Raw genomic sequence first — 68,080 nt, forward strand, 5'->3', positions numbered from 1 at the left:
GCTCACTGATCTACAGATGATGCATTGATATTTTTGTGAGTTTAATGAACCCCTCTCTATTAACACATTTTTTGCTTAAGCCTATCTGAAGAAGGAGGCCTTAGGTTATTTCTCTAGGAAGAATGGCAACCATCAGTTTTCTAAACCTAGAACTTATTCCAATACATTTATTTTCTTCTGGTGTTTATTTATTTATTTTTTTTTCTATGAACAGGCAGGATCTGTTACCATCAATCTAATTCCTCAAGCTTAATACTTTTTATTCCTTCTGTTTTACTGCTAAGTTGCAAAGTTCTATATGTTCCATTATCTTCCAAGTTGTTTACATAAATGAGAGACTATTAAATTTGAAATTGATTACTTAAACATGTACTTTTGGTAGGCTGGAGTTTTCAGAAGAAAGCAAGTTTTCTGATTGGCAGCTGAAGGGCTGTCCACTTTCACCATATTACTGTTCTTTCTAACCCTTTGTTGCAGATTTTCGAGTCTTCAATGCCACATTCATTATTTTCAAAATTTTTAACACTCACTCACAGATTTTGCTGTGCTTTTGACTGTTAATGTCACCAAGCCACCTCACAAAAATTTCCTGAACTGATGCACTCTTCCACAGCAAACGGAATGATTGTGGCACTTTGATTTTATAAACAGCCACTTGAATTGTCTTAGTGTCTAAAAGAACTTTCTGTCCTGACTCTGAACTGCTTAAAAACCAGAAAAAATTACTTTTCTACAATATTTTTTCCAGGTTTGTTTGTTTTTCAGTTATTTTCTCTTCTTCCATGCTTCCCTGAAAAAAATAGACAATGCAGAATTATACCAAAAGAGAAAAGTCAGAGTTTGTCACCATTTTCCTTGACATAACCTTGAGCATTTGAAGAAGAGACTTGTTTTCCTTTGGGGTGTGGTTTTGGGATTTTATTTAACAAAGGATCATTGAAATTTCAGGGGAAAAATTACAAGCAGTAGCTATAATATTTCAGACGACTTAAAAAAAATCCACAACCTCCAAGGAACTCAGCTTTCCTTTCTCTGAAAGTATGTGGATGACACTATTTTGTTCTATTCATTGACATAATATCAAGTCTGAGAAATGCTGGACTGTGTGGTTTTTTAGGTATGATTTGAAATGAAACTAGGTTTCAAAGGGGTTTTAGATTCACTTGACAGTAGCCTGGAAATTGAAAGATAGGCTCTTGATTTTTTGGACACAAGCAAAGTTTCAAAGTAATTTTGACAAAGAGACAAAGAATAATGTAAATTTATGGCTAGTACGAGGTATACTTTGGAAGAGACAAAGTGCAACTTGACTTTGAGCCATTTCTGCAAAGCATTTGGGGAAAGAGAAAACTTATTAGTACTTCATGAAGTCATATATTTGCATGTGTATATGTTACTGTCCATAAAGTTAGCTCAGCCATGAATGTCCTTAATTCCATTGAAAAAAGTTTATATAATAATATATAAGATAGTCTTGGGTGATTTAAAAACAATACTTGCAAATTTCAATTTACTCAAATTCCTCTAATATATGACTTTATCTCCTTTTCTGAAAAGAGGTCTCACTGTCTTACCTCAAATGGTCTTTTAAACCTGAGTGTACATATAGAGCTTGAAGTCTATTTTGCACTTAAGTCACTAGACCAGTCAGGTTAACTACACAGTGTCTTACAACTCTATGTAGTAACCAGGATGTACAAATACATATAAAGGATCTCTGAAAAATTAAAGAGAAAGAGAAAATAAATCTTCCATAAATTTGAAAGGTGCTTGGAGAAACTTATTTCAAAGACTATAGAATAATACCTTTAAATTTCTTTCTTTCATTCACTATAATTGCTTAGTTAAACATAAAAGACAAAAGTAGAAAATATGCCATTTTGTTTACAAAAGAAAAAAGTGTTGATGCATCAATCCATTGTTTGTGACTTTGCAGTGATTAATAAGTTCTGACAACGTCTGATTGGGACTGACTGCTATCTGAAAATTTGTTAGAGAACAAGTTGTCTAAAAATAAGATAGATTTGTAAGTATTAAAAGAAGGTGATAACAGGAAATCTTCACAAAGTTGTGTGAATTAATTTAGATTAGACTGTGGAGAAATCCCTTTAGTTAATGAGAGAAAGATCATTCTTTTTAAGTTCATTTGAAAGAAATCAAAATGTGAAATCTGGAATCAACCCCATTTTTTATCTGGAGAGTATATGAAAAATTGTCAGAAATCTTTTTTTATAGTGGACTTTTAAAAGACACCACAGAGCTTCCCAAACCAGAAGACAAAATCTTTGTAAAGCCAGAAAGAAAATAAACAACTGAGGAAAATGTAACTCCTTAAATCAGTATTTTTCATCAGATTTTGGCAGAGCTGGGGGCAATAAATGACAGACAACAGAAATCGTGGTACTAGACCTACATTGGAGATGATAAATTTTTCCAGGCCCAGCAATGTTCTTTCCTCTTTTCTGTTGCATCCCCAGACTTTCCAGTTTATTCCTAATATCTACCCTGGGACAAAGCTGTTTCTGTAGATTTACATTGCCTCAGAGCACTCTGCTTGTCAGTACTGTTGGCTGATGCTGTCCACCATGAGCTGTAGTTGTAATGTGAGGAGAGTTGTAATGTGTTTCAAGGGACAGGAAAAGAAAATTGAGAAGTTGGACAAAGAAAGAGCAGATTGGTCAGAAATTTTGCCCTGAACTGTGTTTTTCTCCTCCAACACATACATAATTTGTATACAGAGAGATTCTCTTATGCGTAGCTTTCATGACAGCACAGAAGGAGATTTAGAAGCCTGCTTGGTATAATACACCACTTTTCTGAATATTTATCTTGAGGGTTTGGATCTGCAAGAGTGAGTGTGGATTGAAATTGCAGCCATCTCAGCTGGAGATTGGATTTGTTGTGTGAGAACATAAGACTCCCCTCTAGTCAAACACACAGACGCAATGGCATAGCCCCAAGTTGCATAATCTTCTCTGTGGTGCCTCTCATTTGGCCAACCACCACTGAGCTGGCTCAGCAGGAACACTTCGCCTCTGCAAATTCATCTCCAGTAGCCAGGGACAGGGGGAATGCAATGATCCTTTATTACGATTATTTTTGAGAGCCATCTGGTTTGGCCTGACAGAGGTCAAGGAGGTACCTGGTGTATCTAAGACGCCTGTTGTGGTGGCAGAGCAGGGATCCTGGGACTTCTGTCATAGGGATTATTCTCACAATTTCTCTACTGACACAGGAATGGGCTAAATTATCTGGAGATGAAGAGATCAGCTGACAGAGCAGAAAATAAAAAATGCATTTTGAATTTTTTGGCACCTAATGAGAGAGGAGATTGTCTCGCTCTACTTTGTGCTGATGTGGCCTCACCTTGAGTCTTGTGTGCAGTTTTGGGCACCACCATTTAATATATAAAGATATTAGAGACTGTCCAAAGGAGGGCCATGAGGATGGTGAAGGGTCTGAAGGGGAAGCTGTATGAGGAGCACTTGGTCTGTTCAGCCTGGAGAAGAGGAGACTGAGGGGAGACCTCACTGCAGTTACAACTTCCTCCTGAGGGGAAGAGGAGGGGCAGGTACTGATCTCTTTAATCCCTTGACCAGTGACAGGACCGAAGGAAATGGCCTGAAGTTGTGTCAGGGGATGTTTAGGTTGGATATCAGGAAACGGTTCTTCCCCCAGAGGAAGTCACAGCACCAAACATGACAGAGTTCAGGAAGTGTTTCGACAACACTCTCAGGCACATGGGGGGATTTCGTGCCTGTCCTGTGCAAATGAAGGAGTTGGACTTTGATGATCCTTGTGGTCCCTTCCAACTCAGGATATTTTAAGTTTTTATGATTCTAATAAGGTAGGAGCTGTAATTGTGCTTTTCCCACAGCTGCAGCAGGGTCTCTAATTCATAATAAGAGGAAAACCAATGTCATAGGGTTTCTTGCGCTAGAAATGAAGACAGACCCACTGCAGGGCGTGGTCAAGCCCCTCAGCTGACAGAAGCACCTCAGGAACAGTCTGTGTAAGGAAGGGCAAAACCTACCTGGCTGTGAAGGGTGAGGGGAACAGTGTGAGAGACAGGAGTCTGAGCAGGGATCCCCTGCAGCCCCTGGAAAGACCATGGTGGAGCAGAAGAAATGAGTGAGAAGGAGCAGGACTGGCCACGACTCCATTCCTGCCGTGAAGGGACTTGGTGTACCCCATGGTGATAACCAGGTCACAGGGAGAGACCTGCTTGGGGTGAGGCTCACCTGGGTGGTTTTCATCTTATTCCCTTCCCTGGCCTGTTGAGATGGAGGAGATAGTGGCTGGGTGGGCTTCTGGCCAGCAGCCAAGGTCAACCCATCACAAGATGAAACACCATTCTCATTTTATCTGGGATGAAACCAGTGTTTCACAGAGGTGAGTATAGCCTTTCCACCTGGGAACCATGTGCAGAGCCTGTAACTGTTGTTATTATTAATTTCTGTAACAGAAATCTGTATTATATTTTTTCATCTGAAAATTTGCATTGTTACCACAGGTCATATAGAAAATTGTGTATCTGGTTTTTGTTTTAAAATTTAAAAAGTAAACCAGAACAAATGTAATTTCTCCCCAAAACCAACCCAAAAAAAAAAAAAATGTATATATATATATAAACACATGAACACATAAGCTAAAATGAAAAGACCTTCAATCACACCAAAATATTGCAGAAATATAAACAAAAAAGTACAGATTGAATATGTCCTGTGTTTTTCTTCAAGGAACATCACATGTAAGTTCTTGGGACAATCTAGTGCCATCACAAAAGAAATTATTTGATTCTCTAATCATATTATTACATATTTATATTCAATTAAGGAATGTAATTCTGTGCACAGTATCTTTTGTTGTGATTGCACAGTAATTTACATCATGCTCAAAAACTTTCATACTGTACAAGAAAACCTTTGATAATCCATGTTGCAGGGCACTTGCTAGAAGTTTCTGTAAGATTCTGAATAATATGCTGAAAGATTTCAGTAATAATGCTCAAGCACATACAGTTTAATGAAATAGTAGCCATATCATTTTTTATTTTTTGTCTGGTGGTGGAGGCATTGCTGCAGGTTTAAAGGTGCAAAAAATTTTATATCCTAGAAACAGGACAACTGGGTTTTGGGAGGGATGTTTTTGGTCAGTTACTGCCATTTTTATATAAACAAAGTAATTAACAGCCTTAACTGTAATCACCCAGAAATACAATTAAATCACACTCATATCTATCAAAATGGTTCCCAGAGGTTTCTTTCTATTTCATTCCACTGACAAACCGTCTCTTCATTTATACAGCATCATAATTGGGGCCCAATATTTGAAGATAATGCTTTCATTACACACTCCTTTCAGCACATATGTATCTTCATATCTATACCCAAATGCCCAAAGGTTTTGCTTGGATTCAGTTTTCTCTGTCTTGACACAGCATTATCTGGTATTGCTTTTTGAAGTTGTTATGTAATAGGTTGTAGTATTTTGTAATCTTGAATAGTTATGTTCGAAGAATCATATTTTTATGATGAAAATGTAATCCCTTTATTTATGTTTTCCTTTTTACTTCTACTGCCTTCACAGGATGGCTAGGATTATGTATATTGGAAGAAGTTTTGACTTCTAAGAGTTTAATAAATTGAGATTTTAATGGGTTAAAGAATACAGATAAAAGCAGAACTAAGTAGTCTTAAGATTCTTCAAGTACGACTAAGGCTTTAAAGTCTCTTAAAGATTCAGATAAAAATATTGGTAAAAATAAAATAAATCTGCTTTTATAGTACAGCTGTACTGAGAGACTTAAGGTGACACATATATTTTTGGATGGATAACTGAAGGCTATGTTTCAGAATTAGTGATTGCTGGTTTGCTTTGAGGCTGTCACAGATGATCATAGCCTCAGTCACACCTTCCTTCTCTTCCTTCTGTAAGGAAGAGTGTAAAAGAGTGCAGATGGAACAGTTGCACTTGGTTTTCTTACAGAAACTTAAACTGTTTGCAGACCAGGATACCTCTTTGTGTGCAAAGAAGACTGTGTGACACACAATTTGAGCAATGTGATGATGGTTTGAACACATTATTTCCCCCATCTTCTTTTCTTTTTAAATATGTTACAGGAGAAAGTTTGCAGGGATGTGAAAAGGAGTGTCTGTAAGTGGAAAGACACTGTTGAAGGGAGGTAGAAAAAAACAATTAGAGGGAAGACACAAACAGCTCAGCTGCTTGTTTCCTTGTGTATTAACAGTGATATTGCAAACCCAGGTCTAAAAACCCTTCCCGAATGACAACACTTCCCACTTCCTACAAAGCTCCTACCTCTGCAGAGTTCCTGGAATATGCAGTGCATTTATTGTCCCAGGACTGCCTAACACATGTAAACTCCTTAGTCAAGGATGTAATCTACAGCTATACAAACCAAAGGAAAGCATCAGGAGAAGTCAAGAGCAGTATTCAATGTGCCATATGCCTGCTGAGTCAGGAAATCTGTTGGGTAGTGATAATAATCCCAGGAAGTAGGCCACCAACTATGCTATAAAGAAATGCACAGGGAGAGGGGGAACCATCAATAAATCCCAAAAGTCTTTTCCAAACTAACATGAAGACCTGTCCTATCCTGATCTTTAATGACCAGTTAAAATAGTAAAGAGGCAGGTTGAAAGAGCTCATATTTCCATGCTGTGTAATAATTGATGCTAGAGAGGGGAAAGCTCCCTCTTCCTAGGGCTTCTGTTGAGGAGAAAAGCTTCTACTGATATAGCTGATGGGACAGGGTTATGGTTTGAGTGTTTTTTATTTTTAAACACCAATTCTCAGCTGTAGTGGAATTAGCTTTTAGGTAGGGTCTCTGAAGCACAGAAATGAAGGGCACAAAACAGTCCTCCTCTCTATTGGTCTGCTTGCAGATATTTGCCATATTTCAGTGATGCTGGAGCCCAGTTCTGCACTGAGATTTAACTTCTCCCTCCATTCTTTTACCTGATGAACTTCCACAGCTGACAGTAAAGGCAGATGGGAAATCTTGTCTATCACTTCAATACTGTTTAAATTCCGAAATAGAGGCAAGCCATTCCCCCCACCTGAACTCTGCCCCAGGGGCTCTGCTGATTCTTCAGTGAGGGCATTACTAGTCTAAACAGGAGATTAATTAGCCTGGACTGTGTGTTCATTTGGAATATATGCTTTGGTATTGCAGACCCCAGCATAAGTATCATCAGTTAAGCATCTCAGTTCTCACCATCTGTGTGTCAGTGCTGTACTGGTTGACATTGTTCCAATTCAGGCACATACCTGAAGTTCACAGTCAGGTAAATATGTGTTTAATGTATGCTGGGGAAAGTCACTGTAATGAGGATTCTCAAAGGTACTGAAGTAGCACTGGGTACGGTAGGAACTTCTGGATGTACAGTCCCTTTGCAGTTTCATTAGCATAACTGGAACTGGAACTTACTTTAGTGCTACTCAAATTTGGATTGATTGTATAATTGGATGATAATAGTAATGCTTAGCACTTTAACAGTGCTTTACATGGTCAGAAAGCTGTGCAAACATTAACTAAATAATCTTCACAGTGCCCCTGTGAGGTAGTAATTAGAGATGGAAAAGGCCCATTACTAGATCATAAAATCCCATTCTCTTGCCAGGGCAGCATACAGTCACCCAGCAGAGGACATAGAAGATACTAAACTACTGCTATGTTCAATCTCTGCTCCCCTTGAGACATTATTTCAATCTGGGACTTCCCTGAGGCTGTAAAGGGACTTTACAAAGTTTTTAAATAATGTAGGAACTGCAGTGCTCCTTTTTGATGAAGGTAAAACAGGTTTTTACTGTCCTTCTCCTTGCTTACTTTTCAATGTCAGCAGAGACAAGTGTATTCAGTTCTCCTCAACAGGAATAGAGAGAAGGATGAAACTATTTAAAGATGGGTTCACAGTTTCTTGCTTAGAATAAAAAGAGACAGGAAAGACTCCTGCCTCTCCAAAATAAACATCCCTAATACTAGCTATCAGCCAACAGTTCAACACTGATGGTATAAAAGTGAGACATTTCATCAGTAACTATATAAAATCTCTTTCCATTACCAGTTGCCTTGATAGAAGCACCACTCAATGTTTATATCCTGCATTTCATCGGGTTTCCAAGGTTGCGAAGCTCTTTGAATGTAAAATATCTGCTCAAAATATAGAAATCAATGCAACAATAACCTTCACCACTATCAATCTTTGTCTTTTTAATGTTATTTTGACCAAATGTTTCCCTTGACTGTTCCTATAATCGTGACAAAACAAGTACATCCTCTGAATAAGCTCTAAAATTGTAGCCATTAAATAACTTTCAGAGTGTTCAAGGCCATTTTATTTCATTTGCTTGAATATCCATGCATGTACGCCCATGGAAAGTGAAAGTCTCAGGAACACACGTGCTCTAGTTCTGATGCTTGTGGCATTAGCAATCAGTCTGTTCAGGGAGGTGAGCCAGGGAAAATAGAAGCAGGGACTGTTGTTAGTCTGTGGCAGACCAGTTCCCTAACCAGAGTTTGTTTCCTTCACAGCTGAGCAGAAGATAGACTTATTACAAATTTTGGCAATTTTTCTTAAATGAATGCTAATTTCTTAATCATTTATTAATTTCTTTTTAACATGAGAGGTTTGGATGGTTTAAATTCATGTGTGTCCAACAGGGATTTCTTGATTTTTTTTTTTTTTTTGCTTTTTACTTCTATAGAAAAGGTGTTTTTAAGTCTAAATAGGATAGGTAGTACACAGTAGATAAATTTCTCCTTGAGTTTGCTACTTTAAGAGTATTAGTTTTTGACCAATATTAGCAACTCTGAAACTCCAGGCAGGTAGCTGTAGAACTTGGATAACTAAGGCTCTTGGTTAATAATTTTCCACAAAGACCAGACTGGAAGGTGAGACAAGTAGAAGCCAGAAAATTGCAGGCACTTACCTGAGACATTGTTGTGCTGGTAAACATAAAAGCCTTAAGTACTTCTTAGTTTCTTTGTCTTGTAATTTTCAAGTAGTATTCATTATAGAACCAACAGAAATCATTATCTGTGAGTGCAAGAGAGCTCTTGTAAACAAAAGGCTTGGGTTTTTTTCAATTATCAGAGTTTTGCTGTGGTTTTGTTATCAATCTGAAGTGTTACTTCCAATCTATTTTGCTGTAACAATGGAAACACCTGAACTATGAAGAATCACAGGGGAAAAGCCCTACTTGAGTCACACTTACTGTAGTATTAGCTTCTATGTTAGCATGAGGTTCCTTTTCCCAAACACATTTGAGACCAAGAGTTTATTTCCATCCATCAAATTTTATTTTACTAATAATAACTGCAACTATCCATTTTCAATGCTAACAGCTGTCTTGGTGCCCTAATTATTGCTAAGTAGCTTTGAATAGGATCCAGTCACATCCATGGCATAATGGTGGTTATTTTTCATTTTTAGTATTAATTGATGATTTTAGAGAGCATATATTATTTTAAAAAAAGGGAAATATAGATGACTTGACTGGTGAACTGAGTGCCTGCTTACGAACATTTCCATGTCTGTATAGACATTGTAAGGCTACTGAAAAAATATCTATTTACTTTAAAGTAGATCAATGGCAACAAAATATGTTTTTCATATCTTATAATACATCTATTTTTCATTCAGCTACAGATAAACCTAATTTGAGGTTGTGTTAGATTGAAAAGACCATTTATCTATTATTTTTTGTATTTTTGCCCTGATTTTAGGCAGCACATTTTTCAAGTACTAAGCAAAATGTCTCGAAGCCTTGACTAAAGTTAGAATGCCACTGTGAAAAGTGCTAGTCAAATAGAGCAAGATAAGTGGCAGGGCTTGAAGAGCTTAAAATTTCAGTATTTTTAAATTTGAATGCTTAAAATACACTAGCAAAATAAAAGGATCATGAAAAAATTATGAAAAATTTAAATTAATTTGAAGATCTTTTATTATCTGGTCTTGCTTATTTTAGAAAGCAGACTTTGGAACTCTTTTTACCCCCCAATAAGAATCTGTATAATAACAAAACTGGAATTTGAGTCATGAGAACTTTAGATCAGATCCATGGCAACAGTGTGTGAGAGCTGGCAACTAAGTGAAGTAGCAAAATGAGGTGATGTCTTAATTCCCCAAGTAATTCACTGATAAGCCCTTGAGTACATGTCAGGCCAGCAAGCTGTTGCTCTGGTGCCACATGCACCAGACCACCTTGGCTGAGGGTAAAATTTTAGGGTGGACCTTTGCCAATTTAGATGCCTCCTTTCTTCATGTATCAGAGGCACATGAGGATGGAAATCTCCTTCTTAAACTTTTCTAGTAGAGATTAAAAGTAGAGAGAAGATGGGAAGGGCCATGACAATATTTTTACTGGATAAGGAAATTGCATTTGTGTTGTTGTGAGTTTTGAGATAGCTGACTTGATAATAATAATTATATGTAGGACAAACTTGGCACTGCACTGTCAAGGGCAAAGTCTTCCTATAGGAATGAATTTAAACATCAGTGATGCAAGAAATTAAAAACTTGGATAATTTTTTTATAGACTAGAATAAAACATTGCTGGAATTGGACCTTGACACAGTAGCTGATAAGGGCTACTATGTTTTATAAAAGCACAAAATGGTGATGCGCTTCACCTATATTTGAGGACATATACTGGGAGGCAAAATTTCTGAATACCCAATGTCACAGTTGTAAAGTGTTGATCTCAGAGGGCTGTATAGTAACTGAATATCCTACGAAGGATAAAGCTACTTCTATGTGTAAACCTTGACTGGGAAATCATGATAGCTGTGCATGACACCAGAAATCTGACACTCAAAACTCTTTCCTTCTCCTCTGAACATGAGTCTTTGACCCAGGTCCATTGTCTTAAACTTTCCTCCTCTCTGTACCACACAGCCTTGTGTTGCAGTGCTGATGAAAATCAAACCAAGTTTGGGTCCATTAGTGAAAAGGGCTTCAGTTCTCTGAGAGCTGAAGCATCTTTAAAGAAAAACTGGTCTGGATAAGGCTTGAAAAAGTGCAGTTTATTGTTGAAAGATTCAATCCTCTCCTGTAGGTGTTAATTAATGAGGCTTCAGCTTCAGTCTTGTTAAAATTTCTCTTTGGATTGTGATTGGGACTTGAGAAGTAAATGAGGAAAATCAAGGAATGCTTGAAGACATAGTGACTTTCCAGCACCTTTATTGCAGCTAAGGAAAAGGTTTTATTGGTTCATCTGGACAACTGCCCTGTCTGCTGTTTGATCTTTTTTGAGTTATCCAAAAGATGTTTTTTCTTCCAAAGAACAATTCTGTAAATGATATCCTCTAATGAGGTTTCTCTGCTTGCAGAGAGTACAGGATTGAACCTGGTGTGATGTAGCCTGTGATGTGGTTTAACACATGAAAAAAATACTGAGTCCATAAAAAAAAAAAAGAAAAAGAAAAGAAAAAAAAATGCCTAATACCTTTAATCAGTTAAATTGGAATGACAAGGGCAATGTTTATTTCTTACTGTAACCTCTGGTTTCTAAATCTTTAATCCTTCTCAGCTGAGTTCACGCTAGAAAACGCTGGTTTTAATTGAAAGTTCCCATTGCCTCAGTCTCCTGGGTTATGCCAAAAGCATGAGAGCTGATAATGTTCCTGGATGGCAAATATACAGTAGCTGCATCTATGGTTCTGTCACGGAGTGTAGGATGTGGTGCTGCAGATAAAGTAGTTCAGTATAATGTTCTCTCCACTGTGTCTCAAAAGTTACACTTGAAATCACATCTGATAAATGATTATACTTTAGAAACGTAAACAGTAAAAAAGGCATGTAGAATAAGAAGTGACCTGAACTGAAATTGCATTGCAAAGATGTCAGAATGCTGTAGTAGCTTAGTGATAAGTTATTTCCTGACAGTATTTATGCATTAATCTTTTTTTACTTCTTAATAGAACTTCTAAAAGCTTTTTACTCTCTGACCTCCAGCTGTCAGTAGTCACCAGCAACAGTATTTCATTTTATCATTATGTTTTTTTATTAGAGCAATAATTGTGCAAACATATGTAGATTAAATGAGGGATTGGACATACTAAACAGCTTTTCTGAAATCCATTTTGGACAACGCTTAAGATAAATTCCCAAAAAGCTCCACAGGGATTTGAGTTTTTCCTGTGGCTTGCCAAATATATTTTCTGTTCACTCCTGAAAACTAAATGCTTCAGCAAAATTCACATGTCGTTGTGTGGGGGTGGAGAAAATATTTTACATGAGTTTATGCAAGGGTGATTGGAACTAGCAGCAAAGTCGCTGCTGATATCACACATGCACAGATGTTTTAAGAAAAAAAATACCTTGAAGCAAGCACATAATTTTAGCAATTGATGTGGTGGCAAACACTGAATGCAAGATAATATTTTAAAATGTGGTTTTATAAAACATTGCATTGACACATAATAAATCTGTGGTGGTGTGATTGTAAACAAGATTATTGCCCACACAATACACAAACATGCCTTTATGCACTTCCAAGCAGTCATCTGTTACTTGTTAGTTATTATCTTTTTTTTAACCCTAATGATCCCCCAACCATTATCCTCTCTGAGTATCCTAAATTATAGGCAACAAATGAGCTCTGTTCCCCATGCCCCTCTTGGTGCATTTGTGCAACTCTGACCCTAACCCATGGATTTGAAGGGCTGAGTCTTTGGCACAGAATCCTGACTTTTCCCTTTTCAAGCTAGAAAGCACTTGCAAAAAGTGGCCATCTGGCTTTGGCATAAGAGATTGAGACATTCCCTGCTCAACTAAAGGACGGTTGCCAGGTCTGACTCAGCTGTGCCACGTAATAAAAGGTCTCAGGAGTGAGCAAAAACTATATTAGAAAATTTCAAAGCAGAGATTTGGCTTCTGCTGACTTAAATCCCTACCACAGGATTGTTTGGTTATGCTCGTGCTGTAAGAGATGCAAAATAAGATCAAATAAAATAAAGACACCACCACTGACCAAACATCTAAGCCAAAAATAAAATTACCATCTAATGAATGTTTCTAAATCTTCTCTTGGGTCTTTGGGGCTTTGTCATATGCATACCATGGATTTAATGGGAAGGTCAATATGGGAAAATTGGTCCTTGACTCTTTTTTTGGACAGAAGATAATAATGATTTTGCTTTCCACCAATGCTGCAATCTGCTGGCACAACAAACTTTTGAATTCAACCTACTTTTAAGTCTTCAGTTTGAGGGATAGGATGAGGAAAATATTTCCAAGTATTAAGAAAAATGCACTTTTACTAACTTAATTCAGTATAAACGGAAGAAAGGTTGCAGATGGAACTTCCCCTGCCAATCTCTTCCTTATGTTCCCTATGAAAATACCCTGATAATATAGGCACCCATATAATGCTTCCTTTTGGCTCCTCTTTTTGCAAAAAGAAAAGGCATCCCATACTTTAAATATGTGATAGATGCCTGGACATACAAAACTGATTGAGACTCAAAAGCTTTCCTTATTTTTGTCCAGCTAAATTCCAACCTTTCAAGTCAACAAAGGGGATTAACCTAATACTGACTACTCTGTGTATTCTTACTGCAGTCTTGATAGACCCAATTTACCACTGACATCTCTAAAAGGATTCCCCATTTAGCTTGTTCTCCCATTCTCCTGATAACTCATTAGTGAGCCCTGGCTTTGCTTAATGCCTGCAATACAAAGAGTAAACTGATTTGCATAAATCGTTGCTACCTTCAAGAGACAAAATATTTTGGCGTGCTCTGGGTTTATATTTCCTTGATTTTCTGTTCAATGTATTTAGAGACCAATTTTACAGTTTCCCCACAGGCAGATCCTGTGTCTAGTTTGGTGTAGCAAACACTGAATTTATGTGAAAGGAAGACCATACCACTAAGCAAAAGTGTTTAAATATAGTCTGTCATGGAATAGAATTGCACCCATGGGATTCAACAGTGACTGGAGCAGCCTGCTCACTGATGAATGTAATAAACAGTAATGATGGTAACATCTCTAAATGGGATATCTTGCATTTCCTTCTGGCTATTATCAACTACTTAGAAAATGTCTACATTCCCTACTTCAATGTACAGCTCTTTCTAATTTATAAAGTTAAATAAATTTTGAATAGTAGAGGTTGATGCTATTACCCATTATGACAGAGGATGCATACAAAGCCCAATTAAAATGCTGGGGAATTCTTGAAAAGCATAATTAATCAAAAGAAAATGAAATTTCAAAATGTCTCACCATCCCTGAGCAGACAAGTTAGCTCAAGTTGAATCTGCAGACATATTTTGGTGCATCTTAAGTTCTTTACATTAAGTACTTTTTTTAATGAGATGAAATTTGGGGTTTTTTTTCATTAATTTGCTCTTTTTTTGAAATTTCATTAAGGGAAGATGAAAGAAGACTGAGTTTCTCTCCTTTTTTCTCTAATTTTCCTTACTCTGCCTCATGTATTTATTTTGCTATCCCCCTTCCAAAAAGGTGGTGTCTCCTTTCCTCCCTTTCCTGCTTATCTTTTTTTTTAATATTGCTAGTCATTCTTCTGGTGCATTTGGAGTAAGTTCTGCCTTTCAATAGTCCTTTATGTTTAACTTGTCTTCTTTCTGACAACATTTTTTTTTAATTTTTAGTTTAGATGTCTCTAACCTGTGACTATGCCTGTCTGTTGTGTGCCTTAAGTAGTTGCTCATGCACTTAGGTAAAATGTTTACACAAAATTTATACACTAATATCTCTTATGCTATTTTAGTATGCTTAGATTTTAATTCAGTGCAAGGCAATATAAATTGCAAACCTGTTTATAATTTATAGGTGTCACAGACTTCCAAGTTGTCTATATCACCCAAATTACTTTCTGACAGAAGAATGCACATGGAAGGACTTTGTGTGGTGATACAGGATTTCCAGCTTTATGATAGTTGCTGTGCAGTTCATTTTGACATCCCTCTGAGGTTTTTTGGTTGTGTCTGCAATGTGCAGGCACAGATACAGTCCTGAACGTGGGGAGCATGCCTGGAACCAATGAATTTATTATAAATGATCTCACAGAGTGTGCTTGCATTTTTCTGTTTGAAATTTAAGGAAAACATAACAGCATCTGTCAGCTGAATAGACTCTTTTCTGTCCTGTTGATGTAGGTTTTTTTCATTCTGAGTCCATGTGCCTCAACTCATCTCCAGTCTATGATTTTATTATATTCCTTGTGAGGATCATATAGTGTAGGGATGCTGTGAGATCATAGAACGGTTTGGGTTGGAAGGCATTTTAAGATCATCAAGTTCCAAGCCCCTACCATGAGCAGCAACACCTTCCACTAGACCAGTTTGTTGACAGCCTCATCCAACCCGGCCTTGAACACTTCCAGGGATGGGGCTTCCACAATTTCTCTGGGAAACCTGTTCCAGTACCTCACCACTCTCACAGGAAAAGCATTCCTTCCTGTCATCTGATCTAACCCTACCTTCTGTGAATTTGTACCCTTCTTCCTTGTTCTATCACTACAGTTTCTGATGAAAAGTCTCTTTCTGGCTTCCTTGTAGGCCTCCATGGGAGAAGATGTTGCCTAGCATAGTTTGGATCAGTGAAAAGTCTCATTCAGATATTTCCAATCATTTTACTTAAATGGTATCAGCACTTCATAAAACCTCAAGAACTGAGGAAACAATCTTGAAAGAGAAGAGCCTTGAGCAATGTGTTATAAAAGCTTGCGTATAAATCCCTCCTGTGATCAAATATACTGAGGTGCAGCACTACAATGACAGCACTACTGCTGTAAATGAAAGTAGTAAAGCAGTCATAAGATCTCGTGGGGAAAAGAAATGAAAATGGACTATGCTTTCAGCAGGAAAACCCTTAGTCAGGAACAGAGTCTAGAGAAATGCCACAGGCGAGTAAGTTATATGTCCTCCCAAGAAATATGACTGTTTGTCATCTAGGGCTGGTAAATTCCTCCACTTTCAGCTTCACAGTCTGAGTCAAATGCTGCAGATTTGAGGAGCTGTGCAGCCTTTGACTTGCTGCTATGAATGTTAGTTTTGTTCTCGGGTATTTTATCTCAAGGCTGAACGGGATGGAAGTACATCAGCAGCTAGTACTCTGAAAGGTGAGTGGAGTTATTTCTATGAAAATAAATAAAGGAAAAAAATCTAAGCAACTCCAAGGCCAATAAAAATAAAGAATGAGCTATGCTGCCCCATTAGATGCCTTTTTTTTCCTAGCTAAAGATCAAGATTATGCTTTTCTGTTTCAAGTTGGTTTTGCTTCCTCCCAGTCCATCAAGAAATCTGCTGACAAAAGGGAAGACATTTTTCTTTCTGCCCCACACACATAGCATAAGCCTTAAAGGGAGCATAAAGAAACTTCCAAATAATTTCTTAGCAATACCTTGTACAACACTAAAAAAAGTAACACCTTAATTTCCCTTATGACTAGTGGGAAACCTTTACCTGTCTCCTACCCCAAAAATTACCAGCTTGTTAGAGAACTTGAGATTTATGGCTCAAATACCTCTTATTTCATTCCCCTGGGCCTCAGCCTGCGCAAGGAAAGCAGTATTGATCACTACAGTGATTTACCCCTATTTTTGAATAGACAGCAACTTGAACATTAAGCAGACTAAGTCCTTTCAGCCATCAAAATAAAACTTTTTAAATTGAAATTCAGCTTTGTAAAAGACTGTAAGTATCTGAGATGTGGAATATGAAGGAAAGCCCCTGTTACAGCGAGGATACTGCAACATGTGTATCAGTCAACCAGGCCCATGGAAAAGAAACATATATGGACAGATTCTTGATAGATGTTTCAGAGATGGTTATTTCTCCAGCCGCATGGCCGGAGCTCTGCCGAGGAACTCTTACAGTCACGGGAGCCGAGGGTCCTTGCCCGTGCAGGGAAACACAAAACAAACCAATGGGGAACGAGGCTGACCAGGGGCTAGGAAAGCCCGTCCCTGTCCCCTCAGGGCCCCTCTCCCAGGGCTACATGGCGGGGGGAGGAGACCCCGACATTGCTCCTTCCTGGAATGAATGTTTTCATGGAGGAGACTAGCAGTAGCACCAGAACAGCTTCAGCTGCTGAGTTTCACAGGACAAAGAGATTCTAGAGAGACACTGTGACGTTTCCTTGTGCCTTTCTGTGTTTCTTGCACTCTGGAAAAAAAAGAATCGGCCCAGCCTCTGATAGTCTACGCTCCACTTGCTGCGTGTCTGGCTGCGGCAGCTCACGTCCAAACACAGCTGCGTCCTTGCTGAGCACGGCAATGGATGGCCACAAGCAGGGAGGTTCCCCAGGGAACGTCAAGGGAGACACCTGGGGAAGCGCAGAGGATAGGGATAGCTCGGGGAGAAGACGCTGTTGGGTGTCTCTGATGACGGTGCCAGCACCCTGAAGGAGCAGCCAAGACAGACGCTGGAAGAAGACATGTCCTGCCCTTTTCTGCTGTCACAGGGACACAGGACACACTTGTTGCCACAGGTCCAGCAGACTTGATCCAGGAACAATGGATCAAGTGGCCATGCATTGGTAGGGAATGGCCTCCAGCTCCAGCAAGAGCAAAGCAGGATCCTCTAGCAGCAAAGCCTGAGCTTGCGAACTGGGCCGTCTCCTCAGCAGACACCAAAGCGCTTCCCGCCACCCCTGGATGTCTGCCACCGCTCCCTGCTTTTCTTCAGTGCCGGCTGCTTCTTCCATTGCTCCAAGCAAGTCCAAGCTTACTTTGGAAGCTCATGCATGTGTCTTTAAGGGGCCTGCATGGAGGAGAAGGACAGCAGCTGCAGCGCAGGGCTTGTGTCCCATCAGAGCCTCTCCCTCACCATGGCACCAATGCGGCTGCCTTGGGACGCCTGTCTGTGGAAGGCGAGTCTGCCCTTGGAATAAATGAATCGGTTTTGGGGTGTTGATTGTTACTGTTTGGATGAGATATAAAAGAGGGGAGTTGATAGTTGAACAAACGGGCCTGTTAACTGAGGAGATTGCAAGACTGTCCAGGTGTGATATCAGAGTGTGAGCACAATAATATCAGGGGGAGACACAACTGGGGACGTGATGACGTGATGGACTAGAAAATGACCTCATGCAGGTGATGTCAGCATCTTGGACCGCTACTGGATAAAGGATTATGCAATCATTCAACGCCCTCGGGAAATGATTGGACAAAAATGCATCTTGATAAAGACCAATAGAAGCCCTGGAAGTGAGCCAATCAGAAGAAGGATCCCAAATCCACCAGTTGTGAAGGGACAGAGGGTAAAAGAACGGACCTGGGACTTTAACCGGGGTCCTCCTGCGGAACTTGGGGTCCAAGGGAGCACCCAGTGGGTCGCACTGTCCTTTTTTGTGTGTTGGTTTACTCTGGCTTGTCGCACGGAGCCTGGGCTTATCCTGGGTTCCCGCTCTCAGTTGTTAATAAAGAAAGGAGTTGGCTTTTCTTTTCAAAAAGTCTCAGCCTCGTTTACAACACCCTCAAGCACGGCCACTGAAGTCAGTCAAGGGCACGGGCTGCAGCCGAAGCTGCCGAGCGTCGCTGTGAGGCTGGCAAGGCAAGAGAAAGCCATTGTGGCCAATTCTGCTGGAGCCTTTTGCCAAGCCACGTGCAGTTGTGCCCACATTATGCCCCCGTTTGGCATCCCGGCTGGTGCGGATGCCTTGGTGAGCAGGCGTTCGGGCTGCTGCTGCTCCTGTGCACGCTCTGCTGCTGTTTCTGCGGCGTCCAGAGCCGCTTCGGCAGCAGCGACTCGGCAGCCCTGCTCGAGGAGACATCGCCGGCCTCCCCGTGGAGGCAGCAGCTGTGCGGGCCCAGAGCTCTGTGTCCGGGGGGCCTCGGTCACAGCACCGTGGCCTGGGCAGCCGCGGGGGCCCGGGCTGGCCGCCGGCCCTGCCTCCGCCCACTGCCCCTTATTGGCAGCGGCCAGTGGCCGTGCCCGGCATGGCCCCCCGCCCTCCTTGTCCCCAGCCGGCCCAGCCTGTGCACCTTGGGGTGTTCCCCACCTCCTGCTGGCCTCGAGGGCTTCTGCCGCAGGCCTGGGAGACAGACGCATCGGGGAAGTGCCGGAACAGCCGGGTGGCAGGAACGAGGCGGCTGCCCGGGGGCTGCTTATGGTCTTTGACACCCGGTTCCTCAGGCCTTCCCACCACCCCGGCCCCTCAGGCTCTCCCCCAGCCCGGCCAAGCAGCGCCGCAGCCCCGACGGAGCTGCAGAGGGGTCGGATCAAGAGGCACCTCGGAGCCCTCAGCAGTCCAGCCAGCAACGCACGGGCAGGAGGACACAGGCGGCGGTTCCTGCCTGGGACAGGAGTTGCGGCCATCTCCAGGCACCGGTCTCGCAGCCGTCCCCGCAGCTCCGGCCCCTGCCCAGCCGCTCTGTCGGCAGCATTAAGGCTTCAGCAGAACCACCAAAGGCCAGGGGGCTTCTGGCCATTTCCCCTTCCACACTGCACACCCGGGCAACTTGCTGAGCACAAGCATCCTTTTTCCCCTCTTCCCCTGTGCCCTGCGGACACTGGGCACCAGAAGAAAGCTCCTGGGAGTCTGTGTATTAGAACACTGTTACAATTCCTTTTGAAGGTTCTTAGAAATGCTTCTGCCCGAATTAAGGTGCAAATGAGACCATATGCCAGTGACAATACTATGGGTTTTATTTGATGGTAAATATTAGAGAGAGAAAGAAAGAAGTAGAAAATAGTTGGCAGGGGACAGAAAGAGTGACAGGGACAGGATAAGGAAAATATCACCACTCCGTGGATCCCCACCATGTTCCGCTGATCCAGCTGATCCAGCTGGTGTTCTTGGTGGTGAAAGTCCCCCCAGAAAGCACAGAATCGGATGGGTTTATATACCCTCGAGCCAGGTAGCAATGTCCAGGCATGTCCCCCTGGGGGAGGGGGGCAGTCTCTCACCACCGACTCTGGATCTGTTGCATCACGTGCAGTCCTGTGGTGCAAAGCCTCTCAGGTGAAAGTGCCGTGCGTGTGGCCTGTGGGGTTTGGGAGTTCCACAGCCGGGCCGGTTTATGTAACGGAGGATGGGTGCTCAGTGCCTCTGACCAGAGGTCACTCCGTGAACCTGAAACCTCCTCCCTCCCCCTCCCCCCGCCTCGATTGGTTGGGGTGGTCTGTGTAAACCTGGCTTCTGTGAGCTGCGCTCTCCCCCCACCCCAAACTCAACCGGGGATGATTGAACCATGGGTTTCCCTTTATGTAATCAGCAGTTTGACTTCCAGTTCAAAGTCCCACCATTCAGGGAGTCATCTTTGGTTGTAGCTTCTTGATAATGAGAAAAAACTTTATATCGATGGTTGAGGCATGAACCAATTTTAGTCTCAGACAAACACATTCTATATTTACATATAAGGGAAAAACCAAAAGAAGACAAGAACCATCTGAAAAAAAAATGCCCGCTGGTTCAGGTGGCCCCAGCAGAGAGAACCTCCCAGACCAGGTCGATGAGGAGCTCCAGCATTGCAGCCAGCCACGGCCCGACAGACGAGGCCGTGTCCTGCATGCCCTGCGGAGTCGATCTCGCAGCATCTGGAAGATGGAGCGCGGAGCTCTCTCCAGTGCCCGGAGGACGTAGGCTGTTTGACGCGCCAGGCTGGAAACGGCAGGGCTGATGTCACGGGACGCGTCTTCAAGGGCTGCAAGAGAGAGGAACAGAGGCACGGTCGGACTCCAGATCTGCGGGGACCCGAGGAGACCCCCCCTGCCAGGGCCATCCCAGCCTGCTCTGGCCACGGCCAAGAGGGAGCAGAGACCAACGGGATCGAAGGTCCCTGGACAACCAAAGGTGCTGGCCACAAATCCCCCACGTGCCCCTGAAACCTCTCTGTGCTCTGCCCACACCACCCCTCGTCCGCGCAGAGAGCAGAGCCCTCCGCAGCCGGGGCAGGGATTGCAGCTCCCCCCGCCAGCCCCCGCTGACAGCCGGCTGCACTCACTCACCCTCGCAGAGGAGCTGGAGCTCTTCCTGCTGGCCCCTCAGGTGCCGCCCGGCGATGCCTGGGAACACAGAGCCTGTCACGGCCCCAGCGGCACAGCTCCCTGACAGCGGCGCTGCCAGCCCTGCGGCCACACGCTCTCCTCGCCCCGGCAGGGCTCAGCCCGGGCCCTCGCCGCATCCCGACGCCCGAGGGCACGGCTGCGAGAGGGCGGTGGCAGCCCCGAGGGCAGGCGGAGCCCCACGGCCCCTGGCCCGGATCCCGCTGCCGGGGCAGCAGCCGGGGCTGGGGCCGCGCTGCGGCGGGGCGGGGAGGGGAGGGCAGGGGCCCCGGCCTCGTGGCTCACCAATGAACCTGATGGCCGCCTGTCGCAGGGACTCCTGTGGGCTCCGCAGGTACGGCAGGGCCCGCCGCAAGTGCTCGGCCGCTCGGCTCCTGTCCCCTGCCAGCTGGAGAGAGCGCCAGGAGGGAAGGGTTGGCGCGGGCTCAGCCCCTCGGCCGGGCGCTCCCTGCTGCCCGCCGTGGCCTCCCCTGCCCGCACAGCCCTGAGGCCCGGCCAGCAGCCGCTGGCGCCGGGCTCTGGAGGGGGCCGAGGGCCGGGCGCTGCCCGGGGAGCCGCGGTGCCCCCCCCGCCCCAAAGCCCAGCGAGGCCGGGGCTCCGTGGGCACCCGGCTCGCGGCCACAGGAGCCTGGAGAAGAGCCCGTGCGGCCGGGGATGGGAGCAGCGTGTGGAGCGCAGGCTGGAGCCCCTGGCTGCAGCGCCGGGCGGGGGGCACAGCTGCCAGCCCCCCACACGGAGCACCGCAGTCAGGGGGCTTCTCCAGGCTGCGACTTGGGCTTCCAGGCCGTCCTTACCAGGCCCTCGCCGAACCTCCATGTCTGCTTTGCGTCCAGCACGCGTTCGAGATCTCTCCTTTTCAGGAAGCTGGCCGCACAATGCAGCGCTTCCCGGGAGGCCTGGAGAGCAGCAGAGACCGGGAGATGGCACCACAGCCCAGGGCACAGGACCCGTGTCCTTGTGCCGAGGCCAGGGGGGTGCTGCAGCCCATGAGGCGCCAGGGCAGGAGGCGGCCGAGCCCCCTCCCAGGGGAACCCCGGCAGCCCAGGAGTCCTCACATCGGCCACGTGCCCGTCCTCGTCATGGCAGTGGAAGGAGAGTGGGAGCAGGCTCTGGCGCACGTGTGACTTCAGGGCCTTTTTTCCCTCTGCCGATAATAAGCCCATCATCTCTTGGAAGATGCACGTGGAGCGCAGCCGCACCTGGCTGTCATCCTGTATGAAAGGAAGCAAGACAGAGCTCCGCATCGGCCGCTCCAGGCCCACCTGGGCACGGGCCTGAAAATGCACAGGGCACAAAGTGTCTGGGCAGCAGCCAGTGGCCGTGGCTGGGGGCACAGAGCCTTACGTTGTCAAAAAGTGGCAGGAGCGCCTCAGCCAGCTGCAGGGCGATGGGGCTGGGTATCGGGGCACCACTATGCAGGAACAAATAGCCGAGGACGACGATGGTCATCCCAGCCATGTTGCTGTCATCTTCCTGCAGGCGCTCCACGAGGCTTTCGCTCAGGCTCCACATTCCTTTGTTCTGTGTGGAACACAAGGCTGTGCAACCCCACCCTGCTGCTGCAGGGCCCAGAGGCCAAAGGCCTGTCCCGAAGCACTCGGGCAGCTGAACCGGGAGGCAGGAGAGCTGGGAACAGCTGCCTCAGTGCCCGAAGCCCAGCCAAGCCCAGGCGACTGCCTTCCCCAGCCCCACGCTGCCAGCGCAGCTTCAGCCGCTGCCCCCTTCTCACCATCGAGGGATCCTCGCTGAGCACCACAAGGCCTCTGAGCGCCAGGCGACGCCTCTCCCTGCACTCGCTCCGCAGGTTCTTGGACATGATCTCCAGAACGCTGTCACTGCATCTACCCCAGTCCAGCCAATGCTGGAAAGGGGGATCTGAGAGGACCTGAAAGGCACAGGGGAGTGACGGGGGAGCCGGCCGGCACGAGCCCGCAAGCGTGCAGCGCTGGGCCCAGGCAGCAGCACAGGGCGCGGGCACCGTCCCGGGCAGCTGCGGCTACGAGAGGGCAGAGAGCTGGGAGGCAGCGGGGCGAGGCTGCGCTGGCCATCGGGCTCACCTCCACAATGAAGGCCAGGGCAGGCAGATCCTGGCATGGCTCCTCCCCGCTGAGCAGGCTGAACAGGTGGCAAACGATCCGGAAAGGCATGAATTTGGAGGCCCGGGACATCTCCCTGGCAGGAGGAGAAAGGAAGCAAGACCGTGAGCCGGGGGGGCAAACCTCTCCCAGGACAGACTCACACAGGTCTGGTCTTTCCCCGCCACCCTGCAAGGGGACCTGGGTCTTTTGGGAAGTGGCTGCTCTTGGGGACCCTCCTCTCCCAGCCTTTTCCAGTGTCCTTGGCCGGCCGGCCGGCCCTCGGTGACAAGGCCCTCTGGCCCATGAGCACGGGGACTGTGTGGGGCACCCGGGACACAGGGCACAGATGCCGAGGGCAGCTGGGGAGGAGGGGGCCTCACCTGGCCAGCAGACCCACTGCGTGGTGGTGGGTGTCAGCACAGAGCAGCGTGTCCCAGCCACGCTTGTGTTCCACGGCCACCACCACGTCCTCATAGTAGAGTCGGCAGAGCAGGTCCTTCAGGGTCTGCACTGCAAACCTGTGTGCAGAGCAAAGCCCAGGTCACGCTGGTGGGCACTGGCTCCTGCGCTGGGGACATGGGAGGGACAGGAGGACTGGCATGGAGCACCTGTTGGGGTCGGTGGCAAGGCCATGTTGCTCCTGGCATGCTCTCCACAAGTTCTCAACCTTCTCTGGCATCTGCACTGTGCTGAAGAACACTTGGAAGAGCAGATGCACAAAGAGGTGGGGCAAATAGACTGTCACTACGTGTGGCACACAGGGCACCTGGAGGATCTTCCACATCACCAGAGTTGCCTGCAGAGGACAGACCACCCCGAGACAGCGCTCACTGCCGAGGTGTCCATGTGGCAGGGCCCGAGCATGGGAGGGAGAGGCCAGGGGAGACGCAGGGGGGAGCACCGGGCCTGGTGCCCCTGAACCTGCCCCTAGCCCCAGTTTCAGCCCAGCGCCTGAGGCAGGCAGATGCAGTGGGGGAAGGAGGATGGAGAACTGCTGGAACGGCGAGCCGGGGGCGAGCAAGGGCCGGTTCCAGAAACTCACAGCCAGGGCAAAGACGACTGTGTCGTCCCCGTCGGAGGTGCGCGTGCTGTGCTCTGGCCAGCTCCCCAGCACATCGAGGAGTAGCGGCATGACTGTCTTTGAAGTCCTGACTGAGCACATGAGCGTCTTCCACATGGTCGTGGCAGCTCTGTGGGGTCAGAGCACTGTCTCAGGGGGGATCTCGGCCACAGCACCGTGGCCTGGGCAGCAGCGGGGACCTGAGCTGGCTGCCAGCCCTGCCTCTGCCCAGTGCCCCTCACAGGCAGCAGCCAGGCAGCCCACCCCTGTGGGGACGGGCCCCTGAGGGGCAGGGAGGGAGCATGGCAGCAGGCTTGGGGGCTGACATGCCAGGGCTGGGAAATGGAGGAGCCAGAAGGCCCTGGAACTCTGCGTTTGTCAGACACCTGGGACGGGCTCCACAGGCCGATGGGCTGGTGAGCCCTGGGCCCTCTGGGCAGGTGGGCCCCATACCTGTCACATGATGGGGCCACACGCAGGATGGTCATCACCACATCAGTGGGGTAGGCCTCAGTCAGAGCCAGAAGGGTCCTGGACAGTCTGGAGTCAGGATACTCATTGGACAGGAGCCACTGGTGGATGTACCTCACCATGGCGGGCACCTGGAGAAGGCACGGGGAGAGTTGGAAAGCTGCCAGAGGGACTAATGTCCCCTGCTTCTCCAGAGGAGCGCTTCCCTTCCCAGCACACTGTGATGGCCTCAAAGGCTTAAAGTGACCAGCGGGCGTGGCTTGGGTGGCCAAGCGATTCCTGGGGGGCTCCAGCCCTGGCCACAGGCTGCTTACTCTCTTTGGGCTGGAAACGCCCTCCTCCACAAGCATATCCAGCAGGGCGGCACTGGTCTTGGTTTTGAAGATGTGAGGGTGTGCTCTGACCCCAGTGCCTGTGACGCTGCTCTCTTCCTCCCGAATTCTCCTGATGAATTCGCAAATCATCTGCAGGAGAAGGGCAAAGAAGGGAGGGATGTTCCATGGGGTGCTGCCAGCGCGGTGCTCGGCTGAGCAGCGACAGCAGGCCCAGCCCGGGTGGGGATGGCTGCAGGTACCTGCGCTGTTCTGCGGAAGCGGCCACGGGCGGGGCCCTGCTCTTGTGTCCGGTCCACGGCTGCATCTGGCAAAGAGCGAGCGCGGCCAGAGCTGAGGGGCCGTGGGAGAGGCCGGAGAACACAGCCCGGGCCTGGGCCGAGGGATGGGGCACGGCCGCTGCGGAGGGGTCTGCCCTGGCCCCTCTTCCCTCCTGTCCATGGGCATGTTCCCAGGGGATGGGATGGGATGGGATGGGATGGGATGGGATGGGATGGGATGGGATGGGATAGGATGGGATGGGATGGGATGGGATGGGATGGGATGGGATGGGATGGGATGGGATGGGATGGGATGGGATGGGATGGGATGGGATGGGATGGGATGGGATGGGATGGGGCCTAGCTGGCTGCAGGCACCAGCCCTGGGGTCCAGCTCTGCCACTCACCCTCCTGTGGCTGCTGGAACTGCTGCACCTCTGCAGGCTGCTGTGCTGGGGCAGCTGCAGGGCCTTCTTCCTCACTTTTCACCAAGGCCTGCTTGGGCACGGTCAGGGGCCTCTGCTCCATGACACTGAGTAGATGTATGGCTTCTTGCAGGAGAGATGCCTGGGAAGGTTCCGGGTCAGCAGGTCGTGCACTTGTGCCTTGAAGGCACCTGCGACAGAGGAGCCTCAGGAAGGCTACAGGAGAGCAAGTCCTGCACTCCGGTCTCAGAGGGCTCCGCCACAATGACAGGAGACTCCTCGTAAATGATTCAGGTCACCAAATCCCACGGTCTGTCCTCGAGGGCAGCAGCCGCAGGAAAGGGAGATGCCTTGGAAAAGCTCCGAGTCACCAAGTCCTGCAGTCTGGTCTTGAGGGCACTGCAGGAATAACGCCTCGGAAAAGCTCCGGGTCGGCAAGGAACGAGTGGGCTGTGCGGCACCGCTCTGTCCCGTCCTGTCCCGTCGCGTGCTCCGAGCGCTGTGGCGTGGCCGCGTCGCCGCCAGCACCTATGTCAGCAGCACGTGTCACAAAGGGCCCTGGGACACCCACGGTGACCGTGCTGCACCATGTCACAAAGGGCCCTTGCACACAATGCCACCTGCCCTGGGCCGCCCCCAGCCCGCCCCAAGTGGCCCAGCTTGGAAGGAATCCCTTGCCCCAAGTGTCTAAGACAGCCCGACAGGAACTTAAGCAACGGCTCCAACCATAAGCAAACGCTCCCCTGCTCTGCGGGTTCGGGGCAGCACAAGGAGCCCCCACGGCTGCCGACGCAGCCGCGGCGGGACGGGCACGGGGCCTTCCACAGAAGCTGGCACGGCCTCCTTGGGACACGTCCCGGCCGGTGGCCGTCCTAAGCCCGGGGCTGTGACACAGACGAGGAACGTGTGGGCCAGGGAACGAGTGCTGCTCTGAGCCCTGGGGCCCGGGGAGCGCTGAAATGGGCAGGTGTGGCAGAGTCCCTGCCAAAGCAGACCTGCCACCCCCCGAGCCCTGGCAGCACTACTGCCCGTCTCCTGCCCCAGAGACCTGTGCCCCGGGGGTCTTCTCTGCCCATGGGCAGCCAAAGCCAAGATGCACTGGGGTCTGTGCTCCTTCCTACAGGGGGCTGTTGGCAGGAGCAGCTGGAGCGGCTGGGGGCAACAGATTGGTATCTGACAGGAGATGTTGCTCTGTTACAGCGGGGATACTGTAACAAGACGTATCAAACCAGGAGTCCCGTGGAAAAGAAACATATATGGACAGATTCTTGGTAGATGTTTCAGAGATGGTTATTTCTCCAGCCGCATGGCCGGAGCTCTGCCGAGGAACTCTTACAGTCACGGGAGCCGAGGGTCCTTGCCCGTGCAGGGAAACACAAAACAACCAATGGGGAACGAGGCTGACCAGGGGCTAGGAAAGCCCGTCCCTGTCCCCTCAGGGCCCCTCTCCCAGGGCTACATGGCGGGGGGAGGAGACCCCGACATTGCTCCTTCCTGGAATGAATGTTTTCATGGAGGAGACTAGCAGTAGCACCAGAACAGCTTCAGCTGCTGAGTTTCACAGGACAAAGAGATTCTAGAGGGACACTGTGACCTTTCCTTGTGCCTTTCTGTCTTTCTTGCACTCTGGAAAAAAAAGAATCGGCCCAGCCTCTGATAGTCTACGCTCCACTTGCTGCGTGTCTGGCTGCGGCAGCTCACGTCCAAACACAGCTGCGTCCTTGCTGAGCACGGCAATGGATGGCCACAAGCAGGGAGGTTCCCCAGGGAACGTCAAGGGAGACACCTGGGGAAGCGCAGAGGATAGGGATAGCTCGGGGAGAAGACGCTGTTGGGTGTCTCTGATGACGGTGCCAGCACCCTGAAGGAGCAGCCAAGACAGACGCTGGAAGAAGACATGTCCTGCCCTTTTCTGCTGTCACAGGGACACAGGACACACTTGTTGCCACAGGTCCAGCAGACTTGATCCAGGAACAATGGATCAAGTGGCCATGCATTGGTAGGGAATGGCCTCCAGCTCCAGCAAGAGCAAAGCAGGATCCTCTAGCAGCAAAGCCTGAGCTTGCGAACTGGGCCGTCTCCTCAGCAGACACCAAAGCGCTTCCCGCCACCCCTGGACGTCTGCCACCGCTCCCTGCTTTTCTTCAGTGCCGGCTGCTTCTTCCATTGCTCCAAGCAAGTCCAAGCTTACTTTGGAAGCTCATGCATGTGTCTTTAAGGGGCCTGCATGGAGGAGAAGGACAGCAGCTGCAGCGCAGGGCTTGTGTCCCATCAGAGCCTCTCCCTCACCATGGCACCAATGCGGCTGCCTTGGGACGCCTGTCTGTGGAAGGCGAGTCTGCCCTTGGAATAAATGAATCGGTTTTGGGGTGTTGATTGTTACTGTTTGGATGAGATATAAAAGAGGGGAGTTGATAGTTGAACAAACGGGCCTGTTAACTGAGGAGATTGCAAGACTGTCCAGGTGTAATATCAGAGTGTGAGCACAATAATATCAGGGAGAGACACAACTGGGGACGTGATGACGTGATGGACTAGAAAATGACCTCATGCAGGTGATGTCAGCATCTTGGACCGCTACTGGATAAAGGATTATGCAATCATTCAACGCCCTCGGGAAATGATTGGACAAAAATGCATCTTGATAAAGACCAATAGAAGCCCTGGAAGTGAGCCAATCAGAAGAAGGATCCCAAATCCACCAGTTGTAAAGGGACAGAGGGTAAAAGAACGGACCTGGGACTTTAACCGGGGTCCTCCTGCGGAACTTGGGGTCCAAGGGAGCACCCAGTGGGTCGCACTGTCCTTTTTTGTGTGTTGGTTTACTCTGGCTTGTCGCACGGAGCCTGGGCTTATCCTGGGTTCCCGCTCTCAGTTGTTAATAAAGAAAGGAGTTGGCTTTTCTTTTCAAAAAGTCTCAGCCTCGTTTACAACACCCTCAAGCACGGCCACTGAAGTCAGTCAAGGGCACGGGCTGCAGCCGAAGCTGCCGAGCGTCGCTGTGAGGCTGGCAAGGCAAGAGAAAGCCATTGTGGCCAATTCTGCTGGAGCCTTTTGCCAAGCCACGTGCAGTTGTGCCCACATTATGCCCGCGTTTGGCATCCCGGCTGGTGCGGATGCCTTGGTGAGCAGGCGTTCGGGCTGCTGCTGCTCCTGTGCACGCTCTGCTGCTGTTTCTGCGGCGTCCAGAGCCGCTTCGGCAGCAGCGACTCGGCAGCCCTGCTCGAGGAGACATCGCCGGCCTCCCCGTGGAGGCAGCAGCTGTGCGGGCCCAGAGCTCTGTGTCCGGGGGGCCTCGGTCACAGCACCGTGGCCTGGGCAGCCGCGGGGGCCCGGGCTGGCCGCCGGCCCTGCCTCCGCCCACTGCCCCTTATTGGCAGCGGCCAGTGGCCGTGCCCGGCATGGCCCCCCGCCCTCCTTGTCCCCAGCCGGCCCAGCCTGGGCACCTTGGGGTGTTCCCCACCTCCTGCTGGCCTCGAGGGCTTCTGCCGCAGGCCTGGGAGACAGACGCATCGGGGAAGTGCCGGAACAGCCGGGTGGCAGGAACGAGGCGGCTGCCCGGGGGCTGCTTATGGTCTTTGACACCCGGTTCCTCAGGCCTTCCCACCACCCCGGCCCCTCAGGCTCTCCCCCAGCCCGGCCAAGCAGCGCCGCAGCCCCGACGGAGCTGCAGAGGGGCCGGATCAAGAGGCACCTTGGAGCCCTCAGCAGTCCAGCCAGCAACGCACGGGCAGGAGGACACAGGCGGCGGTTCCTGCCTGGGACAGGAGTTGCGGCCATCTCCAGGCACCGGTCTCGCAGCCGTCCCCGCAGCTCCGGCCCCTGCCCAGCCGCTCTGTCGGCAGCATTAAGGCTTCAGCAGAACCACCAAAGGCCAGGGGGCTTCTGGCCATTTCCCCTTCCACACTGCACACCCGGGCAACTTGCTGAGCACAAGCATCCTTTTTCCCCTCTTCCCCTGTGCCCTGCGGACACTGGGCACCAGAAGAAAGCTCCTGGGAGTCTGTGTATTAGAACACTGTTACAATTCCTTTTGAAGGTTCTTAGAAATGCCTCTGCCCGAATTAAGGTGCAAACGAGACCATATGCCAGTGACAATACTATGGGTTTTATTTGATGGTAAATATTAGAGAGAGAAAGAAAGAAGTAGAAAATAGTTGGCAGGGGACAGAAAGAGTGACAGGGACAGGATAAGGAAAATATCACCACTCCGTGGATCCCCACCATGTTCCGCTGATCCAGCTGATCCAGCTGGTGTTCTTGGTGGTGAAAGTCCCCCCAGAAAGCACAGAATCGGATGGGTTTATATACCCTCGAGCCAGGTAGCAATGTCCAGGCATGTCCCCCTGGGGAAGGGGGGCAGTCTCTCACCACCGACTCTGGATCTGTTGCATCACGTGCAGTCCTGTGGTGCAAAGCCTCTCAGGTGAAAGTGCCGTGCGTGTGGCCTGTGGGGTTTGGGAGTTCCACAGCCGGGCCGGTTTATGTAACGGAGGATGGGTGCTCAGTGCCTCTGACCAGAGGTCACTCCGTGAACCTGAAACCTCCTCCCTCCCCCTCCCCCCGCCTCGATTGGTTGGGGTGGTCTGTGTAAACCTGGCTTCTGTGAGCTGCGCTCTCCCCCCACCCCAAACTCAACCGGGGATGATTGAACCATGGGTTTCCCTTTATGTAATCAGCAGTTTGACTTCCAGTTCAAAGTCCCACCATTCAGGGAGTCATCTTTGGTTGTAGCTTCTTGATAATGAGAAAAAACTTTATATCGATGGTTGAGGCATGAACCAATTTTAGTCTCAGACAAACACATTCTATATTTACATATAAGGGAAAAACCAAAAGAAGACAAGAACCATCTGAAAAAAAAATGCCCGCTGGTTCAGGTGGCCCCAGCAGAGAGAACCTCCCAGATCAGGTCGATGAGGAGCTCCAGCATTGCAGCCAGCCACGGCCCGACAGACGAGGCCGTGTCCTGCATGCCCTGCGGAGTCGATCTCGCAGCATCTGGAAGATGGAGCGCGGAGCTCTCTCCAGTGCCCGGAGGACGTAGGCTGTTTGACGCGCCAGGCTGGAAACGGCAGGGCTGATGTCACGGGACGCGTCTTCAAGGGCTGCAAGAGAGAGGAACAGAGGCACGGTCGGACTCCAGATCTGCGGGGACCCGAGGAGACCCCCCCTGCCAGGGCCATCCCAGCCTGCTCTGGCCACGGCCAAGAGGGAGCAGAGACCAACGGGATCGAAGGTCCCTGGACAACCAAAGGTGCTGGCCACAAATCCCCCACGTGCCCCTGAAACCTCTCTGTGCTCTGCCCACACCACCCCTCGTCCGCGCAGAGAGCAGAGCCCTCCGCAGCCGGGGCAGGGATTGCAGCTCCCCCCGCCAGCCCCCGCTGACAGCCGGCTGCACTCACTCACCCTCGCAGAGGAGCTGGAGCTCTTCCTGCTGGCCCCTCAGGTGCCGCCCGGCGATGCCTGGGAACACAGAGCCTGTCACGGCCCCAGCGGCACAGCTCCCTGACAGCGGCGCTGCCAGCCCTGCGGCCACACGCTCTCCTCGCCCCGGCAGGGCTCAGCCCGGGCCCTCGCCGCATCCCGACGCCCGAGGGCACGGCTGCGAGAGGACGGTGGCAGCCCCGAGGGCAGGCGGAGCCCCACGGCCCCTAGCCCGGATCCCGCTGCCGGGGCAGCAGCCGGGGCTGGGGCCGCGCTGCGGCGGGGCGGGGAGGGGAGGGCAGGGGCCCCGGCCTCGTGGCTCACCAATGAACCTGATGGCCGCCTGTCGCAGGGACTCCTGTGGGCTCCGCAGGTATGGCAGGGCCCGCCGCAAGTGCTCGGCCGCTCGGCTCCTGTCCCCTGCCAGCTGGAGAGAGCGCCAGGAGGGAAGGGTTGGCGCGGGCTCAGCCCCTCGGCCGGGCGCTCCCTGCTGCCCGCCGTGGCCTCCCCTGCCCGCACAGCCCTGAGGCCCGGCCAGCAGCCGCTGGCGCCGGGCTCTGGAGGGGGCCGAGGGCCGGGCGCTGCCCGGGGAGCCGCGGTGCCCCCCCCGCCCCAAAGCCCAGCGAGGCCGGGGCTCCGTGGGCACCCGGCTCGCGGCCACAGGAGCCTGGAGAAGAGCCCGTGCGGCCGGGGATGGGAGCAGCGTGTGGAGCGCAGGCTGGAGCCCCTGGCTGCAGCGCCGGGCGGGGGGCACAGCTGCCAGCCCCCCACACGGAGCACCGCAGTCAGGGGGCTTCTCCAGGCTGCGACTTGGGCTTCCAGACCGTCCTTACCAGGCCCTCGCCGAACCTCCATGTCTGCTTTGCGTCCAGCACGCGTTCGAGATCTCTCCTTTTCAGGAAGCTGGCCGCACAATGCAGCGCTTCCCGGGAGGCCTGGAGAGCAGCAGAGACCGGGAGATGGCACCACAGCCCAGGGCACAGGACCCGTGTCCTTGTGCCGAGGCCAGGGGGGTGCTGCAGCCCATGAGGCGCCAGGGCAGGAGGCGGCCGAGCCCCCTCCCAGGGGAACCCCGGCAGCCCAGGAGTCCTCACATCGGCCACGTGCCCGTCCTCGTCATGGCAGTGGAAGGAGAGTGGGAGCAGGCTCTGGCGCACGTGTGACTTCAGGGCCTTTTTTCCCTCTGCCGATAATAAGCCCATCATCTCTTGGAAGATGCACGTGGAGCGCAGCCGCACCTGGCTGTCATCCTGTATGAAAGGAAGCAAGACAGAGCTCCGCATCGGCCGCTCCAGGCCCACCTGGGCACGGGCCTGAAAATGCACAGGGCACAAAGTGTCTGGGCAGCAGCCAGTGGCCGTGGCTGGGGGCACAGAGCCTTACGTTGTCAAAAAGTGGCAGGAGCGCCTCAGCCAGCTGCAGGGCGATGGGGCTGGGTATCGGGGCACCACTATGCAGGAACAAATAGCCGAGGACGACGATGGTCATCCCAGCCATGTTGCTGTCATCTTCCTGCAGGCGCTCCACGAGGCTTTCGCTCAGGCTCCACATTCCTTTGTTCTGTGTGGAACACAAGGCTGTGCAACCCCACCCTGCTGCTGCAGGGCCCAGAGGCCAAAGGCCTGTCCCGAAGCACTCGGGCAGCTGAACCGGGAGGCAGGAGAGCTGGGAACAGCTGCCTCAGTGCCCGAAGCCCAGCCAAGCCCAGGCGACTGCCTTCCCCAGCCCCACGCTGCCAGCGCAGCTTCAGCCGCTGCCCCCTTCTCACCATCGAGGGATCCTCGCTGAGCACCACAAGGCCTCTGAGCGCCAGGCGACGCCTCTCCCTGCACTCGCTCCGCAGGTTCTTGGACATGATCTCCAGAACGCTGTCACTGCATCTACCCCAGTCCAGCCAATGCTGGAAAGGGGGATCTGAGAGGACCTGAAAGGCACAGGGGAGTGACGGGGGAGCCGGCCGGCACGAGCCCGCAAGCGTGCAGCGCTGGGCCCAGGCAGCAGCACAGGGCGCGGGCACCGTCCCGGGCAGCTGCGGCTACGAGAGGGCAGAGAGCTGGGAGGCAGCGGGGCGAGGCTGCGCTGGCCATCGGGCTCACCTCCACAATGAAGGCCAGGGCAGGCAGATCCTGGCATGGCTCCTCCCCGCTGAGCAGGCTGAACAGGTGGCAAACGATCCGGAAAGGCATGAATTTGGAGGCCCGGGACATCTCCCTGGCAGGAGGAGAAAGGAAGCAAGACCGTGAGCCGGGGGGGCAAACCTCTCCCAGGACAGACTCACACAGGTCTGGTCTTTCCCCGCCACCCTGCAAGGGGACCTGGGTCTTTTGGGAAGTGGCTGCTCTTGGGGACCCTCCTCTCCCAGCCTTTTCCAGTGTCCTTGGCCGGCCGGCCGGCCCTCGGTGACAAGGCCCTCTGGCCCATGAGCACGGGGACTGTGTGGGGCACCCGGGACACAGGGCACAGATGCCGAGGGCAGCTGGGGAGGAGGGGGCCTCACCTGGCCAGCAGACCCACTGCGTGGTGGTGGGTGTCAGCACAGAGCAGCGTGTCCCAGCCACGCTTGTGTTCCACGGCCACCACCACGTCCTCATAGTAGAGTCGGCAGAGCAGGTCCTTCAGGGTCTGCACTGCAAACCTGTGTGCAGAGCAAAGCCCAGGTCACGCTGGTGGGCACTGGCTCCTGCGCTGGGGACATGGGAGGGACAGGAGGACTGGCATGGAGCACCTGTTGGGGTCGGTGGCAAGGCCATGTTGCTCCTGGCATGCTCTCCACAAGTTCTCAACCTTCTCTGGCATCTGCACTGTGCTGAAGAACACTTGGAAGAGCAGATGCACAAAGAGGTGGGGCAAATAGACTGTCACTACGTGTGGCACACAGGGCACCTGGAGGATCTTCCACATCACCAGAGTTGCCTGCAGAGGACAGACCACCCCGAGACAGCGCTCACTGCCAAGGTGTCCATGTGGCAGGGCCCGAGCATGGGAGGGAGAGGCCAGGGGAGACGCAGGGGGGAGCACCGGGCCTGGTGCCCCTGAACCTGCCCCTAGCCCCAGTTTCAGCCCAGCGCCTGAGGCAGGCAGATGCAGTGGGGGAAGGAGGATGGAGAACTGCTGGAACGGCGAGCCGGGGGCGAGCAAGGGCCGGTTCCAGAAACTCACAGCCAGGGCAAAGACGACTGTGTTGTCCCCGTCGGAGGTGCGCGTGCTGTGCTCTGGCCAGCTCCCCAGCACATCGAGGAGTAGCGGCATGACTGTCTTTGAAGTCCTGACTGAGCACATGAGCGTCTTCCACATGGTCGTGGCAGCTCTGTGGGGTCAGAGCACTGTCTCAGGGGGGATCTCGGCCACAGCACCGTGGCCTGGGCAGCAGCGGGGACCTGAGCTGGCTGCCAGCCCTGCCTCTGCCCAGTGCCCCTCACAGGCAGCAGCCAGGCAGCCCACCCCTGTGGGGACGGGCCCCTGAGGGGCAGGGAGGGAGCATGGCAGCAGGCTTGGGGGCTGACATGCCAGGGCTGGGAAATGGAGGAACCAGAAGGCCCTGGAACTCTGCGTTTGTCAGACACCTGGGACGGGCTCCACAGGCCGATGGGCTGGTGAGCCCTGGGCCCTCTGGGCAGGTGGGCCCCATACCTGTCACATGATGGGGCCACACGCAGGATGGTCATCACCACATCAGAGGGGTAGGCCTCAGTCAGAGCCAGAAGGGTCCTGGACAGTCTGGAGTCAGGATACTCATTGGACAGGAGCCACTGGTGGATGTACCTCACCATGGCGGGCACCTGGAGAAGGCACGGGGAGAGTTGGAAAGCTGCCAGAGGGACTAATGTCCCCTGCTTCTCCAGAGGAGTGCTTCCCTTCCCAGCACACTGTGATGGCCTCAAAGGCTTAAAGTGACCAGCGGGCGTGGCTTGGGTGGCCAAGCGATTCCTGGGGGGCTCCAGCCCTGGCCACAGGCTGCTTACTCTCTTTGGGCTGGAAACGCCCTCCTCCACAAGCATATCCAGCAGGGCGGCACTGGTCTTGGTTTTGAAGATGTGAGGGTGTGCTCTGACCCCAGTGCCCGTGACGCTGCTCTCTTCCTCCCGAATTCTCCTGATGAATTCGCAAATCATCTGCAGGAGAAGGGCAAAGAAGGGAGGGATGTTCCATGGGGTGCTGCCAGCGCGGTGCTCGGCTGAGCAGCGACAGCAGGCCCAGCCCGGGTGGGGATGGCTGCAGGTACCTGCGCTGTTCTGCGGAAGCGGCCACGGGCGGGGCCCTGCTCTTGTGTCCGGTCCACGGCTGCATCTGGCAAAGAGCGAGCGCGGCCAGAGCTGAGGGGCCGTGGGAGAGGCCGGAGAACACAGCCCGGGCCTGGGCCGAGGGATGGGGCACGGCCGCTGCGGAGGGGTCTGCCCTGGCCCCTCTTCCCTCCTGTCCATGGGCATGTTCCCAGGGGATGGGATGGGATGGGATGGGATGGGATGGGATGGGATGGGATGGGATGGGATGGGATGGGATGGGATGGGATGGGATGGGATGGGATGGGATGGGGCCTAGCTGGCTGCAGGCACCAGCCCTGGGGTCCAGCTCTGCCACTCACCCTCCTGTGGCTGCTGGAACTGCTGCACCTCTGCAGGCTGCTGTGCTGGGGCAGCTGCAGGGCCTTCTTCCTCACTTTTCACCAAGGCCTGCTTGGGCACGGTCAGGGGCCTCTGCTCCATGACACTGAGTAGATGTATGGCTTCTTGCAGGAGAGATGCCTGGGAAGGTTCCGGGTCAGCAGGTCGTGCACTTGTGCCTTGAAGGCACCTGCGACAGAGGAGCCTCAGGAAGGCTACAGGAGAGCAAGTCCTGCACTCCGGTCTCAGAGGGCTCCGCCACAATGACAGGAGACTCCTCGTAAATGATTCAGGTCACCAAATCCCACGGTCTGTCCTCGAGGGCAGCAGCCGCAGGAAAGGGAGATGCCTTGGAAAAGCTCCGAGTCACCAAGTCCTGCAGTCTGGTCTTGAGGGCACTGCAGGAATAACGCCTCGGAAAAGCTCCGGGTCGGCAAGGAACGAGTGGGCTGTGCGGCACCGCTCTGTCCCGTCCTGTCCCGTCGCGTGCTCCGAGCGCTGTGGCGTGGCCGCGTCGCCGCCAGCACCTATGTCAGCAGCACGTGTCACAAAGGGCCCTGGGACACCCACGGTGACCGTGCTGCACCATGTCACAAAGGGCCCTTGCACACAATGCCACCTGCCCTGGGCCGCCCCCAGCCCGCCCCAAGTGGCCCAGCTTGGAAGGAATCCCTTGCCCCAAGTGTCTAAGACAGCCCGACAGGAACTTAAGCAACGGCTCCAACCATAAGCAAACGCTCCCCTGCTCTGCGGGCTCGGGGCAGCACAAGGAGCCCCCACGGCTGCCGACGCAGCCGCGGCGGGACGGGCACGGGGCCTTCCACAGAAGCTGGCACGGCCTCCTTGGGACACGTCCCGGCCGGTGGCCGTCCTAAGCCCGGGGCTGTGACACAGACGAGGAACGTGTGGGCCAGGGAACGAGTGCTGCTCTGAGCCCTGGGGCCCGGGGAGCGCTGAAATGGGCAGGTGTGGCAGAGTCCCTGCCAAAGCAGACCTGCCACCCCCCGAGCCCTGGTAGCACTGCTGCCCGTCTCCTGCCCCAGAGACCTGTGCCCCGGGGGTCTTCTCTGCCCATGGGCAGCCAAAGCCAAGATGCATTGGGGTCTGTGCTCCTTCCTACAGGGGGCTGTTGGCAGGAGCAGCTGGAGCGGCTGGGGGCAACAGATTGGTATCTGACAGGAGATGTTGCTCTGTTACAGCGGGGATACTGTAACAAGACGTATCAAACCAGGAGTCCCGTGGAAAAGAAACATATATGGACAGATTCTTGGTAGATGTTTCAGAGATGGTTATTTCTCCAGCCGCATGGCCGGAGCTCTGCCGAGGAACTCTTACAGTCACGGGAGCCGAGGGTCCTTGCCCGTGCAGGGAAACACAAAACAACCAATGGGGAACGAGGCTGACCAGGGGCTAGGAAAGCCCGTCCCTGTCCCCTCAGGGCCCCTCTCCCAGGGCTACATGGCGGGGGGAGGAGACCCCGACATTGCTCCTTCCTGGAATGAATGTTTTCATGGAGGAGACTAGCAGTAGCACCAGAACAGCTTCAGCTGCTGAGTTTCACAGGACAAAGAGATTCTAGAGGGACACTGTGACCTTTCCTTGTGCCTTTCTGTCTTTCTTGCACTCTGGAAAAAAAAGAATCGGCCCAGCCTCTGATAGTCTACGCTCCACTTGCTGCGTGTCTGGCTGCGGCAGCTCACGTCCAAACACAGCTGCGTCCTTGCTGAGCACGGCAATGGATGGCCACAAGCAGGGAGGTTCCCCAGGGAACGTCAAGGGAGACACCTGGGGAAGCGCAGAGGATAGGGATAGCTCGGGGAGAAGACGCTGTTGGGTGTCTCTGATGACGGTGCCAGCACCCTGAAGGAGCAGCCAAGACAGACGCTGGAAGAAGACATGTCCTGCCCTTTTCTGCTGTCACAGGGACACAGGACACACTTGTTGCCACAGGTCCAGCAGACTTGATCCAGGAACAATGGATCAAGTGGCCATGCATTGGTAGGGAATGGCCTCCAGCTCCAGCAAGAGCAAAGCAGGATCCTCTAGCAGCAAAGCCTGAGCTTGCGAACTGGGCCGTCTCCTCAGCAGACACCAAAGCGCTTCCCGCCACCCCTGGACGTCTGCCACCGCTCCCTGCTTTTCTTCAGTGCCGGCTGCTTCTTCCATTGCTCCAAGCAAGTCCAAGCTTACTTTGGAAGCTCATGCATGTGTCTTTAAGGGGCCTGCATGGAGGAGAAGGACAGCAGCTGCAGCGCAGGGCTTGTGTCCCATCAGAGCCTCTCCCTCACCATGGCACCAATGCGGCTGCCTTGGGACGCCTGTCTGTGGAAGGCGAGTCTGCCCTTGGAATAAATGAATCGGTTTTGGGGTGTTGATTGTTACTGTTTGGATGAGATATAAAAGAGGGGAGTTGATAGTTGAACAAACGGGCCTGTTAACTGAGGAGATTGCAAGACTGTCCAGGTGTAATATCAGAGTGTGAGCACAATAATATCAGGGAGAGACACAACTGGGGACGTGATGACGTGATGGACTAGAAAATGACCTCATGCAGGTGATGTCAGCATCTTGGACCGCTACTGGATAAAGGATTATGCAATCATTCAACGCCCTCGGGAAATGATTGGACAAAAATGCATCTTGATAAAGACCAATAGAAGCCCTGGAAGTGAGCCAATCAGAAGAAGGATCCCAAATCCACCAGTTGTGAAGGGACAGAGGGTAAAAGAACAGACCTGGGACTTTAACCGGGGTCCTCCTGCGGAACTTGGGGTCCAAGGGAGCACCCAGTGGGTCGCACTGTCCTTTTTTGTGTGTTGGTTTACTCTGGCTTGTCGCACGGAGCCTGGGCTTATCCTGGGTTCCCGCTCTCAGTTGTTAATAAAGAAAGGAGTTGGCTTTTCTTTTCAAAAAGTCTCAGCCTCGTTTACAACACCCTCAAGCACGGCCACTGAAGTCAGTCAAGGGCACGGGCTGCAGCCGAAGCTGCCGAGCGTCGCTGTGAGGCTGGCAAGGCAAGAGAAAGCCATTGTGGCCAATTCTGCTGGAGCCTTTTGCCAAGCCACGTGCAGTTGTGCCCACATTATGCCCGCGTTTGGCATCCCGGCTGGTGCGGATGCCTTGGTGAGCAGGCGTTCGGGCTGCTGCTGCTCCTGTGCACGCTCTGCTGCTGTTTCTGCGGCGTCCAGAGCCGCTTCGGCAGCAGCGACTCGGCAGCCCTGCTCGAGGAGACATCGCCGGCCTCCCCGTGGAGGCAGCAGCTGTGCGGGCCCAGAGCTCTGTGTCCGGGGGGCCTCGGTCACAGCACCGTGGCCTGGGCAGCCGCGGGGGCCCGGGCTGGCCGCCGGCCCTGCCTCCGCCCACTGCCCCTTATTGGCAGCGGCCAGTGGCCGTGCCCGGCATGGCCCCCCGCCCTCCTTGTCCCCAGCCGGCCCAGCCTGGGCACCTTGGGGTGTTCCCCACCTCCTGCTGGCCTTGAGGGCTTCTGCCGCAGGCCTGGGAGACAGACGCATCGGGGAAGTGCCGGAACAGCCGGGTGGCAGGAACGAAGCGGCTGCCCGGGGGCTGCTTATGGTCTTTGACACCCGGTTCCTCAGGCCTTCCCACCACCCCGGCCCCTCAGGCTCTCCCCCAGCCCGGCCAAGCAGCGCCGCAGCCCCGACGGAGCTGCAGAGGGGCCGGATCAAGAGGCACCTTGGAGCCCTCAGCAGTCCAGCCAGCAACGCACGGGCAGGAGGACACAGGCGGCGGTTCCTGCCTGGGACAGGAGTTGCGGCCATCTCCAGGCACCGGTCTCGCAGCCGTCCCCGCAGCTCCGGCCCCTGCCCAGCCGCTCTGTCGGCAGCATTAAGGCTTCAGCAGAACCACCAAAGGCCAGGGGGCTTCTGGCCATTTCCCCTTCCACACTGCACACCCGGGCAACTTGCTGAGCACAAGCATCCTTTTTCCCCTCTTCCCCTGTGCCCTGCGGACACTGGGCACCAGAAGAAAGCTCCTGGGAGTCTGTGTATTAGAACACTGTTACAATTCCTTTTGAAGGTTCTTAGAAATGCCTCTGCCCGAATTAAGGTGCAAACGAGACCATATGCCAGTGACAATACTATGGGTTTTATTTGATGGTAAATATTAGAGAGAGAAAGAAAGAAGTAGAAAATAGTTGGCAGGGGACAGAAAGAGTGACAGGGACAGGATAAGGAAAATATCACCACTCCGTGGATCCCCACCATGTTCCGCTGATCCAGCTGATCCAGCTGGTGTTCTTGGTGGTGAAAGTCCCCCCAGAAAGCACAGAATCGGATGGGTTTATATACCCTCGAGCCAGGTAGCAATGTCCAGGCATGTCCCCCTGGGGGAGGGGGGCAGTCTCTCACCACCGACTCTGGATCTGTTGCATCACGTGCAGTCCTGTGGTGCAAAGCCTCTCAGGTGAAAGTGCCGTGCGTGTGGCCTGTGGGGTTTGGGAGTTCCACAGCCGGGCCGGTTTATGTAACGGAGGATGGGTGCTCAGTGCCTCTGACCAGAGGTCACTCCGTGAACCTGAAACCTCCTCCCTCCCCCTCCCCCCGCCTCGATTGGTTGGGGTGGTCTGTGTAAACCTGGCTTCTGTGAGCTGCGCTCTCCCCCCACCCCAAACTCAACCGGGGATGATTGAACCATGGGTTTCCCTTTATGTAATCAGCAGTTTGACTTCCAGTTCAAAGTCCCACCATTCAGGGAGTCATCTTTGGTTGTAGCTTCTTGATAATGAGAAAAAACTTTATATCGATGGTTGAGGCATGAACCAATTTTAGTCTCAGACAAACACATTCTATATTTACATATAAGGGAAAAACCAAAAGAAGACAAGAACCATCTGAAAAAAAAATGCCCGCTGGTTCAGGTGGCCCCAGCAGAGAGAACCTCCCAGATCAGGTCGATGAGGAGCTCCAGCATTGCAGCCAGCCACGGCCCGACAGACGAGGCCGTGTCCTGCATGCCCTGCGGAGTCGATCTCGCAGCATCTGGAAGATGGAGCGCGGAGCTCTCTCCAGTGCCCGGAGGACGTAGGCTGTTTGACGCGCCAGGCTGGAAACGGCAGGGCTGATGTCACGGGACGCGTCTTCAAGGGCTGCAAGAGAGAGGAACAGAGGCACGGTCGGACTCCAGATCTGCGGGGACCCGAGGAGACCCCCCCTGCCAGGGCCATCCCAGCCTGCTCTGGCCACGGCCAAGAGGGAGCAGAGACCAACGGGATCGAAGGTCCCTGGACAACCAAAGGTGCTGGCCACAAATCCCCCACGTGCCCCTGAAACCTCTCTGTGCTCTGCCCACACCACCCCTCGTCCGCGCAGAGAGCAGAGCCCTCCGCAGCCGGGGCAGGGATTGCAGCTCCCCCCGCCAGCCCCCGCTGACAGCCGGCTGCACTCACTCACCCTCGCAGAGGAGCTGGAGCTCTTCCTGCTGGCCCCTCAGGTGCCGCCCGGCGATGCCTGGGAACACAGAGCCTGTCACGGCCCCAGCGGCACAGCTCCCTGACAGCGGCGCTGCCAGCCCTGCGGCCACACGCTCTCCTCGCCCCGGCAGGGCTCAGCCCGGGCCCTCGCCGCATCCCGACGCCCGAGGGCACGGCTGCGAGAGGACGGTGGCAGCCCCGAGGGCAGGCGGAGCCCCACGGCCCCTAGCCCGGATCCCGCTGCCGGGGCAGCAGCCGGGGCCGGGGCCGCGCCGCGGCGGGGCGGGGAGAGGCGGGGAGGGGCCCCGGGCTCGTGGCTCACCAATGAACCCGACGGCCGCCTGTCGCAGGGACTCCTGTGGGCTCCGCAGGTACGGCAGGGCCCGCCGCAAGTGCTCGGCCGCTCGGCTCCTGTCCCCTGCCAGCTGGAGAGAGCGCCAGGAGGGAAGGGTTGGCGCGGGCTCAGCCCCTCGGCCGGGCGCTCCCTGCTGCCCGCCGTGGCCTCCCCTGCCCGCACAGCCCTGAGGCCCGGCCAGCAGCCGCTGGCGCCGGGCTCTGGAGGGGGCCGAGGGCCGGGCGCTGCCCGGGGAGCCGCGGTGCCCCCCCCGCCCCAAAGCCCAGCGAGGCCGGGGCTCCGTGGGCACCCGGATCGCGGCCACAGGAGCCTGGAGAAGAGCCCGTGCGGCCGGGGATGGGAGCAGCGTGTGGAGCGCAGGCTGGAGCCCCTGGCTGCAGCGCCGGGCGGGGGGCACAGCTGCCAGCCCCCCACACGGAGCACCGCAGTCAGGGGGCTTCTCCAGGCTGCGACTTGGGCTTCCAGGCCGTCCTTACCAGGCCCTCGCCGAACCTCCATGTCTGCTTTGCGTCCAGCACGCGTTCGAGATCTCTCCTTTTCAGGAAGCTGGCCGCACAATGCAGCGCTTCCCGGGAGGCCTGGAGAGCAGCAGAGACCGGGAGATGGCACCACAGCCCAGGGCACAGGACCCGTGTCCTTGTGCCGAGGCCAGGGGGGTGCTGCAGCCCATGAGGCGCCAGGGCAGGAGGCGGCCGAGCCCCCTCCCAGGGGAACCCCGGCAGCCCAGGAGTCCTCACATCGGCCACGTGCCCGTCCTCGTCATGGCAGTGGAAGGAGAGTGGGAGCAGGCTCTGGCGCACGTGTGACTTCAGGGCCTTTTTTCCCTCTGCCGATAATAAGCCCATCATCTCTTGGAAGATGCACGTGGAGCGCAGCCGCACCTGGCTGTCATCCTGTATGAAAGGAAGCAAGACAGAGCTCCGCATCGGCCGCTCCAGGCCCACCTGGGCACGGGCCTGAAAATGCACAGGGCACAAAGTGTCTGGGCAGCAGCCAGTGGCCGTGGCTGGGGGCACAGAGCCTTACGTTGTCAAAAAGTGGCAGGAGCGCCTCAGCCAGCTGCAGGGCGATGGGGCTGGGTATCGGGGCACCACTATGCAGGAACAAATAGCCGAGGACGACGATGGTCATCCCAGCCATGTTGCTGTCATCTTCCTGCAGGCGCTCCACGAGGCTTTCGCTCAGGCTCCACATTCCTTTGTTCTGTGTGGAACACAAGGCTGTGCAACCCCACCCTGCTGCTGCAGGGCCCAGAGGCCAAAGGCCTGTCCCGAAGCACTCGGGCAGCTGAACCGGGAGGCAGGAGAGCTGGGAACAGCTGCCTCAGTGCCCGAAGCCCAGCCAAGCCCAGGCGACTGCCTTCCCCAGCCCCACGCTGCCAGCGCAGCTTCAGCCGCTGCCCCCTTCTCACCATCGAGGGATCCTCGCTGAGCACCACAAGGCCTCTGAGCGCCAGGCGACGCCTCTCCCTGCACTCGCTCCGCAGGTTCTTGGACATGATCTCCAGAACGCTGTCACTGCATCTACCCCAGTCCAGCCAATGCTGGAAAGGGGGATCTGAGAGGACCTGAAAGGCACAGGGGAGTGACGGGGGAGCCGGCCGGCACGAGCCCGCAAGCGTGCAGCGCTGGGCCCAGGCAGCAGCACAGGGCGCGGGCACCGTCCCGGGCAGCTGCGGCTACGAGAGGGCAGAGAGCTGGGAGGCAGCGGGGCGAGGCTGCGCTGGCCATCGGGCTCACCTCCACAATGAAGGCCAGGGCAGGCAGATCCTGGCATGGCTCCTCCCCGCTGAGCAGGCTGAACAGGTGGCAAACGATCCGGAAAGGCATGAATTTGGAGGCCCGGGACATCTCCCTGGCAGGAGGAGAAAGGAAGCAAGACCGTGAGCCGGGGGGGCAAACCTCTCCCAGGACAGACTCACACAGGTCTGGTCTTTCCCCGCCACCCTGCAAGGGGACCTGGGTCTTTTGGGAAGTGGCTGCTCTTGGGGACCCTCCTCTCCCAGCCTTTTCCAGTGTCCTTGGCCGGCCGGCCGGCCCTCGGTGACAAGGCCCTCTGGCCCATGAGCACGGGGACTGTGTGGGGCACCCGGGACACAGGGCACAGATGCCGAGGGCAGCTGGGGAGGAGGGGGCCTCACCTGGCCAGCAGACCCACTGCGTGGTGGTGGGTGTCAGCACAGAGCAGCGTGTCCCAGCCACGCTTGTGTTCCACGGCCACCACCACGTCCTCATAGTAGAGTCGGCAGAGCAGGTCCTTCAGGGTCTGCACTGCAAACCTGTGTGCAGAGCAAAGCCCAGGTCACGCTGGTGGGCACTGGCTCCTGCGCTGGGGACATGGGAGGGACAGGAGGACTGGCATGGAGCACCTGTTGGGGTCGGTGGCAAGGCCATGTTGCTCCTGGCATGCTCTCCACAAGTTCTCAACCTTCTCTGGCATCTGCACTGTGCTGAAGAACACTTGGAAGAGCAGATGCACAAAGAGGTGGGGCAAATAGACTGTCACTACGTGTGGCACACAGGGCACCTGGAGGATCTTCCACATCACCAGAGTTGCCTGCAGAGGACAGACCACCCCGAGACAGCGCTCACTGCCAAGGTGTCCATGTGGCAGGGCCCGAGCATGGGAGGGAGAGGCCAGGGGAGACGCAGGGGGGAGCACCGGGCCTGGTGCCCCTGAACCTGCCCCTAGCCCCAGTTTCAGCCCAGCGCCTGAGGCAGGCAGATGCAGTGGGGGAAGGAGGATGGAGAACTGCTGGAACGGCGAGCCGGGGGCGAGCAAGGGCCGGTTCCAGAAACTCACAGCCAGGGCAAAGACGACTGTGTTGTCCCCGTCGGAGGTGCGCGTGCTGTGCTCTGGCCAGCTCCCCAGCACATCGAGGAGTAGCGGCATGACTGTCTTTGAAGTCCTGACTGAGCACATGAGCGTCTTCCACATGGTCGTGGCAGCTCTGTGGGGTCAGAGCACTGTCTCAGGGGGGATCTCGGCCACAGCACCGTGGCCTGGGCAGCAGCGGGGACCTGAGCTGGCTGCCAGCCCTGCCTCTGCCCAGTGCCCCTCACAGGCAGCAGCCAGGCAGCCCACCCCTGTGGGGACGGGCCCCTGAGGGGCAGGGAGGGAGCATGGCAGCAGGCTTGGGGGCTGACATGCCAGGGCTGGGAAATGGAGGAACCAGAAGGCCCTGGAACTCTGCGTTTGTCAGACACCTGGGACGGGCTCCACAGGCCGATGGGCTGGTGAGCCCTGGGCCCTCTGGGCAGGTGGGCCCCATACCTGTCACATGATGGGGCCACACGCAGGATGGTCATCACCACATCAGAGGGGTAGGCCTCAGTCAGAGCCAGAAGGGTCCTGGACAGTCTGGAGTCAGGATACTCATTGGACAGGAGCCACTGGTGGATGTACCTCACCATGGCGGGCACCTGGAGAAGGCACGGGGAGAGTTGGAAAGCTGCCAGAGGGACTAATGTCCCCTGCTTCTCCAGAGGAGTGCTTCCCTTCCCAGCACACTGTGATGGCCTCAAAGGCTTAAAGTGACCAGCGGGCGTGGCTTGGGTGGCCAAGCGATTCCTGGGGGGCTCCAGCCCTGGCCACAGGCTGCTTACTCTCTTTGGGCTGGAAACGCCCTCCTCCACAAGCATATCCAGCAGGGCGGCACTGGTCTTGGTTTTGAAGATGTGAGGGTGTGCTCTGACCCCAGTGCCCGTGACGCTGCTCTCTTCCTCCCGAATTCTCCTGATGAATTCGCAAATCATCTGCAGGAGAAGGGCAAAGAAGGGAGGGATGTTCCATGGGGTGCTGCCAGCGCGGTGCTCGGCTGAGCAGCGACAGCAGGCCCAGCCCGGGTGGGGATGGCTGCAGGTACCTGCGCTGTTCTGCGGAAGCGGCCACGGGCGGGGCCCTGCTCTTGTGTCCGGTCCACGGCTGCATCTGGCAAAGAGCGAGCGCGGCCAGAGCTGAGGGGCCGTGGGAGAGGCCGGAGAACACAGCCCGGGCCTGGGCCGAGGGATGGGGCACGGCCGCTGCGGAGGGGTCTGCCCTGGCCCCTCTTCCCTCCTGTCCATGGGCATGTTCCCAGGGGATGGGATGGGATGGGATGGGATGGGATGGGATGGGATGGGATGGGATGGGATGGGATGGGATGGGATGGGATGGGGCCTAGCTGGCTGCAGGCACCAGCCCTGGGGTCCAGCTCTGCCACTCACCCTCCTGTGGCTGCTGGAACTGCTGCACCTCTGCAGGCTGCTGTGCTGGGGCAGCTGCAGGGCCTTCTTCCTCACTTTTCACCAAGGCCTGCTTGGGCACGGTCAGGGGCCTCTGCTCCATGACACTGAGTAGATGTATGGCTTCTTGCAGGAGAGATGCCTGGGAAGGTTCCGGGTCAGCAGGTCGTGCACTTGTGCCTTGAAGGCACCTGCGACAGAGGAGCCTCAGGAAGGCTACAGGAGAGCAAGTCCTGCACTCCGGTCTCAGAGGGCTCCGCCACAATGACAGGAGACTCCTCGTAAATGATTCAGGTCACCAAATCCCACGGTCTGTCCTCGAGGGCAGCAGCCGCAGGAAAGGGAGATGCCTTGGAAAAGCTCCGAGTCACCAAGTCCTGCAGTCTGGTCTTGAGGGCACTGCAGGAATAACGCCTCGGAAAAGCTCCGGGTCGGCAAGGAACGAGTGGGCTGTGCGGCACCGCTCTGTCCCGTCCTGTCCCGTCGCGTGCTCCGAGCGCTGTGGCGTGGCCGCGTCGCCGCCAGCACCTATGTCAGCAGCACGTGTCACAAAGGGCCCTGGGACACCCACGGTGACCGTGCTGCACCATGTCACAAAGGGCCCTTGCACACAATGCCACCTGCCCTGGGCCGCCCCCAGCCCGCCCCAAGTGGCCCAGCTTGGAAGGAATCCCTTGCCCCAAGTGTCTAAGACAGCCCGACAGGAACTTAAGCAACGGCTCCAACCATAAGCAAACGCTCCCCTGCTCTGCGGGCTCGGGGCAGCACAAGGAGCCCCCACGGCTGCCGACGCAGCCGCGGCGGGACGGGCACGGGGCCTTCCACAGAAGCTGGCACGGCCTCCTTGGGACACGTCCCGGCCGGTGGCCGTCCTAAGCCCGGGGCTGTGACACAGACGAGGAACGTGTGGGCCAGGGAACGAGTGCTGCTCTGAGCCCTGGGGCCCGGGGAGCGCTGAAATGGGCAGGTGTGGCAGAGTCCCTGCCAAAGCAGACCTGCCACCCCCCGAGCCCTGGTAGCACTGCTGCCCGTCTCCTGCCCCAGAGACCTGTGCCCCGGGGGTCTTCTCTGCCCATGGGCAGCCAAAGCCAAGATGCATTGGGGTCTGTGCTCCTTCCTACAGGGGGCTGTTGGCAGGAGCAGCTGGAGCGGCTGGGGGCAACAGATTGGTATCTGACAGGAGATGTTGCTCTGTTACAGCGGGGATACTGTAACAAGACGTATCAAACCAGGAGTCCCGTGGAAAAGAAACATATATGGACAGATTCTTGGTAGATGTTTCAGAGATGGTTATTTCTCCAGCCGCATGGCCGGAGCTCTGCCGAGGAACTCTTACAGTCACGGGAGCCGAGGGTCCTTGCCCGTGCAGGGAAACACAAAACAACCAATGGGGAACGAGGCTGACCAGGGGCTAGGAAAGCCCGTCCCTGTCCCCTCAGGGCCCCTCTCCCAGGGCTACATGGCGGGGGGAGGAGACCCCGACATTGCTCCTTCCTGGAATGAATGTTTTCATGGAGGAGACTAGCAGTAGCACCAGAACAGCTTCAGCTGCTGAGTTTCACAGGACAAAGAGATTCTAGAGGGACACTGTGACCTTTCCTTGTGCCTTTCTGTCTTTCTTGCACTCTGGAAAAAAAAGAATCGGCCCAGCCTCTGATAGTCTACGCTCCACTTGCTGCGTGTCTGGCTGCGGCAGCTCACGTCCAAACACAGCTGCGTCCTTGCTGAGCACGGCAATGGATGGCCACAAGCAGGGAGGTTCCCCAGGGAACGTCAAGGGAGACACCTGGGGAAGCGCAGAGGATAGGGATAGCTCGGGGAGAAGACGCTGTTGGGTGTCTCTGATGACGGTGCCAGCACCCTGAAGGAGCAGCCAAGACAGACGCTGGAAGAAGACATGTCCTGCCCTTTTCTGCTGTCACAGGGACACAGGACACACTTGTTGCCACAGGTCCAGCAGACTTGATCCAGGAACAATGGATCAAGTGGCCATGCATTGGTAGGGAATGGCCTCCAGCTCCAGCAAGAGCAAAGCAGGATCCTCTAGCAGCAAAGCCTGAGCTTGCGAACTGGGCCGTCTCCTCAGCAGACACCAAAGCGCTTCCCGCCACCCCTGGACGTCTGCCACCGCTCCCTGCTTTTCTTCAGTGCCGGCTGCTTCTTCCATTGCTCCAAGCAAGTCCAAGCTTACTTTGGAAGCTCATGCATGTGTCTTTAAGGGGCCTGCATGGAGGAGAAGGACAGCAGCTGCAGCGCAGGGCTTGTGTCCCATCAGAGCCTCTCCCTCACCATGGCACCAATGCGGCTGCCTTGGGACGCCTGTCTGTGGAAGGCGAGTCTGCCCTTGGAATAAATGAATCGGTTTTGGGGTGTTGATTGTTACTGTTTGGATGAGATATAAAAGAGGGGAGTTGATAGTTGAACAAACGGGCCTGTTAACTGAGGAGATTGCAAGACTGTCCAGGTGTAATATCAGAGTGTGAGCACAATAATATCAGGGAGAGACACAACTGGGGACGTGATGACGTGATGGACTAGAAAATGACCTCATGCAGGTGATGTCAGCATCTTGGACCGCTACTGGATAAAGGATTATGCAATCATTCAACGCCCTCGGGAAATGATTGGACAAAAATGCATCTTGATAAAGACCAATAGAAGCCCTGGAAGTGAGCCAATCAGAAGAAGGATCCCAAATCCACCAGTTGTGAAGGGACAGAGGGTAAAAGAACAGACCTGGGACTTTAACCGGGGTCCTCCTGCGGAACTTGGGGTCCAAGGGAGCACCCAGTGGGTCGCACTGTCCTTTTTTGTGTGTTGGTTTACTCTGGCTTGTCGCACGGAGCCTGGGCTTATCCTGGGTTCCCGCTCTCAGTTGTTAATAAAGAAAGGAGTTGGCTTTTCTTTTCAAAAAGTCTCAGCCTCGTTTACAACACCCTCAAGCACGGCCACTGAAGTCAGTCAAGGGCACGGGCTGCAGCCGAAGCTGCCGAGCGTCGCTGTGAGGCTGGCAAGGCAAGAGAAAGCCATTGTGGCCAATTCTGCTGGAGCCTTTTGCCAAGCCACGTGCAGTTGTGCCCACATTATGCCCCCGTTTGGCATCCCGGCTGGTGCGGATGCCTTGGTGAGCAGGCGTTCGGGCTGCTGCTGCTCCTGTGCACGCTCTGCTGCTGTTTCTGCGGCGTCCAGAGCCGCTTCGGCAGCAGCGACTCGGCAGCCCTGCTCGAGGAGACATCGCCGGCCTCCCCGTGGAGGCAGCAGCTGTGCGGGCCCAGAGCTCTGTGTCCGGGGGGCCTCGGTCACAGCACCGTGGCCTGGGCAGCCGCGGGGGCCCGGGCTGGCCGCCGGCCCTGCCTCCGCCCACTGCCCCTTATTGGCAGCGGCCAGTGGCCGTGCCCGGCATGGCCCCCCGCCCTCCTTGTCCCCAGCCGGCCCAGCCTGGGCACCTTGGGGTGTTCCCCACCTCCTGCTGGCCTTGAGGGCTTCTGCCGCAGGCCTGGGAGACAGACGCATCGGGGAAGTGCCGGAACAGCCGGGTGGCAGGAACGAAGCGGCTGCCCGGGGGCTGCTTATGGTCTTTGACACCCGGTTCCTCAGGCCTTCCCACCACCCCGGCCCCTCAGGCTCTCCCCCAGCCCGGCCAAGCAGCGCCGCAGCCCCGACGGAGCTGCAGAGGGGCCGGATCAAGAGGCACCTTGGAGCCCTCAGCAGTCCAGCCAGCAACGCACGGGCAGGAGGACACAGGCGGCGGTTCCTGCCTGGGACAGGAGTTGCGGCCATCTCCAGGCACCGGTCTCGCAGCCGTCCCCGCAGCTCCGGCCCCTGCCCAGCCGCTCTGTCGGCAGCATTAAGGCTTCAGCAGAACCACCAAAGGCCAGGGGGCTTCTGGCCATTTCCCCTTCCACACTGCACACCCGGGCAACTTGCTGAGCACAAGCATCCTTTTTCCCCTCTTCCCCTGTGCCCTGCGGACACTGGGCACCAGAAGAAAGCTCCTGGGAGTCTGTGTATTAGAACACTGTTACAATTCCTTTTGAAGGTTCTTAGAAATGCCTCTGCCCGAATTAAGGTGCAAACGAGACCATATGCCAGTGACAATACTATGGGTTTTATTTGATGGTAAATATTAGAGAGAGAAAGAAAGAAGTAGAAAATAGTTGGCAGGGGACAGAAAGAGTGACAGGGACAGGATAAGGAAAATATCACCACTCCGTGGATCCCCACCATGTTCCGCTGATCCAGCTGATCCAGCTGGTGTTCTTGGTGGTGAAAGTCCCCCCAGAAAGCACAGAATCGGATGGGTTTATATACCCTCGAGCCAGGTAGCAATGTCCAGGCATGTCCCCCTGGGGGAGGGGGGCAGTCTCTCACCACCGACTCTGGATCTGTTGCATCACGTGCAGTCCTGTGGTGCAAAGCCTCTCAGGTGAAAGTGCCGTGCGTGTGGCCTGTGGGGTTTGGGAGTTCCACAGCCGGGCCGGTTTATGTAACGGAGGATGGGTGCTCAGTGCCTCTGACCAGAGGTCACTCCGTGAACCTGAAACCTCCTCCCTCCCCCTCCCCCCGCCTCGATTGGTTGGGGTGGTCTGTGTAAACCTGGCTTCTGTGAGCTGCGCTCTCCCCCCACCCCAAACTCAACCGGGGATGATTGAACCATGGGTTTCCCTTTATCTAATCAGCAGTTTGACTTCCAGTTCAAAGTCCCACCATTCAGGGAGTCATCTTTGGTTGTAGCTTCTTGATAATGAGAAAAAACTTTATATCGATGGTTGAGGCATGAACCAATTTTAGTCTCAGACAAACACATTCTATATTTACATATAAGGGAAAAACCAAAAGAAGACAAGAACCATCTGAAAAAAAAATGCCCGCTGGTTCAGGTGGCCCCAGCAGAGAGAACCTCCCAGATCAGGTCGATGAGGAGCTCCAGCATTGCAGCCAGCCACGGCCCGACAGACGAGGCCGTGTCCTGCATGCCCTGCGGAGTCGATCTCGCAGCATCTGGAAGATGGAGCGCGGAGCTCTCTCCAGTGCCCGGAGGACGTAGGCTGTTTGACGCGCCAGGCTGGAAACGGCAGGGCTGATGTCACGGGACGCGTCTTCAAGGGCTGCAAGAGAGAGGAACAGAGGCACGGTCGGACTCCAGATCTGCGGGGACCCGAGGAGACCCCCCCTGCCAGGGCCATCCCAGCCTGCTCTGGCCACGGCCAAGAGGGAGCAGAGACCAACGGGATCGAAGGTCCCTGGACAACCAAAGGTGCTGGCCACAAATCCCCCACGTGCCCCTGAAACCTCTCTGTGCTCTGCCCACACCACCCCTCGTCCGCGCAGAGAGCAGAGCCCTCCGCAGCCGGGGCAGGGATTGCAGCTCCCCCCGCCAGCCCCCGCTGACAGCCGGCTGCACTCACTCACCCTCGCAGAGGAGCTGGAGCTCTTCCTGCTGGCCCCTCAGGTGCCGCCCGGCGATGCCTGGGAACACAGAGCCTGTCACGGCCCCAGCGGCACAGCTCCCTGACAGCGGCGCTGCCAGCCCTGCGGCCACACGCTCTCCTCGCCCCGGCAGGGCTCAGCCCGGGCCCTCGCCGCATCCCGACGCCCGAGGGCACGGCTGCGAGAGGGCGGTGGCAGCCCCGAGGGCAGGCGGAGCCCCACGGCCCCTAGCCCGGATCCCGCTGCCGGGGCAGCAGCCGGGGCTGGGGCCGCGCTGCGGCGGGGCGGGGAGGGGAGGGCAGGGGCCCCGGCCTCGTGGCTCACCAATGAACCTGATGGCCGCCTGTCGCAGGGACTCCTGTGGGCTCCGCAGGTACGGCAGGGCCCGCCGCAAGTGCTCGGCCGCTCGGCTCCTGTCCCCTGCCAGCTGGAGAGAGCGCCAGGAGGGAAGGGTTGGCGCGGGCTCAGCCCCTCGGCCGGGCGCTCCCTGCTGCCCGCCGTGGCCTCCCCTGCCCGCACAGCCCTGAGGCCCGGCCAGCAGCCGCTGGCGCCGGGCTCTGGAGGGGGCCGAGGGCCGGGCGCTGCCCGGGGAGCCGCGGTGCCCCCCCGCCCCAAAGCCCAGCGAGGCCGGGGCTCCGTGGGCACCCGGCTCGCGGCCACAGGAGCCTGGAGAAGAGCCCGTGCGGCCGGGGATGGGAGCAGCGTGTGGAGCGCAGGCTGGAGCCCCTGGCTGCAGCACTGGGCGGGGGGCACAGCTGCCAGCCCCCCACACGGAGCACCGCAGTCAGGGGGCTTCTCCAGGCTGCGACTTGGGCTTCCAGGCCGTCCTTACCAGGCCCTCGCCGAACCTCCATGTCTGCTTTGCGTCCAGCACGCGTTCGAGATCTCTCCTTTTCAGGAAGCTGGCCGCACAATGCAGCGCTTCCCGGGAGGCCTGGAGAGCAGCAGAGACCGGGAGATGGCACCACAGCCCAGGGCACAGGACCCGTGTCCTTGTGCCGAGGCCAGGGGGGTGCTGCAGCCCATGAGGCGCCAGGGCAGGAGGCGGCCGAGCCCCCTCCCAGGGGATCCCCGGCAGCCCAGGAGTCCTCACATCGGCCACGTGCCCGTCCTCGTCATGGCAGTGGAAGGAGAGTGGGAGCAGGCTCTGGCGCACGTGTGACTTCAGGGCCTTTTTTCCCTCTGCCGATAATAAGCCCATCATCTCTTGGAAGATGCACGTGGAGCGCAGCCGCACCTGGCTGTCATCCTGTATGAAAGGAAGCAAGACAGAGCTCCGCATCGGCCGCTCCAGGCCCACCTGGGCACGGGCCTGAAAATGCACAGGGCACAAAGTGTCTGGGCAGCAGCCAGTGGCCGTGGCTGGGGGCACAGAGCCTTACGTTGTCAAAAAGTGGCAGGAGTGCCTCAGCCAGCTGCAGGGCGATGGGGCTGGGTATCGGGGCACCACTATGCAGGAACAAATAGCCGAGGACGACGATGGTCATCCCAGCCATGTTGCTGTCATCTTCCTGCAGGCGCTCCACGAGGCTTTCGCTCAGGCTCCACATTCCTTTGTTCTGTGTGGAACACAAGGCTGTGCAACCTCACCCTGCTGCTGCAGGGCCCAGAGGCCAAAGGCCTGTCCCGAAGCACTCGGGCAGCTGAACCGGGAGGCAGGAGAGCTGGGAACAGCTGCCTCAGTGCCCGAAGCCCAGCCAAGCCCAGGCGACTGCCTTCCCCAGCCCCACGCTGCCAGCGCAGCTTCAGCCGCTGCCCCCTTCTCACCATCGAGGGATCCTCGCTGAGCACCACAAGGCCTCTGAGCGCCAGGCGACGCCTCTCCCTGCACTCGCTCCGCAGGTTCTTGGACATGATCTCCAGAACGCTGTCACTGCATCTACCCCAGTCCAGCCAATGCTGGAAAGGGGGATCTGAGAGGACCTGAAAGGCACAGGGGAGTGATGGGGGAGCCAGCCGGCACGAGCCCGCAAGCGTGCAGCGCTGGGCCCAGGCAGCAGCACAGGGCGCGGGCACCGTCCCGGGCAGCTGCGGCTACGAGAGGGCAGAGAGCCGGGAGGCAGCGGGGCGAGGCTGCGCTGGCCATCGGGCTCACCTCCACAATGAAGGCCAGGGCAGGCAGATCCTGGCATGGCTCCTCCCCGCTGAGCAGGCTGAACAGGTGCCAAACGATCCGGAAAGGCATGAATTTGGAGGCCCGGGACATCTCCCTGGCAGGAGGAGAAAGGAAGCAAGACCGTGAGCCGGGGGGGCAAACCTCTCCCAGGACAGACTCACACAGGTCTGGTCTTTCCCCGCCACCCTGCAAGGGGACCTGGGTCTTTTGGGAAGTGGCTGCTCTTGGGGACCCTCCTCTCCCAGCCTTTTCCAGTGTCCTTGGCTGGCCGGCCGGCCCTCGGTGACAAGGCCCTCTGGCCCATGAGCACGGGGACTGTGTGGGGCACCCGGGACACAGGGCACAGATGCCGAGGGCAGCTGGGGAGGAGGGGGCCTCACCTGGCCAGCAGACCCACTGCGTGGTGGTGGGTGTCAGCACAGAGCAGGGTGTCCCAGCCACGCTTGTGTTCCACGGCCACCACCACGTCCTCATAGTAGAGTCGGCAGAGCAGGTCCTTCAGGGTCTGCACTGCAAACCTGTGTGCAGAGCAAAGCCCAGGTCACGCTGGTGGGCACTGGCTCCTGCGCTGGGGACATGGGAGGGACAGGAGGACTGGCATGGAGCACCTGTTGGGGTCGGTGGCAAGGCCATGTTGCTCCTGGCATGCTCTCCACAAGTTCTCAACCTTCTCTGGCATCTGCACTGTGCTGAAGAACACTTGGAAGAGCAGATGCACAAAGAGGTGGGGCAAATAGACTGTCACTACGCGTGGCACATAGGGCACCTGGAGGATCTTCCACATCACCAGAGTTGCCTGCAGAGGACAGACCACCCCGAGACAGCGCTCACTGCCGAGGTGTCCATGTGGCAGGGCCCGAGCGTGGGAGGGAGAGGCCAGGGGAGACGCAGGGGGGAGCACCGGGCCTGGTGCCCCTGAACCTGCCCCTAGCCCCAGTTTCAGCCCAGCGCCTGAGGCAGGCAGATGCAGTGGGGGAAGGAGGATGGAGAACTGCTGGAACGGCGAGCCGGGGGCGAGCAAGGGCCGGTTCCAGAAACTCACAGCCAGGGCAAAGACGACTGTGTCGTCCCCGTCGGAGGTGCGCGTGCTGTGCTCTGGCCAGCTCCCCAGCACATCGAGGAGTAGCGGCATGACTGTCTTTGAAGTCCTGACTGAGCACATGAGCGTCTTCCACATGGTTGTGGCAGCTCTGTGGGGTCAGAGCTCTGTCTCAGGGGGGATCTCGGCCACAGCACCGTGGCCTGGGCAGCAGCGGGGACCTGAGCTGGCTGCCAGCCCTGCCTCTGCCCAGTGCCCCTCACAGGCAGCAGCCAGGCAGCCCACCCCTGTGGGGACGGGCCCCTGAGGGGCAGGGAGGGAGCATGGCAGCAGGCTTGGGGGCTGACATGCCAGGGCTGGGAAATGGAGGAGCCAGAAGGCCCTGGAACTCTGCGTTTGTCAGACACCTGGGACGGGCTCCACAGGCCGATGGGCTGGTGAGCCCTGGGCCCTCTGGGCAGGTGGGCCCCATACCTGTCACATGATGGGGCCACACGCAGGATGGTCATCACCACATCAGTGGGGTAGGCCTCAGTCAGAGCCAGAAGGGTCCTGGACAGTCTGGAGTCAGGATACTCATTGGACAGGAGCCACTGGTGGATGTACCTCACCATGGCGGGCACCTGGAGAAGGCACAGGGAGAGTTGGAAAGCTGCCAGAGGGACTAATGTCCCCTGCTTCTCCAGAGGAGCGCTTCCCTTCCCAGCACACTGTGATGGCCTCAAAGGCTTAAAGTGACCAGCGGGCGTGGCTTGGGTGGCCAAGCGATTCCTGGGGGGCTCCAGCCCTGGCCACAGGCTGCTTACTCTCTTTGGGCTGGAAACGCCCTCCTCCACAAGCATATCCAGCAGGGCGGCACTGGTCTTGGTTTTGAAGATGTGAGGGTGTGCTCTGACCCCAGTGCCCGTGACGCTGCTCTCTTCCTCCCGAATTCTCCTGATGAATTCGCAAATCATCTGCAGGAGAAGGGCAAAGAAGGGAGGGATGTTCCATGGGGTGCTGCCAGCGCGGTGCTCGGCTGAGCAGCGACAGCAGGCCCAGCCCGGGTGGGGATGGCTGCAGGTACCTGCGCTGTTCTGCGGAAGCGGCCACGGGCGGGGCCCTGCTCTTGTGTCCGGTCCACGGCTGCATCTGGCAAAGAGCGAGCGCGGCCAGAGCTGAGGGGCTGCGGGAGAGGCCGGAGAACACAGCCCGGGCCTGGGCCGAGGGATGGGGCACGGCCGCTGCGGAGGGGTCTGCCCTGGCCCCTCTTCCCTCCTGTCCATGGGCATGTTCCCAGGGGATGGGATGGGATGGGATGGGATGGGATGGGATGGGGCCTAGCTGGCTGCAGGCACCAGCCCTGGGGTCCAGCTCTGCCACTCACCCTCCTGTGGCTGCTGGAACTGCTGCACCTCTGCAGGCTGCTGTGCTGGGGCAGCTGCAGGGCCTTCTTCCTCGCCCTTCACCAAGGCCTGCTTGGGCACGGTCAGGGGCCTCTGCTCCATGACACTGAGTAGATGTATGGCTTCTTGCAGGAGAGATGCCTGGGAAGGTTCCGGGTCAGCAGGTCGTGCACTTGTGCCTTGAAGGCACCTGCGACAGAGGAGCCTCAGGAAGGCTACAGGAGAGCAAGTCCTGCACTCCGGTCTCAGAGGGCTCCGCCACAATGACAGGAGACTCCTCGTAAATGATTCAGGTCACCAAATACCACGGTCTGTCCTCGAGGGCAGCGGCCGCGGGAAAGAGAGACGCCTTGGAAAAGCTCCGAGTCACCAGGTCCTGCAGTCTGGTCTTGAGGGCACTGCAGGAATAACGCCTCGGAAAAGCTCCGGGTCGGCAAGGAACGAGTGGGCTGTGCGGCACCGCTCTGTCCCGTCCTGTCCCGTCGCGTGCTCCGAGCGCTGTGGCGTGGCTGCGTCGCCGCCAGCACCTATGTCAGCAGCACGTGTCACAAAGGGCCCTGGCACACCCACGGTGACCGTGCTGCACCATGTCACAAAGGGCCCTTGCACACAATGCCACCTGCCCTGGGCCGCCCCCAGCCCACCCCAAGTGGCCCAGCTTGGAAGGAATCCCTTGCCCCAAGTGTCTAAGACAGCCCGACAGGAACTTAAGCAACGGCTCCAACCATAAGCAAGCGCTCCCCTGCTCTGCGGGCTCGGGGCAGCACAAGGAGCCCCCACGGCTGCCGACGCAGCCGCGGCGGGACGGGCACGGGGCCTTCCACAGAAGCTGGCACGGCCTCCTTGGGACACGTCCCGGCCGGTGGCCGTCCTAAGCCCGGGGCTGTGACACAGACGAGGAACGTGTGGGCCAGGGAACGAGTGCTGCTCTGAGCCCTGGGGCCCGGGGAGCGCTGAAATGGGCAGGTGTGGCAGAGTCCCTGCCAAAGCAGACCTGCCACCCCCCGAACCCTGGCAGCACTGCTGCCCGTCTCCTGCCCCAGAGACCTGTGCCCCGGGGGGCTTCTCTGCCCATGGGCAGCCAAAGCCAAGATGCATTGGGGTCTGTGCTCCTTCCTACAGGGGGCTGTTGGCAGGAGCAGCTGGAGCGGCTGGGGGCAACAGATTGGTATCTGACAGGAGATGTTGCTCTGTTACAGCGGGGATACTGTAACAAGACGTATCAAACCAGGAGTCCCGTGGAAAAGAAACATATATGGACAGATTCTTGGTAGATGTTTCAGAGATGGTTGTTTCTCCAGCCGCATGGCCGGAGCTCTGCCGAGGAACTCTTACAGTCACGGGAGCCGAGGGTCCTTGCCCGTGCAGGGAAACACAAAACAACCAATGGGGAACGAGGCTGACCAGGGGCTAGGAAAGCCCATCCCTGTCCCCTCAGGGCCCCTCTCCCAGGGCTACATGGTGGTGTGGGGGTGGGCCCCAACAAGCCCTGCTTGGTAAGGGACGTTAGGGAAATGAAAGGGAAAACTTGATAATCCACAAATGGAACCAAAAAAATTCAACTTTTCTTTCCTTTTTTTTGTTGGAGCCACATAACATATGTACAAAATGTCCAGAACTACACATATTCACAGAGATTTGCCTGCAAGAACAAATCAGTGAGTGCTCTTGGCACACACTGCACACTGTGTGTAAAGGACCTCACCCTGCAACAACCGAGCGGATGAAAGATTTTCAGGCTTTAGACCATTACAGTGTACCGTCTCAACTACTTAGAGGCTGAAACTATAAGAAGACCTTGGTGTCCACTAGAGCAGATTAGGTAAGAAATGTTTACTTTGAGATTTCTGTAGCCATGTATTTTTATAGGCAACTTCTTACAGAACAGATTATTCTTATTTCAGAAAAAAAATCTTTGCTTGTCATATTTTTGTTGAAAGCAATCATAGGAAGAAAGGCTGAGAGATTTGGGATTGTTCAACTTTGAAAAGAGAAGTCTCTGGGCTGACTTAATTGTGGCCTTCCATTACCTGAAGGGAGCCTACAGGAAAGATGGAGAAGAGACTATTTACAAAGGTCTGGAGTGACAGAACAAGGTGGAATGGCTTTAAAATTAAAGAGAGTAGGTTTAGATCAGATTTTAGGAAGAAATTCTTCCCTGTGAAGGTGATGAAGCACTGGAACAGGTTTCCTTGGGAAGTTGTGGATGCCACATCCCTGAAAGTGTTTCATGCCAGACTGGATGGGGCTCTGAGCAACCTGGTCCCTGCCCACGGCAGCAGGTTGAAATGAGAGAATTTTTAAGGTCCCTCCCAGCCCAGGCCATTCTGTGATTCTAGGAAAGCTGCTGTAGCTGATCTTACCCACTGCAGAACAGCTACTCCATGAAGTTGTAGGGGAGAGCTGCTCCAGAATAGGGAGAGTGAAGTTAATAGGAGAAAGAGGCTTCTGCTGTTGGAGAAATTGTTAGGTGATGGGGAGGGATCTTTCCTGTCTTCCAAGCTTTATGAGATATTTTGAAAGTGCAGAAGAGACTTGAATGAGCTTATTTAAACTTCCCCTCAGCTTTTGTTCACACACATCTATTTTACACCATGCAGAGCATCACAGGAATTCTTAAAATGCATGACCCAAAGTTCTCACAGGGAAATGGATACAAAGACATGGCATCTTTTTACCTCACAGGCTAGAACAGCTTTGGATGAAAGAGTTTCTACTGAGAAAAACTCTTATCTTTTGTTCTGTTATATATAAATCAGACTATGCTCTAGCAAAATTTTAAAATATAAAAAGAAAAAAATTACTTATCTCAAATTACTCAAAAAATTACTTCTCTCAAATGCAACAAAAGCTGTTCTGTCCCACTGTCAGAGACTGAAATATTGTAGTTTATGACTTAAATATTTTCTTAAAGGACTTTTAAAACTGTATTACAAAAGCTGCAGAGAAGACTACCACACCCTGAATGGGGCCCTGACTGAGGCCTTACACCTCTCGCTGATGAAGATAAGATAAAGTAACAACTCAGGGCTGGGGACATTCACTGAGCACAGGCTTAACACCTCCAAGGTGGAGACCACAGCCCCAGGGCTATCAGTGCCAGGCTCGAAGAGACCCTCGAACCAAGGGGTGGAGGGAGGAGAGGCTTTGGGTATCAGGGAAAAGCCTCTACAGTGACTGCCCATCCTCCAACTGTGCAGAGGAGCCCAGCTGAGGGGTCCTCACCGTGGGAGGGAAGCTTATCCACAGCAGAAGGGGTTGACATGGCCCATCACAGGGGCCCCCCTCAAAGGGCTCCCCAGACCCTGTGCCAGAGATGATGCAGCAGACCCTCAGTGTTGCCAGGCACAGTGTGTCAAGCTGGCCCCTGCAAGGGGAGACACATGGGCGTTCCCACCTGGTCCAAAGTGTGTATTAATCCACAAGATTCTGTACTCTGTGGTGTAGCGGCGTGTGGCGGCATGGTGTCGCATGTGGCGGTGTGGCCACGGCAGCAACCCTCACCACCAGCAGAGCAGATGGAGGGGAGCAACAAGATGTCATTGGGACCCTCAGATGGGTGATTTGCTTCCACCTAACCCCTGTCACCTCTCCCTGTCCCCCCACCCCCCCACACACACTTCTTTTTTCCATTTCTTTCTTTCTTTTCTCTCTTCCCTTCTCTTTGCCTCTTTTACTATTAAATAAAATACATCCATTTTTTGGCATCAACATCTAACCTCGTTTGGTTTTAATCTCATTTCTGGGGATATTTTGAACCTTCTAAGTTCTTTCCGGTTTATGCAGAGACTTAGCTTGCTTTGCTTTTCTGGGTTTAAATGGGATCATAACACCCACTCTTACTGTTTCCCATATGCCAAACAAAAGTAATGTACTTTTTCCAGACATTTCCCTTAATCAGCAAAAAGCTTGGAATAAAAGCTCTGTCTGATTATTAGCCTTAAATCTTAATCTCCTTAACTTGTCAGGTCCCTGCCATTACTTTTGAATGTTTAAATATAGATTAATAGAGAGAAGACATGTCTAGCTAGACACTGCAATCATGTAGTTATTAGAAGAGCAAATATCTTAAGAGCTCAAACAGAAGTAAACCCCAAGAGAGACGAGGTTTAAATTCAGAAGAATGCAGTTTTCAAGTTAGGTGAAAACAAGGTGGATTATGAATTGTTTGTCGCTACAACCTCAGTGTTTATTTTGCTGAAGATTTGTAGTGGTAATTAAATGATGACTTCCAAGTAGTGTTGAGTATCCATGGAAATAAATAGAGCCTGTCTTTATAGACACAGAGATGAAACGAAGGTATTTGTGGAGGGAGAATCTGTGTTTATTTATTAATTTAGCTTGTAGTACTGTGGGAATATCTGTCTTAATTTAAAATATTTGTTTATTTGCAAGTCCTGTGTTTTCATTTTTGTTTCCGTAGTGGGAATAAATCAGACTTTCAGGTTTTTAAAAGAACCCAAAAAACTTCAATACATCTTTTGCATTGCACAGTGTCTTCATGAGATACTTTGGGCAGACTTTAGTCTGGAGATAGTTTTAGACTGAAATTACCAAGGTATTTTTAAATTACAGGCTGAGCTCTGCAAAATTATCTGTGACTCTATAGTCCACGAGTTTTCAGTACATTATTCTCTTGTAATTGAAGAATAGCAACTTTTTCCTCTGTTGTTCAATTCTTTTCTACCCTCCAGTTCTCTTCCCCATGCTTTGACCATTGCAATAGGCACAGTCTTTGGATAATTGCATGCTCAGTAAAATGGTATAAAATAGGAATTTTCCTTTGACTGGATTATTGACACTTACATTGATTTTTCATTAAAATGTTGTTCCAGTCTTAACTGAATAAAGTTGGCTTTGCTCAGAAAATAGGGCAAATTTCCACTTTCTCCTAAAACCAAAACAAATAGAATTGCAACAACAAAAGCCAAAAACCCTGGAAAAAGTGATAGCTTATGTTCAGACCTGAGTTCTATGCCTACTTTGTGTCAGTGTTAGTGTCTCCAATTGTGTATGGAGTACCCCTGAGAGAAAAATCCATTCCCTTCCTCAAAATAGAAAAGGAAGAAAAAATTAGCAGCTGATTTATTTTCCTGGTTCCCATCTAAATGTAAGGCTTCCAGGGCTCGTTTGATACCATTTCTCATAATGAATATACATCAAGGAGTGTTTCCAGATTTCATGATAATCCCCTGGTTTGGTAACTGATTTCTTTCTATCTTTTTTTAAGGCTACAGTGACAATATTTTTCAAAGCATTTCCAGATGACTTTTCTCCTTACAGCACTGTTGAGATTTAAAGTAACAAAGAACAAGAGTAGAAAATATTATGCTTTTCTTTTTTTTGGTGAAAGGAAGTTTCCCTTTTATCTCGTGTTCCTTCAATGAATAGAAAAGCATAAAAGGATTTGAAGTAAACTAAGTCCAAGAGGTAGATAAAGGAGAGCCTGATGAACTGTGGTGTGTTGGGAAACCAGTGCCAGTACTGCCTATCTTATCTGTACAGATAATACAAACAATAGAATGTCCTATTTTTATGGCTTGACCTTTAAATCTTTTCCTATGGCCATAAATTACTTTGAACTACTAACAGTCATTGTTGGCAGTTATTTTCTAGGCTTAAATGCTTCAGATGAGACTCTGGACTCTTTTTCTGTTTCACCCTGTATTATAGAGCAGTGGCTGTTGCTGGGCATGCAAGGTCGTGGCTAAAATGCCATTGCTTTAGATGTCCACACTCAGTTATTTTCATTTGCTGATGAGTATTTGAGACTAGTCAAGCAATTAAACTAAATGTAGAAACAATTTTGATGGCTCAGTGGTTTCCTTCTGAGAGTGTTATCCTACTTGGCCAAACAGCTGAACAGACATTGTGCTGCTTATATTCAGTCTGTGTAATGGGCATTTCTGGGTGTTCCTAGAAATTCAGGAGACCAAAGCATGGACAGAAGCTTCTCACTGTGGTTCCAAAGCAGTGCAGTCGTGGAGTTTCTTGGTATAAATGAATGACCCTTCTGAGACTGGGTTTGGTTATTAACAAGTTTTCACACAATAAAAAAAAGGACAAGACTTTGTGAGTGAGAGTGAAGGTTATACAATTTCAAAATTATTTCTGCTGGTTAAAAAAAGAAGTCTAAAGGTATTTCAATAAAATAGATATTATAGTAAGTTCATAATCATTCAGATGGCAATGAACTAATGTCAATTGAATTAGTTTGAATGCTCTGGGTGTGTGTTTCACTTTTTTTGTTTGTCTTTGCCTATATAATTGCACGACATTCACTGCCATGAGGGACTGCCAGGTCTCCAGCAATTTTAAGAGCAGTCAGAACAGTAGATCTTCCATATTTTAAAGTGGGAGCTTTAATTTATATTTCTCTTCCACCATCAATCAGTAATGCAGTTGTGGGAATATGTCCGTCATGTCTGTGTTGTGTGACAATGACCCATGAAATGACACCCATGATGGCAACAGAGGCACAAACAGAAGAGATCACTAGAATGATAGGAACAATAAAGATGGAATTGTTATGATATGCTCGTGGATGAACTTAAAATTTCACATGTTTCAGGCACAAATATGTCTTCAGACTGCACTCTTTCTTTATAAAAATCACAAATGCAGAGCTAAGCAGTGTTCACTCCTGATTAAACAGCCTTACACTTTCATAGCAAGTGATTTAAACCCACCCTAATTCAAGCAGAACAAGAACAACATAGTAAAGGATGAAATGTCAATTGTTTCTCCATGTGGAAGGCCAAAGATCACAGAAAAAATGGAAAACTGCATTGCAGAGGAGGGAAGTGTTTCTTAGTTTTGGAGTTATAGATCAAAATATCAGTAATACTCATGCTGTCTCCTGAAACCTGGACTGGGCTACTTAGGAAAGCATTAACCAAGTGAGAAGAAAACTTGAAGATATATTTCTGCCTTCACTTCTGTGCAACAAAGAAGAATTTTCTAGAAAGGTCTAGATTCACTCCCTTTTTCAAAAAATGATTGTAAATGGCCATAAAATCAATGAACAGTGCAGTGGGAAAAGTTTACTTTCAGTCTGCCTTCATTTTTGGGTGCCTAGCCCATGTTCTCCATAGGATGACTGTCATCAGGACATTTTGATCTTGTTTTCTGCCTTTTCCAAGATACCTTATGCTCTGCTAATAGCTATTTTTCCCCCAAAGATGATAGTTGCTCACAGCTGCTATCCCTATCCTTTGTGGATGCTTGGCAGCCCCTCTTCTGTCATGCTGAGAACAAACACCTGGTCCTATAACTGAGAGGCTACTGGGGCCTTTGGAAGGATGACAACTAAGCACCAGCTGTTCTCACTGAAAGAGTTCATCCATTCCTCTCCTCATCATCTCCTGAAATGTTTAAAGGAAAGAAAGGTGACCAGGAGTAGGCTGAAAAAATTGTTGCCCAGAATAGAAGTACTTAAAATCCTAAAGACTTTGTACTCCACGTGATTAGAAAGGCTGGGTGCAACTGCTTTCTTTTGTTCTAGTTCTTACTTAGTTCCTGTTCCTAGAATGCTGGAAAATATTTGCTGCAGTTTGAACTTTCCCTAAAATATATCACATTTTTAACTCCCATCCCAATCACTCACTCATTTGTAAGTACACTGATCCTGTCAGGACTGCTACGCAGGAAAAGGACAAGGATGCTGTGTTAAGTCATAGTTAACGGCAGCTCAGGTGTCAACTTGAAACTTCAGGAAAATTTAATTACACTTTTTGGGTTCACTGAACTGATTTTATCTGCTTGCTAATATCAACTAGTTGACTTTATTTTATCACACATAGAAAAAGAACACCCCAAAGTAGAGAGATAAGGTAAGATAACTATTTTACACTCTGTAGTTGTAACTATTTCACCGTTCACTTCTCCAATGAGATTATGAGACAGCTGCTACATCAGCTGATTGCCTTCTTTCTGACATGGAGCATTCAACTCCTTCATAGCTTGATCTTCACAAGGTGCTGCCAGGTACCAAGTCCTTATCTAAGCAGCAACTTATCATATGTTTGAGCTGTTTCTCCTCTGATACCTATTCTTTACTTCCTGCATTTCTGTCATGTTTGGTTAGCTATTCCCTAGTCCAACAGTTGTTCCTTGCTGCTCTTTCCCTAATTGTTGCTTACTCAGTGGCCTGTTCTGTCTAATGCAATTTTACCAATAATTTCTGTTAATTCATCTCTTTCAATACAGACACTGCTGGGGGCTGACACAGCCTATACAGCATCACTATTCCAACTTCCACTGCTTTCCTGGAAATTCTGAAGTAAAATATCCCACTTTTCTTTTTTCCACAGCACTACAGAACTACTGCTTAAGGTGAGCATTTACCTCAGAATTAGACTTGTGAGCTGACCTGTATTTTCCTATATCCTTACAGCTCCAGACTTTTCTCTGGTTAGCTGTGGACCTACTTTTCAGTAACTACCAAACACAATAAAACAGGACATGTTAAAAAAGGTCACATTTCATCAGTTGCTTTCATTTGTCTTCCTTTCTCTCCATCAAAAATCCACAGAGCTGTCTATGGTCTCTGAAAATCTCTTGTGATTTTCTTTTAGGATCCAACCATCAGGCTTAATTGAAAATGCAGAATTTCTGCTCTGCAAGTGTAGGACTATAGTAGGATATGGAATAGGATGAACCCCATTCTCTAATCCTAGGATTAATTTTAAGTGTGGCATTCTGCTTTTCTCTTAGAATTATTTGTGCCATTCAAAATTCGGAAGACATCTGACACAAAAGTAGGTTTCCATCCAGTAGTGGCTAGAAAAGCAGCATCAGGATAAAGTACAAAGCCACGAGATCCAGGCCACACTCTCTGACTTTGTCATTAATCTCAATTTTAATTAATAGGGGGAATACCTACAGTAAGAATAGAAGTAGAAATTGTTGTTCAAAATATAGAAAAGTGAGCAAGGAAGGAAATCCACTTCAAATGGATGAAACAACGAAGGAGGAAAAATCTTGATTTTAGGAAGATTTAGCATGGTAATTCACAGCTGCATCTGACTTGTATAGCAAGCTGTGGACAACCAGCAAAGTTAGTCGGTTTAAGAGAAATGGCGTTAACAGCATTTAACCACCACTTTCCTTTAACAGCTCAGTGTCCTAAGGTAGCATCAGGAAAAATTGCCCCAGGCATGTGGTATCACAAAGTGCTGGTTTGCCATCCCACTGACAGCCAGCACAGCTTGATCTGATTAGAAGTGGTGACATTGTTCACTGAGGAGACACATTCATTTTTGAAAGTCATTAGACTTCTCCAAATGTGGCCTGGGATGTTCTGGGGAAATTGTCTTTGCCTTCCTGGAAAAAGAGTAAGTACTTCTCATAAAATTCCATAAGGGTCTCAGTGTTTCCATTTACTGCTGTGATGTATCACAGAGCTATTTGGTGCTCCCTCTCAAAGAGTCTCAAACCTTTAATGGATTAAGATATTTACAGTTTATCACACAGAAATAAATTCCCTCTCTCTCTTCAAACTCAGATCTTACTGCAGGTTATCACACACCTGGCTGTTTTCAAATGCCACCTTCCTTGTGCTGTTAGCTGCACGCACTATTTCATTCCTTTTTTTCTCAGTAAGAGATAATCTCCAGTTCCTGTGGATCTATTTTCTTTATATGGGTTCTGGACTGCACATGTGGTAAAAAACACACCTTCGAAGTGAGAGCAGGGTTTTTCTGAGCAAAGGTTGGCAAATATGAGCTCCATATTCACAGTAATGGTCAGTGATGTCCTCTACCTCAAACAGTCCTCTTTTCCTGAGAAATCTCCTTATCATGCACATGCATTATATAAAGGCATTGACTGGATTCACCTTTTTCTTGGTGTCAGTTGTCTGTAATAGCCATGGGCTATGGACAATAACTGTGACAATGGCAGCTGCTTCTGTCTGTCTTGAGGAAGCACAAAAGCCCTGGACTGTCCCCACTCCAGCCCTGATGGAGGGAGCACCTCAGGGCATGAGCTCAGTGTGAAGGAAGACCTTTTAGATTAAAAAAATATATTGTGTGGACTGCTGTGTGCCGTTTTTGTACTATGGAAAAAATAGTGACAAGAGAGTTTCATTACCTTTGAGGGTGCTGATGTTTAACAATGGATAGACCTCGTCAAGAAAAAAATTTCACAATACTTTTATACCATCTTTCTAGCTGCTTTATTATGCTGAAGCAGCTGAGTCTTGCTCAGAATGTGGTATCTTGCAAGCAGTGTATTGAAATGCACTTGAATACAGTATTTATAGAGCAGATACTGTTGAACAGAACATTCACAAATGGGTGCAGCTACCATTTTTCCAGGGGTCCCTTGTAGCTTCTGCAGAGTGACAGCCACATTCTCTGAAGATCCACCCCAGAACAAATTATTTAAGCCAGTTTCCTGTTGGCCCTTGCACTAGTGAGTGCTATGTTCAGAATGAGAGTCTGACATTCAAGATACTTGGTATCGTTTCTTCAAAGGACAAGTGTTGAATCTTGTCGTCTGAAATGAGTGATGGTAGATGGAGGCACTGAAGTGAGTAGGGGGTTGGTAAACATTCCTTGCGTGGAAATAATTTTTCTGGTATACCCATGTGGGTGCCTTGAATGCTTTAGTAAAGATCTGTTTGAAGCAGGCAGCAATAGAGGAAGCATGCTGAAAATTTCTCAGAGGTATAGAGAGAAACTGTCTCATATGATGTCATTAATGGCTTGTGAAATGGAGTTGGGTGTTTAAGTAAAGCAATTCTGGCCAAGCTACATATATTTAAATTGGTTGCTAAGTTAGCTGTGAAGAAAAAATATCTCCTTAAAGATGTTTTCCATTCTGCACAAAATCTTGCCTTTTGAGATCTTTTCTTCAGCAAACTTGACTTAATTGAATTTCTAAGAGTAATAAATAAGTTTTGTTGAAGATGTGAGACTTAATACCCATTTGAAGCTAAGCTATATTTCAAGTATGAACATGCAGTCAAGTATGAACTGCATCTCCTAATTTGGAGGAAATACTGTTAATACCTACAGTGAGTCTGGTAGATCTTATAAACTGATACTTATCTAAAGCAAATAATCACTGGTGTGTACATTTGGCTAGTACTAACCATGAATCTGAACATGGATTTTCCTGGAGTAAAATCTAGGATGCACACCACTTTGTGTTTGATGTCTTCTAGAAAGATCTTTGTTTGATTTGGGCAGCAAGGAAGTTTAACACACTCACTCATGGTGTTCTCACAAAAATGTAACTCTTGATCAACTCTTGCCAGCATGACCTTGAATTCTTAATTATTAATTTTTTTACACTATTCCTTGCAGAGATGACACTTAACTTGTTAATTTCTCTGCACTCCCTCTTCGCAAGATGTTTTTTACTGAAGGACAAATAATTTTATTTGGCTACTTATTATCTTGATTTACAGGTTGCTTATATAGATCACAGACTGTCTCTGTTTAGGGCATTAAAATTTATCACTTAGGTGCAGCAAATAGCTACAAGTGTGTGGCTGTTTACTGTCCTGTAAATGATCCCATTTTTCACAGCAGCTAGATTGAGCCGGGGGATGTAATCCCTGGATGTCACATGCTTTCCATGGGGAAGCCTGTTAACAGAACACAACTACCTGCTTTTGCCTGCCCTGAATGGGTGCAGCAACAGCAATAATATCCAGCAGCTGCTTAGTATGATGTTGTTTGCGTAAGAAAAAAGGGAAAAGGAAGAGGAATTTTGGGTATATGCAAAAAAAAGTCTTCAAATGCGTTTCTTTTAACTCTAGCTGTGTTTTGCAAGTTTACAAGCACAGGACTCTTGACAAACACAACTGCATGAAATATATGTTGAGTTTTGTTTGGTGGCCAGTGTTTCCTGCACTCCTAACTCTGAGAGTCCCCCTGAGCAATATAGGCAGGGATGAAGTCACTACTGCCCATCTTCTGGTCAAAATCAAATGGTTCTGTTCAATGTTTTTCTCTCTGTAACCTTTATAATTACTCTTTCACAAATTCATTGCCAATTTTCATTTGTGGAAAGTCTCTTTCTTCTTTTCATTTTGCTTGGCCTTAAGTGCTAGTTTTTCAGCAACAAGAGGCTAGGGACCTTGGTCAGCCCCAAGGAAGCAAGAATTTTTTTCTAGGCTGGACAAAAGAGCAAATATAGGGCCACTCATATGTATTCTTTCTTGTATTCCTTGTGTCACCCTTCATCATCATAAAAGATGCATCACTGCACATTAACCCCTAAGCTTTTTTTCATCTCCATCCTTCCTACATTAGAAACTGAGAGAATTGTCTCAGGATGTCCAGGGAGAGAAAGTAAAAGTCATGGTCAAACTATCACCCTCTAAAAGGACAATTCACTCGCTTTTTTCTTCTGGACCTGGAGCTGGCTCTCGGACTCTTGCTTTAATCGTGTACAACCTAAACCATTTGGGGATTGTAATAATATCT

At 52.6% G+C, this 68,080-nt stretch overlaps 4 protein-coding genes across 4 annotated transcripts; all 4 read right to left on the reverse strand.

Moving 5' to 3' along the window:
• Positions 1-18,496: 18,496 nt before the first annotated feature.
• On the reverse strand, positions 18,497-25,745 carry LOC138117490 (maestro heat-like repeat-containing protein family member 6). The gene is made up of 16 exons (XM_069027854.1): positions 25,613-25,745; positions 25,188-25,252; positions 24,928-25,077; positions 24,596-24,744; positions 24,125-24,272; positions 23,691-23,878; positions 23,463-23,600; positions 23,062-23,176; positions 22,734-22,889; positions 22,349-22,525; positions 22,060-22,215; positions 21,799-21,900; positions 21,290-21,392; positions 20,948-21,004; positions 20,445-20,643; positions 18,497-19,388 (listed from the first exon to the last, which is right to left on the reverse strand). The coding sequence occupies exons 1-16, from the start codon at positions 25,731-25,733 to the stop codon at positions 18,497-18,499; spliced, it is 2,916 nt and encodes a 971-aa protein (XP_068883955.1). The 5' UTR covers positions 25,734-25,745.
• Positions 25,746-30,430: 4,685 nt separating this feature from the next.
• On the reverse strand, positions 30,431-35,775 carry LOC138119810 (maestro heat-like repeat-containing protein family member 7). Its single transcript, XM_069031997.1, has 15 exons — positions 35,643-35,775; positions 35,283-35,347; positions 35,023-35,172; positions 34,691-34,839; positions 34,220-34,367; positions 33,786-33,973; positions 33,558-33,695; positions 33,157-33,271; positions 32,829-32,984; positions 32,444-32,620; positions 32,155-32,310; positions 31,894-31,995; positions 31,385-31,487; positions 31,043-31,099; positions 30,431-30,738 (listed from the first exon to the last, which is right to left on the reverse strand). The coding sequence occupies exons 1-15, from the start codon at positions 35,761-35,763 to the stop codon at positions 30,539-30,541; spliced, it is 2,025 nt and encodes a 674-aa protein (XP_068888098.1). The 5' UTR covers positions 35,764-35,775; the 3' UTR covers positions 30,431-30,538.
• Positions 35,776-40,460: 4,685 nt separating this feature from the next.
• LOC138119813 (maestro heat-like repeat-containing protein family member 7) lies at positions 40,461-45,785 on the reverse strand. Its single transcript, XM_069032013.1, has 15 exons — positions 45,653-45,785; positions 45,313-45,377; positions 45,053-45,202; positions 44,721-44,869; positions 44,250-44,397; positions 43,816-44,003; positions 43,588-43,725; positions 43,187-43,301; positions 42,859-43,014; positions 42,474-42,650; positions 42,185-42,340; positions 41,924-42,025; positions 41,415-41,517; positions 41,073-41,129; positions 40,461-40,768 (listed from the first exon to the last, which is right to left on the reverse strand). Exons 1-15 carry the CDS (start codon positions 45,771-45,773, stop codon positions 40,569-40,571), a joined length of 2,025 nt encoding a protein of 674 aa, XP_068888114.1. The 5' UTR covers positions 45,774-45,785; the 3' UTR covers positions 40,461-40,568.
• A 4,685-nt stretch (positions 45,786-50,470) lies between these two features.
• Positions 50,471-55,754, reverse strand: LOC138119819 (maestro heat-like repeat-containing protein family member 7). The gene is made up of 15 exons (XM_069032025.1): positions 55,622-55,754; positions 55,322-55,386; positions 55,062-55,211; positions 54,730-54,878; positions 54,259-54,406; positions 53,825-54,012; positions 53,597-53,734; positions 53,196-53,310; positions 52,868-53,023; positions 52,483-52,659; positions 52,194-52,349; positions 51,933-52,034; positions 51,425-51,527; positions 51,083-51,139; positions 50,471-50,778 (listed from the first exon to the last, which is right to left on the reverse strand). Exons 1-15 carry the CDS (start codon positions 55,740-55,742, stop codon positions 50,579-50,581), a joined length of 2,025 nt encoding a protein of 674 aa, XP_068888126.1. The 5' UTR covers positions 55,743-55,754; the 3' UTR covers positions 50,471-50,578.
• Between the last annotated feature and the right edge of the window lie 12,326 nt (positions 55,755-68,080).

Source organism: Aphelocoma coerulescens, chromosome 1, assembly GCF_041296385.1.
Source record: "Aphelocoma coerulescens isolate FSJ_1873_10779 chromosome 1, UR_Acoe_1.0, whole genome shotgun sequence".
NCBI lineage: Eukaryota > Metazoa > Chordata > Aves > Passeriformes > Corvidae > Aphelocoma > Aphelocoma coerulescens.

What these genes read in the sequence shown, in the direction of transcription:
- LOC138117490 (XM_069027854.1), bottom strand. Translation starts at nt 25,733, where the DNA reads ATGGAGCAGAGGCCCCTGACCGTGCCCAAGCAGGCCTTGGTGAAAAGT. An exon ending in GTGGCCCCATCATGTGACAG is followed by an intron (nt 24,273 to 24,595) that starts GTATGGGGCCCA and finishes CTGACCCCACAG; the next exon opens with AGCTGCCACGACCATGTGGA. An exon ending in TCCTGCCACTTTTTGACAAC is followed by an intron (nt 22,216 to 22,348) that starts GTAAGGCTCTGT and finishes CCTTTCATACAG; the next exon opens with GATGACAGCCAGGTGCGGCT.
- LOC138119810 (XM_069031997.1), bottom strand. Translation starts at nt 35,763, where the DNA reads ATGGAGCAGAGGCCCCTGACCGTGCCCAAGCAGGCCTTGGTGAAAAGT. An exon ending in CCCTGGCCTTCATTGTGGAG is followed by an intron (nt 32,985 to 33,156) that starts GTGAGCCCGATG and finishes TGTGCCTTTCAG; the next exon opens with GTCCTCTCAGATCCCCCTTT. An exon ending in AGGACGGGCACGTGGCCGAT is followed by an intron (nt 31,996 to 32,154) that starts GTGAGGACTCCT and finishes GCTGCTCTCCAG; the next exon opens with GCCTCCCGGGAAGCGCTGCA.
- LOC138119813 (XM_069032013.1), bottom strand. Translation starts at nt 45,773, where the DNA reads ATGGAGCAGAGGCCCCTGACCGTGCCCAAGCAGGCCTTGGTGAAAAGT. An exon ending in GTTCCAGCAGCCACAGGAGG is followed by an intron (nt 45,378 to 45,652) that starts GTGAGTGGCAGA and finishes GCTCTTTGCCAG; the next exon opens with ATGCAGCCGTGGACCGGACA. An exon ending in CCCTGGCCTTCATTGTGGAG is followed by an intron (nt 43,015 to 43,186) that starts GTGAGCCCGATG and finishes TGTGCCTTTCAG; the next exon opens with GTCCTCTCAGATCCCCCTTT.
- LOC138119819 (XM_069032025.1), bottom strand. Translation starts at nt 55,742, where the DNA reads ATGGAGCAGAGGCCCCTGACCGTGCCCAAGCAGGCCTTGGTGAAGGGC. An exon ending in GTTCCAGCAGCCACAGGAGG is followed by an intron (nt 55,387 to 55,621) that starts GTGAGTGGCAGA and finishes GCTCTTTGCCAG; the next exon opens with ATGCAGCCGTGGACCGGACA. An exon ending in GCTCCAGCTCCTCTGCGAGG is followed by an intron (nt 50,779 to 51,082) that starts GTGAGTGAGTGC and finishes TCTCTCTTGCAG; the next exon opens with CCCTTGAAGACGCGTCCCGT.